At 40.4% G+C, this 72,089-nt stretch overlaps 2 protein-coding genes across 3 annotated transcripts; both read left to right on the forward strand.

The window, feature by feature from the left end:
• The first annotated feature begins 3,496 nt into the window (after nt 1–3,496).
• KCNG4 (potassium voltage-gated channel modifier subfamily G member 4) lies at nt 3,497–21,250 on the forward strand. Its single transcript, XM_074158094.1, has 2 exons — nt 3,497–4,246; nt 20,465–21,250. Exons 1-2 carry the CDS (start codon nt 3,497–3,499, stop codon nt 21,248–21,250), a joined length of 1,536 nt encoding a protein of 511 aa, XP_074014195.1.
• A 35,825-nt stretch (nt 21,251–57,075) lies between these two features.
• On the forward strand, nt 57,076–61,522 carry HSBP1 (heat shock factor binding protein 1). Of its 2 annotated transcripts, none has more exons than XM_074157921.1 (4): nt 57,076–57,184; nt 58,000–58,066; nt 58,260–58,379; nt 59,226–61,522. In XM_074157921.1, the coding sequence occupies exons 1-3, from the start codon at nt 57,140–57,142 to the stop codon at nt 58,376–58,378; spliced, it is 231 nt and encodes a 76-aa protein (XP_074014022.1). In that variant the 5' UTR covers nt 57,076–57,139; the 3' UTR covers nt 58,379; nt 59,226–61,522. The 2 variants fall into 2 exon arrangements, with proteins under 2 accessions (XP_074014022.1, XP_074014023.1); XM_074157922.1 differs by having other exon boundaries at nt 58,260–58,418; nt 59,226–60,627.
• Nucleotides 61,523–72,089: the final 10,567 nt, after the last annotated feature.

A 72,089-nucleotide genomic window follows, 5' to 3' on the forward strand; every position in this document is an offset into this window, starting at 1 on the left:
AAGTTGATATGACCAGATGGCTAAGGAGCAAAGAGAGGGCAATTCTGGAAACTGTAAGGGAAATAGAGAACAGAAAAAGAGAACAAAGATTATGAATTCATACTAAATAGGACAAATCCAAAGGGAATTTAACAGGACAACTACAGCAGTAGTCATGAAGAACAAAAAAAACAGTGAAAGAACAAGTCAGCAGAGGTTAGAATTGAGCCAGGAATACGCCTTTCCCACCTGGGGAGAGGTTTCAGTTTTGGGGTGTCAGCATTAATAGTTTTAGATACTCCACTATTAAGGAGGATCTCATACAGACATGGTAGTAGGGTCCAGGAGAGAAGGTGGCAGAGACTGGGCAGAGTGGGAGGACAACTTTGGGGGTAATTACATGTTTAAGACCTTCAGAGCTGCGTACAGGGCCTGGCTTCCTCAGACACAAAATTAAGTATTTCTCTTTTCTGTGCCTTCATCTCCCATTAATAAAATTAAGATAAAAATATTTCTATCCTTTCTCTGCCTCATAGATGAAGACAGATGACTCTTAAGGACTGACTGACAGATACTTGTATGGTTCCAGCTGCAGTGAGGTCCTGATCTAGCTACAGACACAGCTCCAGATCCCAATAAAGCAAATATTAGGGTGCCTTGTATTGGAATCGAAGTCTTAAATATTACAATATATATATTTCTTGATAAGTAAGTATAACACAAATTACTCGATTATGTACAATATTTACTCATTGTTCTGGATTTATGCACCTGCTGGTCAGCCAGTTTCAGAAATAGAACCTTTAACAACACCACACAAGGGCATCACAAGGTAAGAAGGAAATGCTAATTGATTTTATCCTTTTGTGAAACAATCCACCCAAAGTTAATTAGAATAGGTTGGCTTTGTCTTTGCAAAAATAATCCATAAGAAAGACTGATAGGCAGACCAAACTGCATCTTGCAAAAAGGTGGTAGGATTTAAGTGATTTTGAACTATGCTCCCAGAACTCGGTTGCCTTCAGGCATCTATCTGGTCTTTCTCTGCGGATGGCATAATTAGGACTTGAGTGAAAACCCCAGTGGTGAAGCCTGATAAGAAGTTAATCTTCTGGGCACCACGTGGGCCAAGAGAGATGTGCCAAAAAGTCCAATTAGTAAAGGCTTCCCATCCGAGGTTGTGCCATCGCATTGCTCAGTGCTGATAAACAGCTGCAGCATCCCCTTCCGAGGTGCATCAGTTCAGCAGTGTACGAGTCCCACACATGTTATAAGGGTGAGCAGCACAAGAGCAAGCAAAGGGCATCACCTGTGCCTTCTGCTCACTGCACAAATGGCAGAAAAGCAGCTCTGCCATCTAAGCTCATGCCACCTCTCCACCCGACCTTCATGCTCACAGTGGGACATGTAAATCCTACAGATTCTCCCCCCTCTAGTAATAGGATTCAGCTTCAGTGCTTTCAGCCTAAGCCAAGGCATTTCTTACTGCATTTGGGAGCACCACAGAGAGTCAATAGCATCTGATCGTAGGTTTCTTGAACCCTCTGACTGAGGTCAAGCAAGCAGAATATGGGTCAAATCCACATCATCCCAGTTTTAGACTGAGGCAGCCCAAGACCTACTGGTAGTACAGAACCCAAAAGCATTACAGCAAGCTCATCCCCCCTACAGCCATGTATGAGAAAAGGATGATGTTAGATTTCCCACCATCTGTAAAAGAAGAGAGGAAAAAGTTCTTGGCTGTTGGAAAGCACTGCAGATCTGGAAAAGAGAATGCTCAGCACCTATTCTTTGCAAGCCAGAGACCCTTTCTTTTACAGGAGAAAAGCACTTCCCTAACAGCCAAAGGAATGCTGAGACTCAGCATCCATGGACCAAACTTCCCTTTCCACCTAGGGATAATTAAGCGCAAATCTCAGTTTCAAGAGGGATGCAGTACATAGAAACTGCTCCTGAGGAATTTGACTGGTGTCTCCAGAGCAAGCAAGTGTGGTATGACTACAATGGAAGGAGTTAATAGACATTGAAATTGTTTTATTAAGTAGGTTTGCCAGAATTTACTTATTATTAAACCTCATTAGTAGGAGACTGTCCTTGTACTCCATGTTCTTACCCAGTTGCTGCCTGCAGCCTGCTGAATAGACAGAGAGATGCTGGAGAGATTATTTCTAAGCCCTTCCCCCTTCCCTCTCCCCTCCTCTTCCAGGACCACACTGACGGTCCCAAGGGAAACAGAGGAAAGACAGGGAGAGGGCAGGATCCACCAGCTCTCACTCAGCAGATTTCACCAGGAAGCCCCAGGAGTCCAGAAGAGGAGCTGCTACTTAGGACACTGTCTTCTTTGCAAAGGATCTATTAGTACAACATATATTACATGAACACATACGAGTATTTTCCCCTTCCCGGAAAGAAGGAGAGAAAGAGGAAAGAGACTGCGATCTCCAGAGTGCTATAGTGATTTTTCATGTAATCAATACTGTAAAATATCCCCAGGTCTTTCTGCTGGATGGTAACTCAGAGGGCAGCTGAGCAGTTTGCGGCATGTGTACTTCACCTGCAGGGAAGCCAGGCACTGGGCAGCAGCCCGTGGCGCGGTGGTAAGTAACTTTGGGGAAGTTTCCTTGCAATTTTTGCAGTTCGCTGGCTTGGGCTAATAAATGCCTTTGAATCTTTAGAGATTATGAACAAAACCAGGGGGTTGATCCTGAAAGGGGGAAGTGGAAGGGGAGGGTGTCTTTCAATTGCCTTTTCCTCCCCGAGCTGATAAAATACTTCGCTTTCTGTCCGTGAAACAAAGTTTTCTCCAGGGTGGGCAAATGTTCTCTATATCTTCTCAGTAATTTGCAGTGACAGCAGACCGGGTTGATAAGAATAGTCACCATTTACACAGCACTTTACCTCTTAAAGCATTTACAAACATCTACTGGCTAATCCTTGCAATACCCCGAGAGGCAGGCAGAACAGTGCAGTGAAAGGAAGAGGAATTGCAATCCGAGCCTCCAACTTAAAGCAATTAGTAACTTTGCATCCAGCTGATGGCAGGTAATTGACCACTCTAATAACTATTAAGCAGCTTAGTTGAGTTAGCGTGTATTTAAGGGTTTTTAGAAACAAGAAAGCAAAGTGACAACCACCGGAAAATACAACGATCTAATGATGACCGAGATGTGCTGGGAGAAGAGACAGATCTGTTCGCGTTTGGATTTGCAGGCATCCGACCCTTCGCGATAATTATGAATGAGGCTTTAGCTCTCCTCCGTGTCTGTGTGTTGCCAGACAACCAATGAGGCTGCAAAGCAAATCGCATTCACAGGCTGCATTTCCCAGGAAGAAGCACAGAGGTGACTTTTACTTGCAAAACACACGCTCATTAATTTTGTGATTTAGGAAAGTAGCCTGAAACACCTTTTCTCTTGCAATAACCTCTGCTATGTTTTCTCCTCCTTTCCATATCTTTTGGCTGACAGATAACCCTGCTCTGATGCCATTTCGGATGTCCCAGTGAGAACTCTTAGAGATGCCTATTCTCTCCGGAGGCAGTGACCAAGACTATAGTAACATTAGCTACAATTCTTGCAATTCCTTGAGCCACTTCTTTCCTGTCTCCATTGAAACCCCTTCTGTCAAAGGGGTCCATTACCAAAGAGCCAGGAGGATTTACCATCCTGATCAAGTCTCTGCAGTCGATCTAAAAAGAGAGATCATGATAAATGTTGGAGGCATCAAGTACCTGCTACCTTGGAGTACTTTAGATGAATTTCCCCTGACCAGACTGAGCAAACTTAAGTTTTGCAGCAGCTATGAAGAAATAATTCAGCTGTGTGATGATTATGATGAAGACACCCATGAGTTCTTCTTTGACAGGAACCCCAATGCTTTTGGAATGATTGTCAGCTTTCTAGCAGCGGGGAAGCTGATGCTCTTAAGAGACATGTGTGCCTTGTCTTTTCAGGAGGAGCTGAGATACTGGGGGATTGAGGAATCCAACCTGGAGAACTGCTGCTTTCGAAAACTATTTCAAAAACTCCAAGAGTTGGCCGAGGTACGCAAAGAAGAGGAACTTCGGAAGAGCAAAGAAGCTGCATGTGTCTTGGATGAGAAAACCAAATTTGGACAGTTTATGAACAGACTCAGAGATATGGTAGAAAATCCCCAGTCAGGACTCCCAGGCAAAGTCTTTGCTTGTCTCTCCATTCTTTTTGTGGCCACCACAGCTATAAGCCTTTGTGTTAGCACAATGCCAGACTTAAGAGCTGAAGAAGACAGGGTAAGTCAGTCTTTTTTAATTGGTCTAACTACAGAATTAAAAGAAATGTGTCTGTCTTGCTAGGCATACATCATTAAAAAGAGAAAAAATACAGAAAATCCGTAGCGTTGAGGTTCAAAACTGTCGCTGGTAAGGAAACGGTCTATAACAGAAAATGCAACAATGGCTTAAATTTGTTCTATCATTTTCAAAGTGATATTCAATTAAGAATAATGCGAACAAAGTATTTTACTAACTGTTAGTTAAAAGACAGGCAAGAGCTGCTGGACAGAGTAGATCCTGCAGCTCTCTAATCCAGCATCGTTTTTCCTTCCTAAGAAGCAGTTGGGAGTGTAAGTTGTATTCACTTGTTAGCACTGAGACTCAGACTGACATTGTGGAGTTTTCTCTTCAACATGCTTTACTCTCTAGCTACCAGCAATCTCTCGTTTGAACACATCAGCTAAAGAAATATTTAACTCTGACATCTTTACTTTTAAAATAGCCAGGTATCTTCCCTTGTGATAATACAGCCCAATCTTTAAAGAGGTAGAAATATTCATTAATTTATGTTTAATGTCACATTTCAATAGTTGCATAAAGATTAACGGATGAGAGACAGATGAAGTATTTTCACAGATACTGATACTAAAAAGCTGCACCTCCAGAAATGGTAATTCCATGCTAATAGAATTCTGTATTTGCCCACATATTATGTACATATTGCAGAAGCATGCCAAATACTAGCTGAACTGCTAACTGCATTTAAACCCTTTTCAAGTTAGTCATCCACATTAACTCAGGGCAAGTAAATCAAGTCTGTATCATACATGAAGGATCTTCTCTATAACATTGTTGTGGATATTTCAGCATTTTAAAGATTTATTATTCTAATAATGAAACAGAGAACATTGGATTGTTACTTTTATTTCAGATGTTGTAGTGCCCAGATTCATCAAATAACCTTAACTAATCTCTTCAATGAATCCTGCACTACATTTGCAAACTGCCCTTCCAAAAGTGTTGAAGAAAACCACGTCAAATAAACTCCCAGCCCCAACCACTGCTATAAGACAAGATATTCCGCGGAGTATTATATATTGATGAATAAAGTAATATTTACATTTATAGCCCAGCATGGCTTGCACAATACAAAAATCTGTATATATTTTATTGCTCAAGCAGTAAGTCAAAGCAGCACAGTCATGGTGAAGATATGTCATGATATTTGATGTCTTTGAATAAAACTAAGGACTGCACAGAGAGCTGAAATTTAAGATCATTCCCTGTTCATTTAACCCCTTGAATATTAACTTACATTTGCATAGGAAGACCACTACCTTTCAGTAATAAGTCTGGTGCTCTTGCAGCCTTCCACAGCTATTACTTTTGGCAGGAAAAACAGTTCCAATGCTTCTTCCAAGAAAGTGCTTTAAGTATAGAACATCCTTCTTACAGCTAGATGTAAAAACATTACAAACTGCTCTAGCAAGTGCTTCCTACTAACTTTGTTAATGGAGGTAGCCTGATGCATTTTATCTTAATTGCCCAACCACTGCAGAAAAAGCTATTATAAATACTTTTCATGCAAAAGAACAAGCACATAATGTTTCAGAGCTCAGCTAGATGTAATATGTTGTGTGTTTTAAAAATAATTAACCATATGTTAAAAAGGGAAGCACGTTGAGGGTTATATGTCTATCTGGTAGTTGCAGTGTAGCTCCTGTTCCTGGATTTCCTATAAAACACAGATGACATTACTACTTAGGGATTTGCATATATATGACTACTTTAAAAACAAGCAAACTGGATTGAAGTAGGCTCAAAAGACGGAATGTTTAAAGTGCAGAGGAGAAGATGAAGAATTAACTTGAGCAAAGGAACCACATTTGTCCAAATGTTCGGAAACATTCCATAATTTACACTTACAGCACCAGGCTAATGCACTTTGTCACCGTGTCCCAGAAGCACAGAACAGAGTATTAAAAGTCCTATTATTTGAATCGTTTAAAATTATGCCAGAGAAAACACAGTGGAATACACTAGAGAAAATACTCATGCCTTATAGAAAAGCAGAGAACATGAACAACTAAATAGTAGTTTTTCCATCCCATCCCTAAGTTCTTAGCCTGCAACACCTAAGATTTTCTTATGGGGATCTCAAAAGAACATTTTAGCTAGGACAAATAGCTCAGAGAACTTAATTGACTAAAAATACCACTTCTTGGTTGCAGCTGAGTCATACCCAGGCAAACTGTAACTCTGCGTTGATTTGTAACTCAAAATTATTCTCTGGCCGACCTCTGAAAGTCATTCCAAGATGGGGCCACATTTACCAACAACCTGGGACAGGCATGCAGAATCTGAAATTTTGTCTCTTTGGGTCAAACAAAGATTACATGACATCCGTTTGCTCAGTTACAAAAAACAGTCAAATTCCTTCAATAAAGTTTCTGAACAACCTGTAATTCCACCCCTGAATTCAAAGATGCCCTATCCTGAGGTTTATTAATTTCTGAGTTAAAGCTTGGCAAAACCTCTATGTGTAAATGTGCTTACAAGTACTGCAAGGATCTGCTTCCCAGTTCTGCCACTAACACTGGAAATTGAATTTATCCATTCTGAAATACAAATAAAATTGGTATTTACCTCTGCTGCATATGTACCACTCTAGGGTCCTTTTTCTCATCATCCCAGCCACATTAAGACAGTGAGAGCTGGCTGGACTCCAGTTCAAGGAGAAAGATCAGAGGGAAAAAAAAAAAAACCACCCACACAAAAAATGGGAAAAATAATACAAGGTGACTCCACTTCACTCAGACGCTTGGCTGATCCCACCCTGCAGGCACATAAAATCACTTGTCCTTTCAGCAGTTGCTAAACCACATCTGCTTAGAAGGGAGAATAGCTGCTGGGCAGGCAGAAGAGCAACCAGGAGTCCTCACCATCCGAGGGAAAGTGAAAACTCCGGGAGAGGGATGGCAAGGAGCCAAGGCAAGAGCAACTGCATCAAGGAAGCCCAGTCACCCTGGCAACCAGAGGAGAGGGAAGGAGCCATCTCTATGGGCAGCAGAAAAGGGAGGGGAGGGTTAGCTTAAAGATAGGAATACAGCTGAAAGTGAAATAAAGAACACGTTATCATAACTGATACCCTGCACACACTCCAGAACATTTCAAATGACACTTAGGAACCTCCTCATTAGAGATAAGAAAGAAAAACACAGATAGATGGGCAAACTATCCTGTAACTATATATCACATAAGCACCTGCCGTGAATCCAAACTCAGAGGGAACAGCCCCAGGCAAAGGAAGCCAAAAGTTCAGGAAAACTCTAGAGCAGTAAATGTAGCTCTAGTGATCTCAAGTTTAAGCCTGACTGTGAAACCGTGAAATCAAAAGGATTTATCATACATGATGCTAAGGAAAGAGGACTCATTAGTAACAAATTATGTTATTTGGGCATAAAAATAACTGAAATGTCACATCCTCCAGTGGCAATACATCCTTATCTAGGATATTTGCATCTCTTCTTTATGGACACCAAAACAGTCTTTAGTAAGGAAGCAAATATATACCAAAATGTAGTAGAAATAAAAAGACATATTTGAAGGTGAGAAACTCTGTTTATTATTGATCTGAATGGGTAGCCTGAAAGAACCACAAATCTGAATCAGAGACTACACATAGAGGATAAGAAAGCAGAAGCGACAAAACGTACCAGTATTTTCCTCAAACGAAGGAATTAAGATTAACTCATGAGAGAAAAGGCAAAAGTCCCATCAAAGTCTGCCAAAAGTCCTGGTCCCACATAAGAGTTACAATCAGGATCCAAGAGGTTTAACTGAAATATTCACTGCTCAGCACATCTAACCCAAAGGAGTAAACATCATTACACCAGAGAACCAGGGACTAAAACGACTGCAGAAGAGCTTGGACAGGGAGAATGCTTTGAAGCACCCTTGGGATTTGCTTTAGGAAGAGATATTTCCTTTGGTGAGTCCCTAAAATTGGCATCCTCTAGAGAAATGACTCAGCAGAAAGGATATAGCAAGGTCGTCTCTTCAGGAAGGCAAGGAAATTAAGGTCGGGGGAGAAAAAAAGAAAAAGAAACCCCAGACATTTCCATTCCCTGTCCAAATCCTTTTTTCCCAGTACAGACGGCTCCCAACAAACCACATGTGAGAGCGTGGTTTAAGAGAGAAGGAAATCCCTGTTCTCTGCTCTCCCTCTCCTCTCTGATGGTCAGTGAGTGGTCAGACCTTGCTACTATTGATTTTTGTATTTGCTCTTAACTGACCTTCAGAAGCTTTTAATTGCTTTATATGTTGTATATAACCTAATGAAACGAAACCGACATAAGCTGCAACCAGTATTGTCAGATCTAATGATTTTATCTTGAAACATAGAATATTCACTTTTTTTAAAGCTCCAATTCCCGGGGTCATTTGATTATTTGAAAATCTAAGTCCTTTTAGAAGAGTAAATTTTTAGTGTCTAGTTGCACTGAGAATCCAGAAAACATGATCAGAGGAAAAGAACCCAGTATCTAATATATAGAGCCATTAAAAAAATTTTTTTTTCATTCTACACCATTATTCTGGAGGTCCTGACATGTTTTTCCATGTTTGATGTTGCTGATGTTGTCTGTACAATACTGAAACCAGCCTATTGTGCTTGTACAGTAAACTGCCAAGAAACACATTTTCTTTAGAAATGGAGTAATTTTACTTTATAGGGGAAAAAACAATTTATTGATCTTACTGTGAAGAGAAAGAAAATCAAACAAGCTATTTGTTTCATCAGGGTTACTATTGCCACAGCTAAATGCGTTAATTATAAAAAAATCACATTGACTTGTATCTAGCCAGTTCAGTATGTGAAGATACGCTTGCAAGAGGTACATCCTCAGTATTCAAGTCACTAATTCCATTACAAAGACTTTCAAACATAAAGCTCCAACGCTACCCATAACCTGCAGATAACGTAAGTGTCTCTAGTGCACTCATTATAGGGAAACTCGAACAATTGGGGAGCGGTCTGAAGGAGATAATAATCCATATGGAGAGTAGCAATGAGAGGACTGTAAGCCTAGTTCTGCTGCTCACGTAGTCTGCAAAGATAAGACTCTTCATCAAAGTCTCATTTGGCCAACTGTTAGACACAACCACCTTTGGTAAACTGAAGATGACGGCCAGATTTTGACAGATACTGCTGGCTACCATTTTTATAGCTTTTAAAAAAGGGGGTTTAAATATTGGTCAAAAAATAATTTTCTAGCTGATTAGCCAGGGCAAAATGATTCCTGCTGAAAAATACCTTTTTCAGTGACTAGTTCAGGGTACTAGTAATGATGTGGGGCACTATTCAGAATACACCTGAAAAGCAGGGATATTTCACAGTAACTCGGTGCTTCTAACACAAGCACACATCACACAAAGCATGGCCCAGAGCGACTGGCTCTAACACAAAGAGATTAATGAAATCCTGACTTTCAGAAACACTTGTAATGCTCATTTAAAAGTGTAAGACTATAAAGGCGTATGTGTACATGCCTATCTATAAATATACTGGTATATACATAGGACTTGAAATGACTTGGAAGAAAATAAAGCTGGATGTGCTTTGGTTTTATTGCATCTACTCAATACATTTTTCGGGGTTCTTATTGGAACACTTACTGTGGACACTCACTATCTTAAATTATCGAGTCATCTAGTACAATTCTGATTTCTTCTAACCATTTTGATCACCAATGAAATTGTTGCTGCATTTTAAAGTAAGAAAATGCGCTTCACTGAAGCGCCAAAAACCTCCCAGTCTACTAAGGTGACTCCAGTCACCTCCCAGTCACTCCAGTAGACCTCCCAGTCTACTATTTGCTTTGTGAATTGAATTAATTAAATTAATAGCAATTGAAGAAAGATATAAGAAATAAGCAGCTGTGAAGCAACAGAAATCAGAATATTCAAGACTAGGACTTCGATAAATATATATATACAAAATCATTGCTCTATGGGATCGGCCTTCTTTTGAAGTGTGCATATCTATTCAGTAATGTCAAAAGATTTGACCTTGAAATTGCACCATTAGGACCCTGCTTTCATAGTTCCACACTATAAGTACCTGTTTTTCAAGCATCCACAAACAGAATTATGTATTTCAGCATTAAATCTAATACGTACAACATTGATGAAGTTCACATTACTTAAGCCCCGCTGTACATAAACAGAGAGGGGCACAGCGGGGAGCAGCCGCTGCTGGACATCTGTGTCTCAGCTTACCCTGGCTGCCACACAAACCAATTTTCTTTAGAAAGCCTGGACACTCCACTTCAGCGAGTAAACGGATTCTGCGTGGTTTTCAAAAGCTGGCTTTGCCAGCACAAGGTCCAGTGTTCAGAAAGCACAATTAGACATTATTAGTTTGCCTTATGTTCATCCAGTTTTGGCTGTATCCCAACAGCACTAAGTCTCCTGGCTTTGCACGCTATCCTGGGGGGACACCCAGCTGTTCCAGCTGCTCTGCAGCGGGCAGTCAATCAGCCTCTATTCAATGTGCCAGCACATGTGTTCCTCACCGGGAATCAGGCTTGCTTTTCCCTTTTGCTGCTTTCAAGTTTGTAATACCTACAAAGGGGGAAAAAATCCCATTTGCTTTCCTCACCTCACTTATCCCAAGGGGTTCGGCACAGATGATTGCTTAATAAATGCCTTCTCTGCAAAGATGGGCATTTCCTTGGAGGGAGACACTCTGTTTTTGGAAAACACTATTTGAAATCAATGCATCCTCCAAATTTATAGCAATAATGCAACAAGTATTAAAAATAAACAACCACCCAAATTTGTATGTGTTTCAGAAAGTGCTCTTTGCATATTATGGAAAACTTTGAGGACTCTTGAGTCTCGTGCTGCAGTCAAATTCACAAGCTGGTATTTTAATTCTGAGCAAATCTAATTGCTAATTTCATTGCAGCATCAGGGCTATGAACTGCATATGTTGTGTTTATCCCCACAGTGTCAGCACCTCCTGTTAGCACTAGTATTTTTCCCTTATAACAGATTCAACCTTATTTGGGACCCCGCTGTACGTCCTGTACTACACAGGTACAATAACAAGGAGTTTCTGCTCCAAAGAACTTACATTGCAGTGAGGAAAGAAGCGAAGAATAAACAGTAACAGGGCAAATTATTTGACTAACAGCAAAACTGGAAATTGAAGGTCATCCTCCTGAGTCCCAGATAAATACCTTTTCATTTTGGCTATGCAGTTACAAAATGAAGTCTTTTAAATTTATTCCTAGAAAAAAAAAACCAAGAAAAAGATAACACTTCCACAACTTTCTCCTAACACAAACACTCCAGGGTCACCAATTGCTTTAAATCAAACTCACATTCTTCAGACTGATTCTCACAGTGTTTGCAGAGTGAGGACCCAAGCTTAAAAGTTAATTGAAATATTTTATTTTAGTTACATTTCTGCCCCAGAGGAGATAATTATGTATTGGATACAGAGATAATAATTTCCTTCTGTGTTCTAATGTCCACATTAATATAATCCCAATATTAGTTTAGTTACCTCAAATGTACTAGTTGTAGTAATTATTTTTATAAGTCCAGGCTTCTTTCCCATAAAGCAGAGTGAGTGGGAAATCGTTCTGTGATCAGAATACGCAGCACTCCTTTAACAAGCTCATCATTCTGTAAATCAGGTTACAGTCTCTTTCTCAGCAGGCTGTAAACCTTTTGATTTCATTGCATCAGTCTGTAACCATAAATCCAAGTACTGAAGCGATCCATAGCTTAGGGTTTTCAAGTTCTCCCGAACCACCATTTGATTCAGCAGAGCACGGTTTAATTATTCAAATAATAGCGGCAATGCGGTGGCCGTGATTCAGCAGTACCTGCAGCACTGCAGCTGGATCCCACGGCTCCAGGTACGCAGGGTACACAGATTGGCACAACACTTCCTGAATCATCACTTTACAGCCAAGAGAGATCTCTCCCCTCCATCAGTTCATCTCCTGCTGTGAACTGGGATAAGAACAGCCGGCAGCTGGTTAGGTATCTCAGTTCCCTATGCTGAGGTCTTGATCTGCCTCACTACTCACTAGTCTTTTGTAACCTCACCCTGTAGACCCACCGCCTTGGATTTGTGGCCAGGCAAGGGCAAGAACTGAAGGTTATTTTTTCACTATTACGTTAGCACGTCTTTTTTTCCATTGAGGGAACTGCTTGGGAAGAAGCTGTAGACCAGGATGCAGTGTCCCTGTATAACCTTAAGGAGTGCAAAAGGCTGGAAAACAGCACTCTGTCCAGGAAATGTTAATCTCGGGCTTAGAGAGGAAAATTCCTGGGAGTTTTGCTTCTGACTCTTCCACAGAGAGGGCTGAATGTTTTACCTCTGAGCGGGCCCAAAGGCCAGAGTGCAAGAAGAGCAGCCTTGCTGGGATAAGCCTCTCTACAGGGTGTTGGATAGCACAAGCAGGCAGAAGGCAGGCGGACAGCCACAATACAGACTGATCCCATCTGCCACCACTTCAGTGGACACGGGCCTGGATCCACAGAACAGAGATGCACAGAGAGAAGGATCTGAGGGGTAACTGGTTGCACTTGAACGTGCCAAATAAAATCTGGACATGCCAGAGCGAGTCCAGCAGATGTGGACTGTGACCTCGCATCAGCCACGCTGCCAGGCACGTTTCTGGTGTGCAGGATGATGTTCTGGCAGCCTGACTGCAGAGCACTAAGCAGGGCCAGAGCCTACGTTTAAGGAAACTCTCCTTTAGGACTCCAATAGGAATCTGAATCAAGAACAGTCAAGCATATTGCTTTATGAATTCCTTCCCTGCTTTGAGACTGTTTAGTATGGGTGGTGACTGAACACCAAAAGAGCCTTTACTCGGAAGGAATCACTACTGCATCTAGGGTGGATCTAGCTGGGAAGAGGTTTCAGATCCTTTCTGTCCATTGCTCATTTGTTTTATGACGATGAGCCAGCTGCTCTCCATAGATATACCCCAGGAATAACAGCCTTCCCATACAGTGGTTCAATCATGACCTCTACCTGTGTTCAAGGACTTTTATCAACTTGGCTTCATAAATAATACTACTTGCTTTTCCCATAACTGCGCTGTATAAGCAACATATACACATATTGCTGATGTAGTTGTTGATTTCCGCTCTAAAGCTTTGAAAATATTAATCTCTGTAGGTATGATGTGATTCTGAAATAATTCATGTACTGATCTAGCAGTACTTACTAGCAAAGCGTTCGACAAGCATTGGTGCGACTTTCACCATTTAACTAGAAAAAAAAATTATTTGACACAAGAAACACTTAAAATTACTAATGTCATCATGAACAGTGTTAACTGGCAAGCCCAGAAAGAAGACGAGAAAGGCCACAGGTTTGCCTGTCTGACATCTCAGACTTTGCCCTATTAAGATATTGTGCGAAATCCCAAATTACACACCATGGAAAACAGGTTCAGATTGATGCCAGTGACTTCCACAGAAGTCCAGTCAGTCACACCAAAGGCAGAACGGCGGTACCTACCCTGTTCCCACCCCAATACTGCTGGAGAACTGCACTTACAGTATAATGGGAATAACAGGATTTTCCCCCCTTTTTCCTCAGTTTACAAGAAACTTTGCCTGCCTCCCTCTGGTGTTTTCACGTCATTTCAGTCCCCTTTTTTACACTCCAGAAATTGCTTTAAAAGGATTTGTTTGGGGTGGTTTTTTGCTAAGAGTAACAAAACATGAAGAGTCCATGGCTACAACATAGAGCAGGCAGGAATATAATACCCCTTTTTCAGAAAAGTCCCAAATTTTGCTAGCCTCCTGGCAAGTAGTCAGCCACCGCCTTGCCATCAAAATTGTGCCACTGATTTCTACGGTGCTCTGCAGAGGATTAGAAAGAACCGATCTGTTCCAGTTGATAGCGGTGAGGGGACCAGAGGTAAAACCTGACACCCTTTCTACCATCATGCAACACAGCCTTCAGCTGCTTTGAGGCCCGACGGACTCAGGTTCAAATGCTCAGAATCCTCAAACAATTTTATAAGAGTCATACCAAAGTGCACAACGTGCAAAATGCAAGTTCTCACTCTGTTCTGTGTTTGCTTCAGCTTTTATGAAAAAACACCTTACAATGGACTGAAGGGTAAATATCCACTGCAAAAGGTATTGGGGTAAATCTTTGACAGCAGGAAATCACTTGGAAGATCAGGTAATGATTCAGAACAAGTTTTCCATCGTGTATTTTAATTATAATGTGTCTTAGAGTACAACCAAGTGGGACACAAATAGTCAACACAGAGCCTGAAGGCAAAAGAATAGTTCCTTGGTGTTCTCATCCAGTCATCTAAAAATAATACATTTTTTTCCTTGTCTAAAAAATGTAACATAGTGAGTTGCATCTGAAAAACAAGGTGGATAGACAAGATATATATTCCGCAGGGGAAATTCTGATCCAGTCTCTCTGGGCATTGCTACAATTATTGATGCATATAAAGATATTATTTTCACTAGATGAGATTTATAACTCTTGTAAGATAGGTTAGTGCAGCATAACTCTGAGATCTGGTTTTGTTTATTATCCTAGATGTCATTATGCCTTAACTAATGTTTCCTGGTAAACTAAGAGAGCACTTTGCCAGGAAATTTATCTTATTTATCTTGTGAGTGGCACAATCTCAAGCTTATTTAGCTTGAATTCATAGTTAGTGAATACATTACTCTTCTGTAAACTCACCTGTGGAATTGAGGACTGAGATTTAGCTGCCACACATTACCCTGGCCAGTCTTGGCCTCGGAGATGCTGAATTCCTGAACCTCAGATCCTTTCAAAAAAAGGTAGTGCAAGAAAGCTGCCGTAACACACACCAGAGCCACACAATTTCTCACTATCAGAAATACTACATTCCAAGCATTGTTCCTACATAAATCCAAAGTGCTTAAACTTTTGTAAGGAGCACACAATAAGAAGCATAAAATTGATTATAAAAATACATAAATTTGGTTATATAAACCTACAGTTCACCCACACTTTAAAACTGCAGTCCCAGTTGCTTCTACCTCGAAAAGGAAATGGGCCAGAGAAAGGCAACAAGGATGGAACGACTTCACACAAGGACCAAGGCAGGTAGAATTCCTCAGGATGGGAACAAGCTACAACAGCAGCTGCAACAGAGGTCTACAAAATCACAAATGGCAGAAAATGAGTAACTGTCAACCAAGCAGCAGCGTCCCTTCCAGTGACAGAGCTTAGGGGCATCAGATGAAAGTAACAGGCACCAAGTTCAAAGCAAAGTGGTGAGTGTCCATGCAATAGGTAGCAGAAAGCAGTTCAGTTTGCTTACACCAACACCACCTTCAGCTCAGGAAGCTCTAGAGTGGAAACTAGAAGTCAGGAGATTTGCCTTGGGCATCTGTTTTCTCAGGCTGTTGGAAGAAGGCACTGGGCTAACTGGACTCAGTACTGCTGTTCTTAGATTTCCTTATGAGCCTATTTTTTCCTATCTAAAAGAAGTTAATAGAAGTATCCTAGAAGAAGCAATTTTACTGTAACACGATAAACATTCCAGTGCATAACAGAATCCAGAAAATAAGCCATAACCTTACACAGTGGAAGGCAATAATGAAAAGGAAGCACAAATTGCTTATTACCTCTGGTGGCACAGAAGTTTGAAATAGCCACTTTGCTGTTTTGAGGTGGTTTATAAATTTAAGAAATCACTCAATATTTCAGGCATCAAACTGAGTATATATCTTTTTACATATAAAATATTGTTTCCTTCATTGCTGAGCCAAATGCTTATTTCATACCTATGATCAATACCAAGCACTCATTTTATTACATTTATACCATACATTGTGGAATTTCAGCTAGAGACAAGTTCCATAAATCCTGATAAACTCTTGCATTGTTCAAAAGCAAATCTGCAGGATGAATAAAGCATGAAGAGTGAGATACTCACTCACCACTGGCTTTTTGATAACTGTTCTCCTGTCAGAGTTGATGGTAGTTTGAATACTGACTGACACTACGGTAGTGTAAAACGAGTCGGAGGGTTTTGTTGAAAAAGCCCACCCAAAATACGTTGTGGTCAGTTATAAATAAAACCTCATCTTCTCCTCATGTTTACAGTCAACATCATACTGGCTTGGAGCTTTTATACATTCTACTACACCATGGAACTTTGGATGCAAAAAACGCAGTCAGGAGGAGAATGAAATTTGACTCAAAGATCTGAAAATAAAGGCTCAGAATTCTGCTCTAGTTAACAGCAAGGTCAAGAGAGGGAGTTTGTTGTGTTTTGTGTTGGCAGGCGCTGATCACTAGAATTTCCCACATGTGTGTGCTTTGTTCAGGAAAAGGAAATCTATAGAAGTCCTTGTGGCACAGAAAATCCTTTATTGGCCACTTATGCAAAAAACCCTTTCATGGATCAGAGTATTTGGCCCACAATTTGCCAGTTCACTGAAAGTAACTGACACCTAATGGGAATTTGGTGACAACAGCAACTTTGAGATCTACCAGTGACATAGAGGCATCCCTATTTTGGTAAGAACACAGGGTTTGAAGTCAGTGTGTTATTCCGCCTGCCCTTTGGACAACAGTTATAAGTGGAACATAAAGCACTCTGAAGTCTAAAATGATCAAAAATAATGGGAGAGACAGAAATTGGCTTTGGTGTTTAATATTTCCTCTTTTTGTCTTATAATTCCAATATTTGCTGCTTTTGAACAGGATGTTCGAAATGATCAAGAATCTTCAAAAAGGCTGACATTAGAGAGGGATATTCCATATATACCATGCCACATATAATATATAACGTACACAAGTATTTCTAATATATAAAAAATTCACATACAAACTCATTGGATGAAATTTTTCTCCCAATGTGAAATCAATGGGCATGTTCTCATTAAATCCCATAGAGCCAGGACCTTACTCTCTCTCTTTCCAGACACCGGTGATGGAGAAATAAGCCAACAGGCAGAGAAAGAGGCTTGGAAGTTTCTGGCAGATGTATATGGATTCACTAAATCACTGTAACATCCACACTATGTAATGGAGTGAAATTGCCCTGCTGTGGGGTGGTAGCCCAGCTGCATTATTTTTAGGGCTTGAGTTAGTCACCTCCATACAGAGCTACTGTGCTGAATGTATAAATCAGTTCCCTCTGAGAGACAAAGGTCTGATTTTGCTGCATGCCTTCATGTAGCATACGCACGTCTGAAGCAAACACATCCTTTTTCTGCTTCCTCCCCAAAAAAATGAAGCACAGAATTCTCAGCATTAATCAGCGTCAGAGATTGTGATATTGTCATTCTTTTGTTTGCTGCAGCAGAAAAAGGGACCGTGGTTTGAATTACATGCAAAAACTTCTGAACTGTCTTTTGGAAAGTATATGAAAAAGATGAAGTATGCTAACAGGGGAGAACTCGCCATCCTTTACATCCACAAAGGAAAAATAAAATGCACAGTAACGTTCCTGAAGAGTTCGATTTGAAGGATGCTCTTCTGAAAAATGAAATACGCACGTAGGAAGCTGACTGCACAAATTGCTATCTCTAAATATATGTAACTTTCCATGGGGAATACCGAGGCAAACGAGGTTGGCGAGAAGAAAAAAGACTTCCCAAGCAGTCCTTACGATGCTGCACCTTGAAATTTCACAGTCAATTCAAAAGACACCCTAGATCTTAATGGTTAAAACTTCCAGCAAACAAAATTTATTTTAGTGTATTTTCCAAGGAAGGAATAGCAAAAGCTACAGGATGATCTGAGAGCAATGTCACCTGTAAATGCATAAAGGCGAACAAGTAACAGATGTACTGGAAATTCAGCCCAGTTAACAAAAAATAAAATAAATCTTGATGGGAACAATGAATAATTCACAGGCCACAGCACTATAGTGACCATAGGCAGGTCTGTGCAGAGACTAGGCTGCACTGTACAAATAATTTACAACTCAGAAAAAGTGCACACTGCATAACACAACTGCTGATTGCAAGCAATCTCATCAAGCCAAGTCAGCAGCTCCGCAAACATCAATGCACTCCAGGCACTGCCACGGCCATGACTTCAAATGGAGCTATAACCTGATGCCTGATATAATCCTGGATGCGTAACTCCAGCGGAGCCAAGTCTTCATTACCTTTTGTGATGTTTACTTGAGATAAATTATGATCTTGACAGTCTACTGCTAGCCTACTGAAAGAGGAAAAATCCCCAAACAGTGCTACGCAGCTAAATTGTTCTGAAGGTTAGACAGGGTAAAGCATACACATAAGGGAGATGTTACAATCTTATCTGAGGAACCTCCGATAGCCAATGATAACAAACAGTGCTTGAACAAAAAGACTTGTTACTGCCAAAAATAGGAATCATTCTATCACAAGGGACACACTAAAAAAAACCAGCTTTGCGTTGCAATGCAGGGGGTAACTGAACATCGGCATTAATTTCAATTAGTAGAAGGGGTACGTGTTTCCTGTGGTGTTTTGAATCAATATTACTTGTGAAATTGAGAATGGATAACATTGTATCAGGAATTGCTCCTGTAAATTGCTTGATTGCAGAGACAGGCTATCAGGAAAGATGCTCACAGCAGCCTTGACTTCATTCTACAGCTTTTCACAAACCAAGGGTCTGCAGTTACTCCTGAATAACGCATGGCCACTCTGCTCTGCCAAAAGGAGGTTCTTTCTCTGCACAGATCCTCCTTCATTGTCCCTAACTCTGCTTGATCACCTCCAGTTGTGAACATCTGAGATTCAAGTCCATGTTCAGCAAGAATACAAGAAGACTCCTTAACACTGCTAAGCCTTCATGTACCAAGGTTGTAGCTGGAAAGAGCTATTTGCTAATTATTAATTTCCAAGCAGCTTAAAAATATAAAATGAAATTACTGTCTTCTGCATTTGGGTTTTCTGGAACATGCAGTGACAAATCATTTCTGAGTCCAGGCTGGAATTTCAAAGGGTTGCGATACCTGTCAATCCCTCTCTCTGGTTCGTAGTTACAGCTGAGATTTCTCATCTTCACTAAAAATTCAAACCCTGTCACTTCATATGCCAGTGTTTTGATAATGTGCTCAGCAAAGAAAATCACACAAGGATGCTTCAAAGTCAGCCAAACTATGCAAGACTCCAGTTAACTGGAACTGGTTTTGAATTAAAACTGCAACCCGAATATTTGCACTGATGCAAGAACTGAATGTAAAGAACAGCATCCCACTGTGAAAATATCATACGAGTACCTGTTAGGCACCATTCTTCAATAGACTTACTCACAATGTTAAAAAGCAAAAAAAAAAAAAAAAAAAAGCAGCATTAAAACCTGTTAGCTCACTCTTTGGATGGATGTAGCCTAGTGGCTGCCCATCACTAAAGGACAAAGCTCAATGTAGTCTCTTGCTCCCCCAAATAATTATGAGCTAATTTGCACTTTTCCCCTTTTTTCACTGGAATAGGCTGAAAGAAGTTTTGTTTTTTAAGCTTAGCTCAGGAAAACAAAACAAAAAAGAAATTGAATCCAAAGTAGTTCAAGTAAAGCAATTCCTTTGATAATGAAAATGAGAAAGTATTGCTTGTAGCATGTGATCTCCATACTGGGAGAGGATTCTTCAAGGCAAGTTTCACCTACTGAGTATTTATTTTCCTTTAAATTAAAACATTGCATGTGCAAAAAGAAATAAGATTTCTATACGGCATAACTGAGCTAAGGGTCCAGATGACTTAATGAATATTTCTGAACCACTTTTAATAACACTAGAGTATGCAGCATTTGTGAAAGCACCATACATTGAACAGCACCACAAGTTTACAGAGACATTCAAACCTTAATCTTTCTTTTGAAGAAAAATTGATTTTTGTACAGGCTTATAAACCAGTCAAGTTTAAATTCATTTGTTTGAGAGCAGAAATTTGGGACTTACAGGCTGCACGCCAAGACTTCATACAGAGACGAGTTTCCTTCATTTAGACTGGAAGAAGCAACATAATGAAAAGAAACAGGTAGATATATCTGTTCATTCAGATATTTCACGTGCTCATTATGGTCTATACACCACGAAAGATGGCTGCGATACGGCTACCTGCTAGCTGGGATTTGTTCATTTCCGATAGCAGTGACTCAAGCAGATACATATTGCGTCTTCCTTACTGTTTTTGGATGCTGGTTCACAGACTGTTCTTTTATTTAATTGTCTTTTTGTTTTGTGTCAGGGTGAGTGTTCCCAGAAGTGCTATTACATCTTCGTCATAGAGACCATCTGTGTGGCTTGGTTTTCCCTGGAGTTCTGCCTCCGATTCATTCAGGCAAGGAGCAAGTGTCAGTTCTTCAAAGGACCCCTAAATATCATTGACTTCTTGGCTATTTCACCCTATTACGTTTCCCTCATCTTCTCAGAGGAGGACTCAAACGAGGACGACGACAGACCAAGCAGCAACACATATTTGGAGAAGGTTGGTTTGGTGCTACGGGTTTTACGTGCCTTGAGGATCTTGTATGTAATGCGCCTTGCCCGACATTCCTTGGGCTTGCAGACTTTGGGCCTCACAGTTCGGAGATGCACACGGGAATTTGGCCTCCTTTTACTCTTCTTATGCGTGGCTGTCACTCTGTTTTCTCCTTTGGTCTATCTTGCCGAGAATGAATCTGGGAAGGTGCTTGAATTTACAAGCATACCTGCTTCTTACTGGTGGGCTATCATTTCAATGACCACTGTGGGGTATGGAGACATGGTACCACGGAGTGTCCCAGGCCAGATGGTGGCTCTGAGCAGCATTCTCAGCGGGATTCTCATCATGTCTTTTCCTGCAACATCGATATTCCACACTTTCTCCCATTCCTACTCAGAGTTGAGAAAGGAACACGAACGATTGCAGTCTCGGCTAAACAGAGTTAAAAATGCCAATCACTCTGGTGAAAGCGACACCTTCAATGAGACAGACAGCTTGATCCTGGAGGATCAAGCATCACCAATCAAATACATTTACACGGGGAACTAAGTCTGGCTGTAAAACGTTCCCAAGAACAGGAACAGAAATATACACATATGTATGTCAACATAATACACAAAGCTAAGCAACAACATAGGTTACGATGCTATTTTTCTCTGCCAGCGTAGGTATAATAAGCAGCGAAGCCACCGCAACCAGCTCCAACACATCCTTATGGAGCTGGAGGCTTTGAGAATGTCAAAAGTCAGAGTTTATTCAATAATAAATATTCATTCTTCTCTACGACTAATAAGAATAAACTTTGTCTCTGCCAGTCCTGTATCTTGCTGTATACCTAATATCGAACAGGTAACAAACCAACCAGCTTCTGTTGGCACAAATACACTTGTTATTTTATTTGCCTTTGAGTTTCCAATGTTCTTGCAACTAACATCCTGAGCCAAGCATTAGAATGGATTCTTTCAGGGCTACGCACCGGTGTTGTTTGTACAATGCTCATCCAGCAGGCATACAGAAGAAGCCTCGATACAAATCTGAATTCTGTATCTAAAGCCACTAATAAGCTTAAAATAAAAGCATTGTATGTGAAAGCTTTACAAAGTTTGCCTGTAGCCAGATGATCAATCTACAAATGACAAATTGCACTGTTATTGTATAAAATACATAGTGTTTGCAAGAGAGTTTGCTTGAAATGCAGTTGCGTTCTGCAAACTGTAAACATTTCATACTAGACAGCAAAAGTTTTCAAACTTTTTCATATATTTAAAATAATAATGAGGAATAAAAAATCCCCAAGCTTATCGACCATATTAAAAAGAGTTGGTGTTATCTTTTTTACTGAATGGTGATGGCTTCCCTCAAAGAAAGATAAGAAATAGTTATTGAAAATGAGATGAGAGCTCAGAAGTATCCAAACATATAAATACTAAAGAAGGAGGTGAATGACTGCCAGAGAGGCAGTGGCAGTGATTTCCTAATGGAAGATGTCCCTTTTGGGACAGTCCTCTTGATACCCACACAACTGTGACATGCTGAATGTTGGGCATGTATTTAAGTACTGAGGTGAATCAAGGCCTAAATTATTTTTTAATCAGATTTGCAGCTTTCACTATTCCATTTCTTAAATCCTACGAAGGGCTCCATGACCTTGTGATGGAGCAAAGCTCAGTGAAGCGACCGTTCAGTTCCATTTTTCAGCAGGCACCATTCTTAGAGCCCTGGGGTACTTCCAGGCGCTGTGACCCATCTCCCATGTGGACATACAAACACAGTCCCTTGCAGAGTTACACAACTTCATGCAGGTATTTGGGAGCTGCAGGTTTTAGATACTATCCTCACCGCGCTGCATAGCTTAAGTACAGAAAAACACAGTTGTTGGCACAATTTGGATCATGTAACCCTAATTTCTTGGATTTATCTTGCCTATGACCCTATGATTTAAACCAGAGAAACCGTAGCAGATTATAGATGGGATGTTCCAACACAGTTGGAACAAGCTGACGCCAGATGACAGGCATTTATATTTGCCACATAAAGGGTGGAACTTCTACTGGCTTATGCACAGGTCCATTCGATTTTTTATTTTTTGCAATTAGCATTCCTTTTTTGCCAGCAATTCTTTACAGTGGGACTACTTAGATGGCAAACCAGACAAAATCCAAGCCCAATCTGGACCATGACCCAGACCTCTCCAAGCTCCGTGGTGTTGTCAAGCATCGGAACAGGCTGCCCAGGGAAGTAGTTGGGTCACCATCCCTGGAGTTATTTAAAAGACATGTAGACGTGGTGCTGAGGGACGTGGTTTAGTGGTGGATTTGGCAGTGCTGGGTTAACGGTCAGACTTCATAATCTTAAAGGTCTTTTCCAACCTAAATGACTCTATGATTCTAACATGGTCCCACAGAAAATCAGCCCAGCCACATTGCTCTAAACATGTAGATAGCTGGAAAAATATCAGAGCTTTTACTACCCAAGTACTTATAACAGCTTAGTGTCCAACAGGTTCTGTAATGTAGGTGGGGTTGTGGACACAACATGCCTCCAAATTCACAGCAACCCAAACCTTGACTCAGTCAAGCACTTAAGCTTGTGTAAGTTCTTCCAAAACAGAATGTAAGAATGTGCTAAAACACGGAGGTAAAACAAACAAACCACCAGTGTTTACCAGTGAAGTAGTGCTTGTACTTTCAGCAGAATCAGGACTATAGCATATATTTCTGTTTCTAACTTAATCTCTTCCTATAGCTGGGTCTGGGCTGCACCAGATTTCATAGAAAATGTCCTTCATGATTCATTGTGTTATTACGGAGGGAAAAAAATATGTTGAGAGGAACATTTAGTTCCTGTGTAACTCAACTGAGTAACAAATTCAGAACAAGCAGTTACAATTAGCAGATATTGTTGTTGCCAAGATCATATCATTTCATAACCAGACTTAATTAAAAGAGCAGTTTAGGTGCCTGGCATCCAGCTTCTCTTAGTTCAAAGCCTTTCCCTGAATCTAAATCCCAGAATCAGCAGAAGAACAGCACCCATTATCCAGGGAAAACCATGTTGTTCAGCCCTCACCAACGCATTACATCTCTTTTTAAGCTTCTAATTGCTACTCTGCAACAACTCTACTGTGTAATGAAGGGACCCACAAAACTCCCCACCATCTTGTTTGGGGGAGTTGATAGACATCCTGCTCTGCAAACCAGTTAGGGACACCAAAGTGACAGAATCACAAGAAAATGCAATACAGGACTCTTCCAATTATTGGTTTGACTTGGAACCAAAACACAGTGGGTGGGTTTTGATCATGGACTAAATGCAAATTTTCTATGATGTTGAAAGAGTACTGAGGGGCTAAGACCTTTGCTTTGACCTAACTCTCATTTCTTCAGGGATTCTGCAGATTGTTTCAAATTCTCGCTGTAGCCCTCATGCCTCCTGGCTATTCTCCAGCTGCTTCTCCTCGTTGACTTTCATCAGTTCCGCTGGTAGAGAAGCATTGCATAAGATGGACAAATTATTATTTCAGTAATGAACTCCCATTAGCTTCATGGGTTCAGTATTTTATTATTTCAACCTGCTGTTAGATCCCCTGAAATTTGCTTTTCATCTGTCTTTGGCAATCTGAAGTTTGCATCCAGCCACTAGTACTCATAATATAATGAAAGTTACCAGGTTTATTATTTAAGTCACATAAATTCATTGGAGAAACTAGTGCATTATTTTAGCAGTAAATTGTAAGAGAATTCACTAAGCGTACTGCATATCCTATGCATAAATTATAGAAGAACTACCTAAAACTTTTATTGGTCAGTATTTTTATTTCAAACATAACCAAAACAATATTCTGGAGGTATTTTGAACAATTAAGCATATCTGCTGATATAAATTACACTCAGCGTGCCTCCTCTGATTTTATTCCTAATGAAAGATATTTTTTCCCTTTTTTTTTTCCAGAAAATTATTTTAATACATTGCAGTAATCTATAAATAACGATGAAAGCCCAGAAGGTCAAGGAAATGAAAAGTACAGCATGTTCCCTGAAGGAGTGTTAAAAAGTTTTTACTTCTACAAGTAATAAATTATTGGCCACATGTTAAAGTTAAACCTGATAAAGGGTTGATATAATACTCATGTTTCCTAAATGGAATATGATTTATGCATAGTAAAAAGCTAGATATTCTACGACATTTCATCGAAAGTATTAAATTCCTTCCTGTGAACTATTTTCCTTCTGTAGCAATGGCTTATCTGAGCTAAATGAGGCTTTCCCTGCTTCCCTGAGTCCTAGCCATGGCACAATACCTGGCAAAGCCCTATGAAACAGGACAAGGTTGTGAATGTATCAGGTACTCAATATGCACCGGATTCTCTGCTGCCCTCTGACATGGGGTATTAAACCAGATTTTCCCAGCAGGCAAAGCACAGAGACTGAGCTGAATACTCCTCTCTCCTTACAGGACGTCACCACTCACCTCAAGGTCTGCAAAACTCCCCGACCAGTTTGGGAAAACCAACTGCTGTATATGGGGTGCAGATCTTGTTTGGAACCTGAAGTTCTTGATTTGCAATATTAGGATGAAACCTAATGCTCTAGGTTACTCTATTTTTATTCTGGATGACTAAAAAGATACTCACAAAGAAAAGATGATGAAGAGAAATAACTAAGGTGCTTCCCTTCCCCCTGTGCTCCTGTCTTTGCTGTTTTACTTCCAATAGCTGCTAGTTCTCAAAAACTTGTTTTCCCCAAAGCTTAGTGTTCCAGTAGTTCCTTTATTCCGGTATCTGATCGCCATGAAAGCGCCTGTCCCAAAACTAATTCACTATAAGAAAGGTCTGTATTCAGAATAGTACCAAGGAAAGAACTCATGTAAAAATGGCAGGCTTGGATCATCAGCACCAAGTGTTTAAGGAGCACCTCAGCAGAATATTGCAGTAGATTCATCAAGAGGGATAAAAATCCAGCTCAGCTTTCATTATTTCCATACTTGATTCCTGCCATAACTGCACCAGCTGTAAAAATCATGCATATTTCTAAACGAGAAGGTCTGTAGGACACCCTTTGGGTGTTTCTCTTCTGAAAGTTATAGTGTGTTATATCACCAGTAATAAGTCCCATAACTAAGTAATAAAACTTAATCATCCTGAGACAACACTTAAAATTTTAAATCTAAAACGAAAAGGTCTACTGCTTCATACCTGACAATTTTGTTTAAAAAATCCTTTAGGATTTAATGTATTCACGCAGAGCTCCATACATGCATATAATAAAGTTGTAATATCTTCCAAAATTTCCCACTTGCTAGTTCTAGCATTCAGCCAAATATTAGTAAATTAGACACTGACTACGAGTCAACAGGTTTTTTTCTCGGCTTCTTCAAAATAAATTCTTTTCATCAGCTTTCAAGAAGATGTGACTATTCTGAGTAAGAACAAATGGAGTGATACAGAATTTTTCTTCTGCTTAAAGTTAAAGCAGATAAAGTACAATTTACATTGACCTTGCAAGGCAATGAAGCCCTCACAACGCCTCTGTGAGAATCCAACGATGTTACACTTGATTTCAGACAAACAGCGTGATCATTTGCTGATGTTTCACCATTGGCCTTTAACTCCCATCCAGGTCCACATCACCTCCCACACAGGCAGGACACAGACCACATACATACCTAGTTCCACAGCTTCTTTTGTTTTCGCCTGACCACTTGGAACCTCACAACAAGAATTGTTCATTTCCTATACAAAAAGCCATCTCATTAAAGAATTTTCTTACTAAGATTCATAACCTTTAAGGTACAGTGTGACAAATACTACAGATAATTGGATCGCACTCATGAATAGAGAATATTAATGAAACAAAGGAAGTGCTTTTGCATCCTTCAATCAAGAGGTCTTGTACTGTCCTTGAAGTGTATGCACTGTCTTTTAAGAAAATACCCATTAAAATTTTCTAATTAAAATTTCACTTGCAAATCACTGTTATTGAAATATCTTCACCAGAACAACAAAGCAGGTAACAATCATAAAACTTTATGCCTTGAGGATCTACATCTCCAAATGATTTAAGTTTCCATTAGCCTGATGTTTTATTTTCACCTAGCTGTCCTGAAGCTTTCCTAACTGCCGAGTTCCACACCAAATTAGTTGGAGCTGTTCTACCTCTGAGAGATTTTTATGTGAGAATTTCACAAAAAATCATTTCAGCTCAAAGACAAGGAACTCTAGGAAACTTCAAAGCTTCAGAGAGACAAAAGAGCCACGAGCTACTCATGATTAAAGAAAAAAAAAAATGATTACACAGTTCCATAAAGATCCATGAACAGACTTATACAGCACAATTACTATGTTTTTACAGGGTATTTTTAGGAAAGAGAGGGTGAAACCAGCTCTATCTGTAATTCCAACCCTGAGAAATAGGTTCATACCTTAAATAGTACTTGCAGTCAGTAGGATTTAGTATAGTCATTTCCAGAGTTGCTAAAGATAATGCTATCAGCTCATTAAGGTGTAAGTATGCATGCTTGAAGAAATTAAACTGATTTCATACTGATACAGAGATACCTAAGGGAAATTAAAGGTCAAATAGACTTATGCCATAAGTGATTCTGAGATTATGAAACGTTCTAACAGAATTCAAAACTGTATTTTGTCTACAGAATTTTGCATTTCTGAGTAAAACTGTAATCAAGGGTCCATTCCTCAGAGTGGCATACACGAGTGGCATTAAAAAAAAAAAAACACAGAAATGCATTTCAAAAGCAAGAATATTGGATGGAACACCACATAGAACAAAAGATACATCAGTTTCAAATTTTCTCCCAAAAGAGCAAGATATGTCAGCAGCACAGAATAATAGGTTTGCTAGTCTTTAATCACTGTTTGTTGAAATAACAGCAAATTAAAGGCCTGGTTTTGCAGGTTGTCGGATAATTCCTGTGAGTTTCTAAGTGCCTCTGGCTTTGTGAAAGTCTAGAGAATTTGAATCACCCAGTATACTGCAAACTTTAAGAAGCGCAACTAAATATTACAATAAGGTAAATTTTATACTTCATTGAAGTAACACAGATGCTGACTGATATTAGAGAAGACCCCAGTGTTTCATGCTGCCTGCTTCTGTAGCTCAACTTAGGATACCAAAGAAAAAACCAAAAGCAGCCTAGACGTGGTATAAATCGCTATCACTCTTAAAATTCATAGACTTAATCCAACTTACCACAGTTGAGAATAAGGTTGTAAGCACTTCTATGTTGCTGCAATCTCTTCCTTCATCCAGTGATTCTGAAATGTAAAAAGGTCTTCATCAGAAAGCGCAAGAGAAAGATGAACCTTCCTTTTACCCCCAACTCTGATCAGCACTTCAGGCTTCACAAGTTTTGTTGGACTGTGATCCCTGCAACCTGCTGCCAAGAACCACAAACCCAGACACAAACACAAGCCTTTGTATTTCCACTCATCTATACTACTACCACTGCATGCTATAGTTATATATATACATTGATCTTCTTAAAAAACACTGACCATACGCTCTCTGAAATGGCTACACCGAACGCTCCCAGAGACCTGGATTTCCAAAAGGGAGTTTCATAAAACCTTCAAAGATTTCCAGAGTGGCTCACTCTTGGTAGGAAACTGGAAGAACAGGGATGCAATTCTTGATTCATTCTGTTTCCAGTAGAGAGAAGAGGGACTACCAAAGGGTCTCTGAAAGCAGGGAATAACCCAACCTGTAAACCACTGTTAGACAATTGTTGTGTTTCTGCATATGGGAGAGAATATACTCCAATTTAACTCCAAGAAGGTGCTGAACCTGCTCCTTCAGAACTCACTTGAGAGAAAAGTTGGCATAGTCATAGCTTGCTTGCCCAACTCTGGCTAAAAAGCAGCACTGAGGACTGCCAATATTTATGCAATTTCTCTCATTTTATTCAGAGAGCAAGAACAACCAGCCAAAAAGTCTTGGAGCACCCTAAACATAACAAGAGAGCAATAGCACTCATTTTTCCTCACCACTTTTCTGTTGAATAATCAAGCTTATATTAGTTTTGGAAGTTTTCCTCTTCCAAGATGTGGTTGGGTAAATCAAGTGGCTTCTATGCTGAAAACTCTGCACAGAGCTTAACCCTGCCAAAACTTATGCATGGGAAATCTGCATGATCAGGTCTCATGAGAGAGCAGGAAAGCAACAAGTATTAATGGAGGCTTTTCCTCAGGAAACCTGTGGGTTTGCCCATAAGCTCCAGAAATTGGAGTAATTTCTTATCGGTTGCCACAGGTATAGTTTCTTCTTTCTTTCCATTCATGCCTTTTGTGCTGCACTGGGGCAATCCATTTTTTATCCATAGGCCTTAGGAGAATCAGTGAATACACTGTGCCACAGCAGACTGTTTTTAAGCTAACATCTGCCCAGCTGTGACCCACAGCTGAATATCTGAAGAGTGAAGTGTATCTTTGTAACGTTGCATTGGCCTCCCTCCTAACACAGTCACTCTGTGTACTTTTACTGACTGAAGAAATTATTGAAGAAGCGTCTTAACATATGCGCCAAGTGTCCAGATGAGTGAACTGAATCTGCAGGAACACTGCTTTGGTGTTCAGCCAATATTAAGACATCAGTATTCAAGATTTTCTCCCACTCTTCCAGTCCATCAAGGAAGTGAAGCACACATGGATGGATGATGTGCTCACTCTTCAGGGGCTGCCTTCCAGCTCTGCTCCAGCCAGATCTGACTGGGACCCAAAACAGGACCCCCACAGTAAGTCACTGCGCTGGTCCCCTTCTTATTTGACATCTTCTCCACTTTGTTACTGCCTTCTGAGACAAACACTTTGTATTATCACAAGGCAGCTTTAAGATATACTTCTAATGCTGTTACACAAACTGTAACACTAGGTTAAAAAAGGAAATTGCTCCAGTGATTCAGCTCTTTTTGTCTCTGGGACCTCTGTCTCCCGAACATACGAACTGCCAAATCAGAGTTCACTTCACCTGACACACTACCATCAGTGGCTCATAGAGATGCCTCCAGCCTATGAAACCCCATAGCAGACCAGGAGCAACCTGCCTCTGAATTCTGCTTTCCAAGCCAAAACATCAGTTCATTTATAATTAACAGTGACAACCCGCAGCAGAGAAACACAATTCAGCATGATTTAGTCTCTCCCCACCTCTAAAACTTTCTGATAGTTAAGACCCCACCTCAAACCCACTTTGTAAAGGCCCTGCATTGAATCCTCATCTGCCATGGATGCCCTCCCAGAGGTCCTCACACCTTCTGTCTGACAGCCATCTAGTGGTACCTGCACTACTTAACAAGGTAAAGGAGCAGCTGACTCAGTGCTCAGACAGCTGAGTCTTCTGTTAGAACCAGAAGCTGTTCCGGAAGGATTGAATTTGTAATCTACACTTATGTCATTTTCTTTATTTTCTATTATTGTATAAAAAATTACTGTGTATTTCTATGTTAGACATATCACCACGATGCTGTTCGTGGCTGTCAACTTTTTATGGTTACCAACTGTACCCTCCAACGCTTCCTGCCTCTGAGGTGAATCAAGATAATGGATAACAGGGCTACCACAGCTGCTTCCTTCACACAAATGTTGGTGCAAGACCTCCCTCCTTCCTGCAGCCAGGCCTCTCTTCCTCTCGAGGGGAAAAGTAAGCATGGGGTATTCCTGCCTTCTTCCTGCACTGCTCCCAAGGGATGATTGCTTCAGGACATATACAAGCGGTTCACCCATGGACACAGACACTGAAGACACCACTCAAGCCTCTCTAAAAGCCTTGCCGAAAGGTTTTCATTATGAAAAGCACACAGCAGTGGTTCTTATGGCTGCCTTTAGATGCTGTATACTCCTCTTGGGTGCCCCTTTTAACCCTCCCCTGCTTTCATGCACGCATTAAAACTTGTTAGATTCCTCCTGCAGACTAAGGTCCTTGCTACAGTAATTTCCAGTTGACTCAAGGGAGCTCCAGCCCACTGTAACATATACACCCAGAGCTTTTCTAGTTTCTTCCTCAGTTCCATCCTTTTGTGTTCTAAGTGCTCAGATTTACACCACCTGCCCAGAATCACCTAGGGATCTTTGTCATGCTTTTGTCTTCATGTGTCCCCTTCTGTAATCTCCTTTTACCTGAGCCTCAGTCTGCATTGTCCCCAGCAGAAGCAGCAGAGAGCTAGAAAAATCTCCAAGAGGCTTTGCATGACAAAGTAACAGAAGCCCATGTAATGCTGAGCACATTTCTAAGCTCAGTAGACCATTGCACTCATACCTAACTATAGGCATCATTCACTAGACTTGATACTTCACAGGTGCTGCATTGCCTTGAGGTTCTGAGAACTGTGAAATTAACAGTAAAATATCTTGGCTAGCTTAGCATGAGGGCAAGAAGATTGCAAATTAACATTTCGCTTTATTCAGGTTTACCCAGAGGGCAGGAATGTTTTCTAGTGGCAAGGGAAGAAAAAAAGGAAGATTTTAAAGAGCCAGCATGAGCATTCAGAGTCAGATATGATTATTCCATATATTACAAGCAACCCAAAGAAAACCAACTGCCTCTGGTGTTTGCCTTTAGCTGTACATGTAGGGGTCAGCTTATAGCAGATAGAGTGACACAGTTCAGGGGAACACCTCATTGCCAAGAACATGATTTAACCCCAGAATACAGCTGCTAGTCAAGCTACCATCCCAGTGGCATCAGGCAGATTACTCAGCCCAGGGTTCCTACCAGAAAGAAATGTTGTAAATAGGATTTGAAGGAACATGAGTTCTGGTCTGCTACAAAGATAAAGGTATTGCAGATCTCAGCATACTGGACTTCAAGCTTGCTTTTCCTCTACCTTTGACGCATTCAAGCCCACACTTAATTAAACACCTCAGTTTATATCAGCAGAGATGCCTTATAGAGAAATTGTATGCAATTTTTTCCTCCAGCACTCAGAAAGGATACGTGAAACCCTACAACCAATAAATAATGCACGAAAAACTAGTTCTAAGTTTAAAGATTGATAGAGAAACACACCCCTCCCTTATTTCTTCCAGCCTGAATTCTCTACAGAAAAGAAGATACCTTGCCTTCTGGCTGCAAGCATGCTGACCACCCAGCCCCAGCTGTCTGAACTTTCCATGAGGCCCAAACTGCTGCTGTTCCTAGCAATTTATAATGATCCCCAGCTGGCCCTCATCCCCCAGCCTGATTAATTAACACAGAGATGTTTTTTCACTTCCTGTGGCTCTACATCTCTTTGTAAAGTCCTGCAAGCAACCAAAAGGGAGAAGAGAAAAGGAAAAGCTTCAGCTGGCGCTCATCCAAACATATATCTTTATGTGGAAGATAATACCCTTAGAGAGGGGAAAAATGACAGAATAAGCTTCCCAGGGCACAGTGCAGCAAAGGAACGCTGTGTTATGCACTCTCTCAGAAATTCACTTTCAGCTTTTTTTGCCCTTGTTAAAAAAAAAAAAAGGTAGTAAGTTTTGTCAGAGACTTTATACTGGTTTCTTTCACAGTTCAAAGGCATCAATCACAGAGACGTCTCAGGACCGGCCCCCCTTCACAGCAAATTCACACTCAAAGAAGTAAATGGAGTTGATTACTGATGTGTACCTTTCCAGAATAGAAGCTCCAACTAATAGCTCAAAAGCTACCTGGGAGCTCCTGGTGAAACAAATTACTTCTCTTTTTTTTAATGTATCAGAGCGAGTGGACCAAATTACAGAAGTATTAAAAAACAAGCTAGTATTTTGTCATTTACAAATGCAAATACAATGCGTGCAAGCACACAGAAAGGCAAACCAATTACTCCTTATCCCTCTGAAACTTGAAAAGGTGGGTGGGAAGAAAACATAACAAAATGAATTGATCTTTAGACCTCAGCTATTTCCCTGCAGATAAATCTCTGTTGAAATTAAACACAAGTAAACCAGATCAAAAAATTGAACGACAAAGCCAAAAGAGAATTCGAGTTAGTAACATAAGAACAATAGGAAAATAGGGAATATTGAAAGTAAACTCACATCTTTATATTGGCAAAAGATTAAATGCCATATTTAAAAGATTTAAATTCCTTCATCTTGTTTTTATACTACATTAAATTTATTTAATCTTTAATTGCCATATTTTTGACAATGGTTTTTTTACACTGAGTAGTGATACCCAATGCTTTTAGAAGTACAGCATAAAATTCTTAAAACAATTATTCTTGAAAACAGTGATTATTACTGTACTGTCATATTGACCCCACCTACAAATGTGGTTCCATTGAGCTGGAAGCCCAAAGTCTGGCCTGTAGACTTTTCCTTCATATTAAGCCACTGAAATGATCAAATCAAGGTCTGACACAGGGTTACTCATCACTAATTGTCCCTAAGTCCAGCAGCATTGTATACTGAGTGTACTACCTGTAGGGAGAATTAAGATATCTGCTCAAGAGTTCACAGTGGATGCAAAAGGTAACAGAGGGAGAGTGATTTATTACAAACATTTTCCATGTGTCTTAGTGGTTCCACATTTTAATGTGATGTTCTTACCTTCAGCCATCTATTTTTAAAATGTCTCAGAAGGATGTGCTAGTAAGTGAGTCAGTGGGAAGACCTGAAGGAGGCAAATTAAAAAGAGAAATATGAAGCACAGTGGACAAGGTTAAGAAGGACAGTCCATGCACAGGGAACTGGGCTGGAACACATACAATGTAGGAGAGTTGTCTCACTGCCATAAAAGCACGTTTTAAAATGTGGCTTTATTTGTAGTCCTAAAGCTTGTCATCACGGAGTCTCACTGATTTTCACTGTACTTGTCTGTGAAGTACTGTCAAGCCTGTATTTTGTGTGGCATGTCCCCAACACTAAAAAAGTGACCGTTTTCCTTCCCATGTGACAGCAGTAAATATGCAGGAGGGTGAACAGTAGAAGCAGTATGTTCATTAGTACTATTTAACAAGTAGATGTTCCCCACTTCAAGAACAGGGCAAAATCATTAATTATGTTATTGACAACATGTGAAGATTCAAAGCCTGGGAGAGCACCACACAAGATTTTCAGAAATTCCAGCTGACAACTGAAGCTGATGCCTGACTTAAAAGTTACAAAGCTCAATCCTGACCCAATTCTTTGCTTCTCTGCCCCTTCCATATTAACGGACTGAAAAAGCCCCTCAGCTGTTTAAGTTTCACGTACTAAGCATGAAGCAGCACAGCTCGCCCATGAAAAGTAGCTGAAAGTGAACATCTCAGCCTGAGCAGACATTTGGCTGTTGGCCTGGTAGTTTTTAAACTTACTTAAAGTTATCTTTTTGCCAGCTTGTATGATTGCTGCTGTGGAATCTGGAGTCTTAGGAAGACTTGTTTTTTTTTTTATGCAGAAAATGAGCAGAAAGTGGCAGATTAGGAATATATGTCTTTTGAACTGGCATAATACTGCTGAAATGTCTTTAAGAGCAATTGTTGATATGATGTTTTTTGTCTCAAACTGTTCTTTTTTCAAAAAAATATTTGTCCTCATATCAATAAAAAATGACATTTTGCAGTTTTTTTTCTATTTATAGATATTTTTTTCTTTTTACCAAACAGCTGTTTTTCTTCCTAAGGTAATTAAAATTGTTGATTTATGTGAAGCTAGATAAGATCTTTAGACATAAACACCACCTGCAATTAACAGGTTTTCTTTTCTTACTTGTTTACTGATGAAATGGGAGGGGGGACCTTTGGTGTGCTCTAAGAGAATATAAAATGAAACCCGGTAAGAAATAATCATCTATGATGAGGCTGCCTGAAATAACTGAGAATACTGTGATTACAGAGTTCACTTAAAAAAAAATAAATAAAAGAATATTGAGGAGAAAAAAAAAATCACATTTCATTTTTTTTCTGTAACAGCAGAAATTTTAACATAAGCTTTTAGCTGGCAGCAGTAAAACATGAATTGTTTCTTAGGCTGAATTATCACTACATGTTTCATGAGGATCAACTACTATGTTGTTACTAGAGTTGTCAGTGATTCAGAAGATTGGAAGATTAAACAAAAGCTAATCTCTAGAGAAGTAGGACAAAATCCTTTGTTTCTTTTTCAGGAAAAAGAATTCACAGCTTGCAGGTTCTCAAAAGCTGCCTTCCCTCTTGCTGTCTCGGGAAGACAAAGTTTTTCTCAGCAGCAGTACTTTCCCATCCATCCCTCCCAGAGGAATACAGCTTCCAACAACTGTGTGTTACGGAACATTAGGGATCAGGAAGTACCAGTGTTGTTCTTTTTTTTTTTTTTTTTGTCAGCTTAGCACTAACAATAATGAATATTTTCTATAAATCAGACAACTCTCTTCTCTTTTGTTGCACTGGTGGTCAGAGCTTGGCACAACTGGAAAAGGCTGACACATCAGATTGCCGCAAAGTTTGAAGAGGTATTCAGCAAACCACTGCCAAACAAAATGCTGTGAAACAGGATTTTGATCCAGGAACAAGTCCTATGAGGAGAGGCTGAGGGAACTGGGCATGTTTAGTTTGGAGAAGAGGAGGCTGAGGGGAGACCTCATTGCCCTCTACAACTACCTGAAAGGAAACTGTAGAGAGGCGGGGGTTGGCCTCTTCTCCCAAGGGAATAACGACAGGACCAGAGGAAATGGTATGAAGCTGCGGCAAAGGAGGTTTAGATTAGATATTAGGAAGAATTACTTTACTGAAAGAGTGGTCAAGCACTGGAACAGCCTGCCCAGGGAGGTGGTGGAGTCACCATCCCTGGAGGTATTTAAGAAACGTGTAGACATGGCTCTTCAGGGCATGCTCTAGTGCCTGGGATTGTTGGTTTGTGGTGGGGTGTTGTGTGTGAGGTTGTGGGTGTGGGGTTTAGTTGGTGGGTGCTTTTTTTTTTTTTTTGGTGTGGTTTTTTTTTGTTGTTGTGGTTTTTTTGTTTGTTTGCTTGTTTGTTTGTTTTTGTGTGTTGTGGGTTTTTTGTTTGTTTGTTTGTTTGTTTTTTAATGTGGTTGGACTCGATGATCTCAAGGGTCCCTTCCAACCACTAAGATTCTGTGATTCTGTGAAAAGCATTTATGTGTATTTTTAAAAAGCTGTTGGCAAATTCAACTTTTATTTTAACTTGAATGCACAGTGTAAAGCATATTTCAAGTTCTCGTCACTGACTTATCAGCTGTAGGATCATCTTTAAGAGAAAAACGAGATCAGTTTAACACATTGTGTTCTACCAAAAATCCCTTACTTCAAAGGATATTGTCGCTCTCACATAACTGCATGTGCTGCCAACCTGTAATTATTTTCAAAAGAGAATAACAATCCAAGTTTTGGACGCAAAACTTGAAATCAAATATATTCTGGGCTATAAGCAATGCCTCTTTATTCTTTTCCTGTGTTTCCATGATGGCGTGTAAATCTAACCCAAAGCAGCTGCATGTTCAAGTCTTAGCTTTTGGCACTCTGTTCCTAAGGGTAGAAACAATGTACTATTGACATATCGATGGAAAAGATTATATCCAGTTCTTGACTAGGCAGCAATGTCACATTCTTCAAAAGAACAAAGAAATAGATAAGTTTTCATTTAGCCTGATATTTAAATAATGTTAATTTTTTATATGAGAAAGGTGGTGAATTTAGAGCAACCTAATATAATCCTATATCAGGTTCTCCATTTATATTTAAGTATTACACTTTCAGCAGCACCTGTTATCAAGTTCCCTATTGGAAATATCAGTGGCATTCAGGACTCTGATAAACAGGTAAAAGATACCAATGACAGATACAGTTCTTGGTAACACAAGACACAAACAGAGAGCAACTGATACGCCTCCTACACAGTACTTAAGATTTTCAAAGGTGGCTTAGGATCTGGGAATTTTAAAGAGATTTTTAATATTTAAGGGACTTTTGATGGCTATCAACAAAAAATCCAGGAGTTTAGCACTTGACTCATGCAGAAAACTATGAAAATGGTCTAAAATATCCTTTGAAATTTTCAAAATCTACAATAGCTTTGGAAAATAGTTAGTATCAAGCTGTATGACAAAGAAATGCTACGTATTAAGTAGATGATCTTCTCCTGCACTGCAAGACACCTCCCATCCAAGTGCAGAAGATTGGCCAGGAATGGCAGCTCCTGGGAGGATATATCCAGGGGAGAGTGAAGCTTTAAAACATTTGTAATTCATACACAAGTGATCTCTCAGTTTCCTCCGGGCTCCCTCTGCAGTCATGTTCTGCTGAGAATCCCAATTAAACAGATGAAGCTGCTAAAATTAGTTATCTTAACAGCAATGCATCGGTCCATGCCTCTCCTTGGAATCAAAGGCACCTCAGTGGGAGTGACTCCCTGACAACTGCAAGGTCACCTGGGAAGCTCCTGCTCATCTGCTCCAGGGTTAGATCTTTCCCGTGGCAAGGTCTGGACCCAGCAGTTGGTAGAGGGCACTTTTTCCCTTCAAGGAAGTTCTGCGACCAACGCAGGAACCTGCTAAGGAATTGCCAGCAGCAGGACCCGGGTCTGAGGTCTGCACAGTCCACCCCCTTCAGTTGGACTACGTAGGAAAATGGAAGAACCAACTTTGACTTCCTGAATTAATTAATTTTAATATTTCTTGTCAGTCTTACAGCACACAACTCTCTATCCTTTCAGACTGAACTCAGCATAGATGGACAAGCCATAAATAGTGGTAATCTGCAGCAGAAAAATGTTAAAACTACTTATCAGAACTAAAGTACATGAAACATTCATCTCAACAGGATTAGGCAAATTACAACAGCCTTAAAAGTCCTTGTTCCTTTTATTGCTATTTTGCTTTGCTCTCCGTCTCCTATGTATCCCACTTATGGTACCTGACTTAATGCTGCCTTGTACCTCTCTCAGGAAACATGAACCAAATCAGTGTCCAATGAACCCATGGGAGGCCTCTTACTGATTCACTGAGGCCCGTGTGTTAAGCATTGTTGCGCAAAAAGTGAGAGGGTGAGCTCCCTTTAAACTCAGGATACTCCAGGCTGAGGGCTAGTATGGAATGTTTATTGATCATATCATATATTCACTTACTCGCTTGTTCTGTTCCCATTAGTACCTCTATCCAATCCCTTAAAATTAGAGTAACCATTCCTCAGCAATGAATATAGTTGCTAGAGTTTCATATCTCACAGCAAAAAAATTAACTGCTATCAGTGTTAGAATATTTAGCATCTGCTGCGAGTCACTCACAGGTAGTTATCAGCTCTTCTGGGGCTCCCTAATGATCTTCTTAGAGAGGGAGAGGCAAGGACGAACAACATGAGGTCCACAGTGAGATGATGTAGCTCATGCTGGCAGGCAGAAATGGCAAATATTTCTCATTTGATGGCCGTTGCTGCACTGACACTTGCCAGTGCGGCATCTGTAAAAGCATAAGGGATGAGCACATCTATACCCATATTCTGTGCAGGCCAGCTGAAAACAGCTGTAAGGAAGAACTTACCAGACATTACTGTTTGCAAACAGCCATTTTGGAGGGTTAATAACTCCTGTAGCCTGAATAAAATGGCAGAGGTGTGTTTTTTCCCACTGAAAAATAATTTTCCTAACAGACCCAAAATCGAAGGCAGAAGATCTGATCCATTTTACATGCATCATTCTAATTTCAGTGAATGTTCTACTTTGAAATCAAAGATATGAACAACATCACTTCTAAGATGTTTTGGCCAAAATGCACCTGCATATATTTGACAGGCAAGCCTAGAGTCCTTCCACACACAACGTACCTCAAAAATCACAGTCAGAAAACTTCACTCACATTCACAGGTATGTATTCCCAAAATACTGTATTTGCAGTGATTTGTGGAAGATCCAGGGAAATAACCACCATATCCTCAAGTGATGTAAACCAGCATAACTCTACTGAAATAAATAAAACCAACTTCTAACAGATTCAGCCAATAATGTCTTAAATGAACTGCATGAGATTGCCTCCGTGCAGTTCATTTCTAAGGGACAAGGAAGATGACACAATGATGTCTCATTTGTAACAGGCTACAAAATGAACCTGAAGCACCAGTCGAAACTACTAAAGAGCGATGACTTACATCTCAGCAGCTGACCTCGTTCTGCAATTCAGGTATGGTTACCTGCCTGCTCAGTTACTTAAATTTTCATTGGATAATCATTTTGGTTGGCAACAATTCCATTGTATTTTATTATTCCGGGGTCACTTGAAGAAACAAACTGAAAAATTGACTATTAATGTCAAGACTTACGGAGTGATGTTACAAAGTGTTTTGTTAACTAAACAAACATCAAGAATTAGAGTTATAGTGACAATTCTTAGCTTTCCTGAGACAGATGGAAATTAAAAGAAAGCAGAATCTGGAGACTTTTGTGATCTTTTTACTAAACATAAATTAGACATGAAAAATCATTTTCTACATACTGATTTATGGTTACCTGAAGATTCAGGCTTGAAAATAGGGATAATTCTTAAAGTGTCTTCAGAGACATACTAATTGTTCTGCCTCAAATCAGCCTGTTTCCCCATACATTAACAGTTCCTTGGTGGGCAGTTTTTTGCCCTGAACACATTGCTGATTTGTAATTTACTTTCATATCTCCATACAGTGAAATGCCATAAGAAGTTTTTATGTTTACATCCAAAGTTGTAGTGATTGGTTGGGATCTTAAAACACACAGTAGGAGAGCTATCCATCAGGAATGCCTAGCATAGCCTGGAGAAGAGGAAAATATCTGGGGCAAAACCCAGTGACACATCCTTCTCACAAAAACCAAACACAATCTCGCACAACTGGTAGCTTTTGGAGCAGATCTGACCAGTGAGAGAAATCCCACCAATATGCCATATCCACATGGAAGGAAATGGTAAAGCTGGAGGATGCCTTGTCCAGTGCTCCCATTTAGCTGGCTAATTGGGGTCCCAAATTATCACCATTTCCACTAATACCTTGTATCTTTGCTATTAGAAAGGCTGAACTACTGTTTACGACCATTACTCAGGGTCAGGTGCATTAGAGGGCTGAGGGCTCAGAGTGAAATGGCATTAGAAACAAGAAACCTGACTTTTATTCTTTGCTTTTGTCAGAGGTCCCAACAACAGGCTTATCCTGTACTCAGACTACTAAATGGACATAGAAAGAATTACAGTTCCCTAGTTGTGAATGATTGATTACTCTGTTTTCTAATTTTGCCTGAGTAAATATTTCAGGTTCTGGTCTTGAGGTTGTAAAATAAATCATAATATAATTATAGCTTGCCAGTGTTTCAGAAGCAAAAAGTGCATGGATTTATTATTTCTGATAAGCAGTCTTATAATAACAGAAGCCCGAGGTTTACCAGCAAGACAAACAAATTAACTTCTATCCGTGCATTTAATTCCAGATTAAAATGGTTAAACTCAGAATTTAAAACCGACCTACTTCATTCTGGAAGATGAGCAGGGTAGTGCTCACAGACACAAGGATCATGCAGCAGGACAAGCGCTTGAACGTTTGGAAGGCAGGTAGTTTCAAGCGATCAAATACATCAAGCCAAACAGTGTGCACTGAAGCATTGTATCTACTGGCAATGGATATAAATTGCTTTACTTTACATAATGAAAGGGCAATTTGTAAAGCCTTGTGTTTGGAACTCAAGACAGTGAATTTATATTGTAAGCTACCTGCTTGTTGGCTGTCAAGCTAAAAACCTGTCTCGAGAGGATGGAAGTCAAAGGCTGAGATGCACTCAAATTCCAAAGCAAGATTGCCATGACAGGTTGGACATAAACTGTGTGACAGAAGAGAAAAACACCTAATCGTATGTGATAATTCTGTAGGGTTGCAACTGGGAGTGTAATTTCCTTGTAACCTTATCACTGTCTAGCCCCAGAGATGGCTGATTCTTGTTTCCTTTTCTTAGGCACATAGGGAATAACTCCGCACCAGTGCGTAAAGAGGAGTTGGCCTCAGCCAGGATGCAGAAGCAGGAAAGTGCAATTTAGAAAGGCTGAATTAGCTCAAACATTTTTGGTTTACGCAAGAAAAAGCATGAAGACTTGATCCTGAATTCATCCTCAGATGCAAGAAGCAGACACTTCTCTTGGATACTTTCCTATCCACCCTGTCGCTAGAAAAACTCGGCCTTATTCAACAGCCATGATGGATAATAATCTAGCTATTTGAGTTAATGCATACTCACTCAGCCAGAACAGGACTCTGCTTGGCAGTAATCATGACCCAGACCCATAACAGCACTTAATGTCATCAGCCATCTAAATTTGCAGTGATAAATGAAATATTTCACTGGATCCCTAATGATTTCTATTACGAGAGTATAAAAGGCAGAGACCTGAAAAACCGAAATCACACATCTCATTGCTATTTGAATGATAATAGCTGTGCTGCTTGTTTGCCTGGCAGGCTGATTGAGTCGCACAGAGTAGAATGTGGCAAACCCTCACTGCATTTCTTTTCTCTAACCCATTTTAATCAAGCAACACTTGATCTGGGAGATATTCACATTACATCTGGCACATTATCAGAAAGCAAAGGGAACTACAGCTTGAAGAAGCTGGAGTTCACACTTACTCTGGACAACAGGCAGTCTCTCAATATGCATTACTTTCAGCCTTCTAGTCTTTTAATTTTTTTTCTCTTTTGAGAAGTTCTGAATTATCTACCAAGATCTTTTTTAAGCAATGGAAACTCATTTTAACCACTGTCCTTCCTAATCTCATTGCAATTGCAGCATTCAAGAATGAAAGGGTCTCAAATTACATTAAACTCATCAGGGGACACTCTGGGAAATACTGTGTTTTAAACATCAGATAGCAACCTGAGCCATAAATTCAGAACAATGGACTGTACTAACTAGATAAGGAAAAGAGAGTGAATTTCAAATTACCTGATTTAAAAACACACTCAGCTGTAGTCGTCCCATAATTGCCCGACTAATTCTTCAAGGATTCATCTCAGTTAAGGCATGTCATCTACCTAGTGTGATTCCTGCTGTACTTGATTACTTGCTCATTTCTAAGATACGGGATTGTTACAGCAGCTTTAGATTTTTCTTACCTATCATCAATGCTTCAAGAGGGGAAGCTATGCTAAAAATTAGGGGTATGGAGCACTGCACTTAGAACTTATCAGAAGACATCACCTGGCGCGGGCAAGATCAAGAAGATCATGCTGCTCATGACAACAGACCTTTCTCTCCACTGGCATTGGCTCAATTGAAATGTCCTGGAAGGAAGACAAAAGTTTAGGAGAAGCATGATCTCTCAAAACAATAAGATCCAAATGTACTCAAAGCTCTAAAGCTCAAATCTAATATCTGCTATATGAGTATCTAAATTCAGATATAAAATAAAGTGTTTGGCCAAATCCAGGTATCTGGTGAAAACACTCCAGAGTTTTGGCTTAGGTTGCATCTAGTTTGAAAATATATACACTTAAAAATAACCTTTCACAAAAATAAAGGAAAAAGAAGAAAATCCTCAACAATACTGATTTTGAATGCAATAAATTTCAAGGAACTATGCAGTCATATAATGGGAGATTGACATTTAAACACAGTGCCTTGAAAACTCTTCATAAGAAGGATACTCATGGAGCCGAGCTTCATGACAAGCCCTTGCTCAATGCTGAGTCTCTTCCTGAATGTCTAATTCACTGTAGTGCACTCCAAAAAATTCCCACTCATCCAAGGTTTTAAAAGTCAAACGATCTCTGAAACTGGCGATTGGCCTCCATATTCAAACGATTACCCAAATGTCAACTAAATTATCTGTTTGCTTCAAAACTTCCTGTTTTGATAAAGACTGCCAATTTCAGAGCACCAATGATGATGCAGTGATTGTCATCATCTAAACCATAAATAGAATTGCCCAGGTGGTGGTCAGACTGCTACAGTCATTCTGGATTAGAAGACTGCTATGATTCACTATGGATATCTATTTGATTAATTAAAAGTTCCATAGAATGTATCTACACAGATTTAAAGCCAAGTGGTGATTGACGTGTGAACGGGTTTAACCTGAGCTTAACATTAAATGGAAAAAAAAGGCAAATGACATGGTATTTGAATGGACAGTAATGCCAAGAAATAAAAGTTTACTACATGGAAAAGGAATTTTAGAACAAAATCTTGTATTAAAAAGCTAGCGACTATTTGAGGATATTAAAAAAAGATTTCATAAAAGCCACTGCTAGGTAATGTAATCTTGTAGAAAAGCCACAGTGAATTGAAAGAGTTCATATAGTGGTCAACGGAAGATTAAAATAATGAAATTTTGACCCTGCAAGATGTTTTAAAGCATATGATTGGGATATGGCAATCCCATTATCTGGTTCATCATCTAATATTATTGAGGAAGGTAGCTAAGAACATTTCAGAGTGAATTAGATGCTGTGAATAAGGACCTTGATGGCTATGAAAAAAAAGGCCAGGGTGTGGAAATCCATCCCTTAGTCTTTGCAACAAGTCAGAATGCTGAAAATAACATAGTTGGGGTGACCCTGGAACTCTTACATGCATGGAAGGATGGGAAATAGAGAAGATCCCTAATGATTTCCTTAATGATTTCCTGAGAACTTGGCGTTCTATAAAAGCACTAGAACCCATGAGGATGAGGGTATCTCTTTAGCAACAACCATCAATAACAGCATGTCGAATAAATAATAAATGCTAGATCCTAGAAGCAATCAGACATTCAGAAGTCTTGTTTTCCCTTGTGGGAAATATTAACATGATAAAAAATTCAAAATGGCATTACACAAACAGAATTTTGCAAATATCCTGCTACAGAGACCTATTGACTGCAGAGGACTCCTAAGGCAAGACACTTGAAAATTTATTCCTCCCCGGATAAATATTCAGGAACACTCTGGTAACCAAGAGGCTTCATACTAGATGAATCTGAGGCCCGTGATACCCAGCACAGATTTTGCTGTTGAATGAAGGCTTCTTCTACAGAACATCTCATTGAAGAGAAAAATTTTGTCCCAAACTGATGACTTTATTGCCATTGAAAGCAGTCTTCTAATAACAAGAAAGAGTTTTTATGGCAACAGGTTTCTGCTTCACAACCCAGGCCACTCAAGTGCTAGAGGAAAATGACTTCTCTGCTAATTCCTTCTTTACACTCAATGTTTATGAGAGAAAACAGAACCGTGATTCAAATACTGACAAAAAGGAATTTCATCATAACCACCAGAACTATCTATGCTTTCTTGAAAGAGAAAGTTTAGGTGACCATTTCATCTTTCCTGTTTTTCTTGCCTTGTTAGTAAAGCATGTTAACTCGACCATACTAGTCACTTCTATTTAGCTTTGCGTTTCAGATAAGACATATCACCTCCTTTACACATCTGTGCTAGCATTGACAAAATACCTTCCTTTTCAATGCACATGCAAAGTCTGCAGCAAGCAGCATTGATCATCCTATTATCACTCTGTTATGCTTAATTTCCTCTTCATCTTTCAACAAACTCCATCTCAGACTACATCAATAGTGGTGGCAACACACTGATGGATCAGCCATGCCTATGGCAGGCATGCGTGCTGCAGGTACCTTGTGAGATTGCTTTTGTGTTACACCGGCACAACTCAGCTCTCCCAAACTACCCAAAGAATCAAATCAACAAATGCATTGGGATCTTTAAGCACTCTGATATGACTTTGTTACAAGCAATTAACTGTTGCAGCCAGACAATTTGACAAAGCACTAGAAATCTGTGCCAAGGGGAGGACTCTGCTGCAAGAATAAACCATCTTCAGCATCCACCTGGGCAGCTCCTGGCCTCAGCTCTGCCCCTGAGAGTAACAGGCAGGGCTCGGGTGATCTTACCCATTCCTGGTCATGCAAAGGAGGCAGCAGGACTGCAGCACAGAAAAGCAGGGATACTCATTCCTTATTCTCCACTCTGAATAAAACTAAATGCAAGAAACTTTGTGAAATTAAGCAACTCCTTTGTCCTTCTAGAGCAAAGGAGCTTTTAGGAAGGAATGCCCCTAGAGTTCTGCCTGACAAGTAGCATAATTTCCTGATGAAATGAATGATTGCCACTGGCTTTGACTTAAAAGATGAAAGAAGTGTTCTTCCTATTCCTTCTCCTTTCCAGATCCAGTCAAACCACCAGCACTTGCCTCATCCATAGCCCAGCTATAGGGTCCCATTGTCCTATGGACCCAGAAGTTAAGTTACTGAACCCAGTGGATATTTGGATTATAAAAAATGCCAATTAAAAAAAAAAAATAAAAAAAATTCTCATCAGTCCATCTTGTCTGATACCTGAAGATCCTTTGAACCTTTGGCATTTCCTAACATACCCAGGATGTTATCAGTAACTTGATTTCCTAGTTTATCAACATAGTATCTTGCAAACAGTCCTGCACACCAGCAGCTCTGCAAGCAGAACAGAATCCAAACAGCAGGTCAGCAACACAGCTTGGCGACGCTTTCTTTTCTTGCTTTGTGAAACTTTTGTCCCCTTACATTTAGCTGTGCTGGCTCAGGCCCAAAGCAGCGGCAGTTTGCTTCCCACAGAAGGACAGGTATTACCGGCAAATGCTGCTTTCAAACCTGTGTTGTTATCTGTAAAACAGCGGCAAATAAGGGCAACTGCTGTATTCCAAGATCAACCAACTCAAACAAGAATATTCCACCAGTTCATCACCACCAGAGCAGAACTCTCACTTTCAGACTGTAAGGAACAACTAAGTCCTTTTTAACTGCCATCATTTTTTAACATTTTTAGAACATTTTAACCAATTTTCTTAAGACATTGGCACCTAATAATTGTGGTATTCCTCAGATTAGTACATGTAAAAATGCAATGTCCAAATTGCTAACAGTACTTCATCCATCATTTACCACCCTAAGTGCCTCTCTTCAGTGCCTCCCTTTTCTTTATCGGGCCAACCTCCACACTATACACACAAGTTACAAAAGCATTTGAGAAAATTAATTAAAAAGAGAACTTTTGTTCCATTTTTTTCTGGCAAGGTCAATTTAGTAATTTGCAGTAATAATTACAGGTGCTCTGAGTCTACTACTGTTTGTGTTCCCTAGATACTACAGATGCAGATCTGAACAGAAGCGATAACTAAACCAGCCAGCATACGTTATTAACTCTGCACTAGTTTAATTTCAACTGTCTTTGATTATGGAAAGTGCAGGAAAGTAATCACTAGCTTTCGATGGGGTTTTATTCATGGCTGGCTGAATAATGAAATCACAATGTGCACAAATAACATGTTGACAAGTATCGATTCACAAGTATTTATCACATTTTTTTTAGGATTGTTTTCCAGTTCCAATTTATTTTCAAAATATGACACCTCTCAGTTTCTATCTTTCTCTTACTTAACTGACTATGTGTTACGGACCCTGCTCCAGATACATATTTTGGCATCTGAAAAGTAGGAAATTTATAGTATATAACTTTAACTCTTCCCTTGGCAGTCATGCATGTACATACAATTTTTGAAACAATACATCGCTTGAATTTTTTCAGCCCATGTAGCCTTAAGAGTAGGGAAATAATAGATGATCTTTTCATGTCCCTTTCAGGTTATTCTTCTAATAGATTTTTTGCTATAGCTTCAGATACACTAAAAGCATTTCTAAGGTAATGCAACCAGAATTATAAGAGTTGAATTTTACTGCCATGCATTTAGGGTGTTGTTAAAGTTTAATTTCATTTTTTCTTAAACTTGCTGGTTCTTTCTTCCAAATGGGTTATGACTCTATGATCCTTCCAACAACCTTCTGCTTGGCATAGGCTTCACATTTCAGCACGGAGCTAGACAAAACTATATTCATGCAGGAGAACAGGAGATTATAGCAGTAGTCCTGCATACACTTTTATAGCTTGATATTGTGTATTGTTATGCATTTTACTGCATAAATAAGCACTCACTGTTGAATATCAAAGGAAATGTATGGAAATGAAAATGGAAATACATGTATTGCATCTAAGAACTGAAAATAATCATGTACTATCAATGCAGGCTAAAAATAGGAGGTGTTTTGAGATGCAAGAGCAGATACGTTCTCTCACATGTCTCTCCCAGACAAGTGTAACTCTCATTTATCACATGCTCTGAACATCTTTATTCAGTTTATAACAACATAAAGAACTAGTTCCTTTCAATATTAGTCACTCATATCACTGATATAAGAGGAAAACAGATCAAGATGTTAAAACCTGGTCTTTATCATATCTGGCAAGGAAACAGCCCTATAACTTATTTCTAGCACTTTGTCACAGATACAACAACACACTGAATCCAGCGTGAAGAACACAGCTTCCCATAGGAAATGCTCACTTAAATAGAAGGAATTTGGATCAGTGGACATTTTTTCACAGCTACATGTTAACTGCTTTCCCTGCAGTGAGAGTTTTATTTATCTTAGCAGAGACATAAGTCCAATGTTAGGATTGATCTGCTGTTATGTTCACATGAGGAGACCTTGTTGTGTTATGATGAACAGAGACAGAACAACATTGGCATAATCTGAAACTAAGATACGAATTGATGAGATGTGGTAGCACAAAAGGCTGACAGGACCTTTAAATGTATGTGGGACTAATAAGTAGGAGTAAGAAAGTTATTTTACAGCACAGCTGAGGCAAAGACTGGGAGACTCTGTGCAGTTCTGATAGCCACGTTTGAAAAGGATATTGAAAAATCACGAAATGATGGATGAGCTGTGTCTGGTACCCGGGGTTCTGTCTGACTGTTGCGTGGCAACAAGGGGTGCACGCTTTCGGCCCAGCTCTTGTTCTCAAAGGAGCGCCTTTAAAGGGAACGGATCTGCCAGCTGCAGTCTTTCCTACAAACCCTCCTCCATCCAGTATATACATTGTCACAGGCAGGCTCAGGAAAATGGTGAAAAGTTTTCATTCCTCCTGTAGATAAAGGGAAGGCGCCCAAAAAAGAGACACTCTAGGAATGTTATGCTGATATGAGATATCACCTATAATTAAAGCAGAATATTTTTTTTCTTTGAAGCACTTCACATTGCCAGTTATGATGGGATTCAAGAAGTACTTTTCTCACTAGTTGTGTTTCTAGTTTGTCTGTGACAAAAATTTTCTGTATTTTTTCTACTGAACACACTTCAAGCTTTTCCTAAAGAAGAGAAGGGACAAAAGCAAATGATGCTTTTTTCCTCAGTATTAGAAGAAAAAAAACAAACAACAATCTCCTTTGTGCTATCAGTTTTTGCTGCATGGGAGAACAAATGACACATATGTGGCTTCCACACCACATTTACAACTTGAGGAAATCTAAATCTCAAGGCTTATATTTTACAGTATCATTTTGGCATCTTTTAAACACACAATCTTCCCTCCTGTGGCAGGGGCAACAGAAATACACCTGTCTCTTACACTCCACCCCATTCCTTAATGTCTCTCTGTCGAGCTGAAAAAATAAATCAGTTTCCCATGCTGAGGCAACTGATACGGTTAGTGTCCAGTGCCAGCACCGTGAAGACTCAAAAATCCAAAGCCAGACTCCAGAACCTGCCTGATTGCCCCCAAACAAGACATATTTTACCAAAAAAAAAAAAAAAAGCTCATGTGCACAAATGTATTGTGTCCTTCTGCCCCACTGTCTTTGAAATGGATCCTTGCGAGCCCCAAATCCCACCAAGGTTACTGGAGAGACCCTTTTTACTTCAGTGGTTTCTGGTGTGGATTCTTGTGAGCAAACTGCCTTTTCTTTTTCTGATTCCTGCTCCTTCTCACCCCAACGTGATGTAAATTGGCCTAAGGGCAGGGAATACGTTACCATTAAGTGACGAAGATCTTGCCTTCACTTTATTAACGTCTCCCTCGGGAGTGCTAAGGACAGACTGGGAGAAGATGATCACATTATCAAAAGCTCTATTCCTGAAACAGACAAGTCTTGAGAGTTTGTTTACATCAGATGTAGTGATTGAATTTCACTTGCCATGTCACAAGCATCCAGCCTGTTGGCCGCAGAATAAAGTGAATAATTTAGCAGGGAACTGCTGTATGCCAAGCAAACAGGTTGTAAAACAGTTCTGCACAAAATCTGGGGAACCAGCTGTCTCGATCTGAGGCACAGAATAGTATTTATTGCTTATGCATCATGCTGAATTGCTAACAACATGGCCCAAAATTAGGAAAAGTACGATGAACACGGAGGAATTCTTTTTTGTTGTCCATCCTCAAAACTCTTTCAGCACATGGACAATTAGAGAGAACTGCAGGCATTACTCCTAAGGTTACTTACACTTAAACAACAGTGTACTAAAGCAGATATATTCATGTGGCAAATAGGGGAATATCACTGCCTACCTACAACAGATGAGACAAATGCAGATTTTTGTGTGATGAGAAGCACTGGTGCACAGTTTAGGCAGGAAATGAAGAAGTCATTCTAAAGAGTAATTTGGGAAGATAAATGTAGACCCATATTTGCCTGGATGTTGCAGTTATAAAACCTTTCCTTTCCTATCATGATACTGAACAAACAAATGCTGGTTTTATTCATTCCTCGGTGGGTGGATTTTGCAAAAGAGCGCTCAGCATTGACCTAATTGCGATCATGCTGGAGTCAATGTGAATTTAACACCAGATTCAGCCAGAGCAGGAATGGGCTATCACTGCCCCAAGACATCCAGAGTTATAGATTTACACATTCTGCAAAGCCTTTATAATTACGCCGTTATTCAGAGTGACTGCACAACCATGTAATTGCCACCTTTTCTGGTCTGGCTTCCCTCCTGGCTTCCACAGTTGTCCGTTTGTTTTCCAGGTGGCACCGCTGTCCATTTACAAATGACTCCTTTTTCCTGGCTTTACAGAGTTGGAAATGGAAGGAAACATTTCAAATCACAATGAGGAAAAATTTCAACTGTCCTTAATTTTAGTGTAGGATACGTAGTTGTAAATTTGTGATTGATTTGCCAAACTTCTTTTGGCTCAATAACAGAGAGAAAAAACATCTTAGTGGAGCAGACACTGAGAACAATTACCTATTCTCATCCACACATGAAGTATTTAAATATATCCACCTTTGTCTATTCGAAGCAACAGAAAGGCCAATGAATTCTTTAAAAAATATTCAAGGAAATGTCATCCTTTAAATTTTCAGCTAGTTCTGGGTAGATTATTAACATTCAAAAGGTAAGACATACCCAAACTTAACTGCTCGTCCAGAAGAAGGCAAGAAATAAAATACAGGAACATTTCATTATTGTGCACAAAAAAAACTAAACCTGGGAAACAAATCATATTATCTTTGTGGAAAGAAATGAAGACTTCAGCAAACAAGTTGTACATGGAGATATATCAAACAGAGACAGCAGCTGTAATTCAAACAAAAATGTATGATCATTAGAGCAGAGGAGCTCTTTTAATAGAATGACAAATGTAATGAATGGAGTTAGAAGACACGAGAATAACAGTATTGATGTCTCTCAGAAAACTCTAACAATTAACAATGATAACAATTTTTCAGGAAAAAAAAAGGTGAAACAATCTTACCATGTAGTTATAGTCGTTGTTCGGATATAGTTTACAGCACTCAAGCCTCAACAATCACTGGATGGAAACTCCCCCCTCACCCCACTGCTGTCTGTAACCTCCAAAGCACTTCTCTTCCCATACCCCACATGGGATTTTTACACAAGAGTAAACCAACATAATCTGTTTCCTTTAATGAGGTTGCTATTATAACCTTGTATTAAATGTATTTTTTTTTCTTCAAACTTTCCAGCTGAGATTAAATATTTTCACCTCATTTGTAGCCCAAACATCTCTGAGAGCACTTTTAGTATTTAAACCAGAAACTGGCCAACATTTAAGTAGTTTCTGCCACACTCTATAACCTACATTGTCTTCCCCAAGGAAATGACTGTAGTTTTGCAGGCTGTGCTTTTGTCACCTCCTGTGTGACACTGACCTAGCCCTGCAGATGAAACGTGGTTCAATCCTACAATGACCTGAGGTGCTCAGCACCCACAACTCCATGTGACAGCTAGGGATAATCAAGTAACTTGCAGGATCAGATTCTTAGTAGACATTCTTTTTTTGTCAAAGAAGTAGACAGGGCTAATTAACAGGCTAAAACTGTAAAGACACAGGCTTATCTATGAGTTAAACCATAAAATAACTTCATTGCACTATACCCTTGTGAACCTTCAGTAATTCCCTGGCTTGACTGATTAGACTCAAAATGCAAAGACTGCAAAAACAGCATTCAGTTGCTCTACTTGTTATGACTTCAATTTAAAGCTGCAAGTAGTCTAGTCTGCTGCCCAAGTGTAATTCCAGTTCCTCTAGCTCAGAAAAAACTTCTGCAGAACTAAATTCATTATTTAGCACTTACTGACTATCTTTTGCTTAATTTAGGATCACGGACAGTAAGACTGCATGTTCAAAGTCAAATTCAAAACGATTTGGCTACATCTTCAAAAACAACAAATTTTCACTGAAGGGGGTCAGATGTTAGTTTGATCTCTACCCTTGAGCACTCAGCAGCAACACTATAATAGAAATCCAATGTTTGCAGATAAAGCGCTGAAATGTCTCTTGATGCATAAGTCTATCTCCTTGTGGTTAAAAGCTAATTCTTCTCCTTGCAGTACAATGTACAAAACAGCTTGATTTGTCCCTACTCTGGTGCATCACCAGGAGATGCCAGAATTCAAGCCAAAGGAAGATTCCTTCCAATGATCCTGGATACAAATTTCACATCTCATTGGGGCTTTGCAACTTCTAGTGATGACAGCCACTCAAGTACCTCTGAAAGCAGCACATCAGTGATTTAACAGAGGTAGTAATTTGTACTAAAAACCATCAAGAACAACCACCTGCACCACAGCCATACCCAGCAAGGTACAAAATGTTTCACTGGCATCGCTACCTAGAGAAGAAACTGAATGTCCATTAAGAACTTCTCTCTTTCTGCACTGCAAATCTCTTTTTGGCACAGAAATTTTAAGCCAACATTCCTACTAATGAATTGATTGAAAAAATCCAATCACTTACATTTAATTAGCACAACTAAATTATTCCTCATATCTGTGGCATGCTTGCTGTTTTCAGGAACCGTAATGAGATGCCCTCTGGAATGCTTATAATTGAAGGAGAAAATGGAGTTAAGTCTCTAAAAAGGAAGGCCTTCAGGCACTACAGGTCATAAATGTCAATGTATGTGAGAAGAAAATATTTCATTTTGGTGCATGGTCCACACTGCACATAGCTACGATGAAAGATTCATATCTATACATTAACATTTTACCTGTGAGGTCCTGGGCACCCACAGAGCTCATTCCCTTCCACCTAAGTTACACTCTGTGATTCCACACAGAAAAAAGAGCTGGTATTTCATGCTAAGGGGCAACAAATGAGGAACGGACCTGAAACTGGCAGTGAAAGAGAGGGGTATCAGAGACACTGTTACCACTAGAACAGCCCAAAGGAGCCTCAGACAGCAATACTTGGTGTTAGCAGAGTAGAGCCCTTTCTTTTCTCCTCATACTGCCTTAGAGGCAGCAGCATTGAGGCAAGGAGCAGCTCAACTTCACACTGACAAAGACTTTCTCTTTTCAGTAAGAATCCCTCATGGTCCTTTGGAACTTAACTGAAAAAATTCCACAGCCCTCATTTCTTCTGTCCTGTGCAGATGCCCATCAGAAGTAACAGGATTCTGGATTCAGCGGTCCTCATGAAAATTTTACCAAGGCAGAGTTAAAGCTGGAAGTTGCAGTTTTAAAGTAAGGTATCTTTTTAAGATCCACCCTTCCTTCCTCAAACAGCTCCTTCCAGCCTAGAAGTTCTGTTCTGTATTTTCTCCCATAGAGAGAATTAACTTACCTCTCATCTTGCAGTCCTTTCTCACGCTCAATTTAAAATGTCACCACGTATAAAATACCAAAATTCAAATAGTTTTATAAAGTTACTACACTTTTTTGCTCTTGGACAATCGTACATTTCTCTTGGTGAATTTAATTATTGCATTTAATGGACAGCTACTAAATGAACTGTATATATGCCCTAGAGATGCCAGTAAGCAATACCATACATTACCATGAATTACAAAGCAGTTAGTATTAGGCCACTGGAAAGGGCTTTTGGCTTTATATTCATTGACCGTCAGCAAGCTTTTCCCTTCAGGAAAGTATAAATTACAAAGGCTTTTCTTCTTTCAGTCACAGAGGGTTTAGTAGCAATGCTAAAGAAGTAACATTCTGAAGTGTCTGTGTAAAAGAATGAAGTGGGAGAGAGAGAAGGACAATGAAAGGGTAATGTATGAAATATGATAATATCCCTCATATCTCCATCTCTTACCTTGCTCACCTTCCTCTGCTCCAACCTCCCAAAATGAAATCTGTCTGCTCTTAATGAATCCCTGCTTGTCGTTCTCTTCCCTCATGTGGCCCAAGAGATGTGAAGCGCCCAGGGAAGTACTCCTTGCTCAGTTCCGATGGCAGGTAACAGCAAGTTAATCAAAGACTGAAAACGCAAAATACAGGATGAATTACCGGAGGGGAATAACTACCCCAAAAATAATTTCATTTTGAAATAGGAGTTAAATTCATGTGAGACCTTATACAAGAGCTATTTGTTTTAGTTGCTGAAGAATAATATGAAAAAAAGCACAGTGAATTGTTTGTTTTAATACAAATAACTTTCACATTTATTCTAGACCTGGTTTTGCTGTTTACATAATTTGTGCTCTATCCAGTTAAATATTCACGAGTCATTATATCGAACATTTACTTTTCCCTTGACAGTTGTTTTTTAAGTATAGTTCTTTGTTTATTATGTCCTGACCTCATGTATAATTGACAGCCTCTAAGGAGTGTTACCCCTCTGGAAGTAATAAATTAGTTCTATTTGTTATATTTTTATATTTTCTCAAGAATTTCTGCCATGAGCTGCAATTGAGATATTAAAATTTCATTCTCAAGATTTCATCATAAGTCATTGGCTCCAATACAAAAAACGTAGCTGCGATTTTATGTGCTGAGTATCCTAACATCCATTAATTCAGCACACTTACATGAGGGAGCAGGCAAGAACAGTTGCAACAGTTTGAGTCCACAGTCATTGTACGAATAATGCTCAGAACTACCACAATTATCTGAAAGTCATCAGGGAGCCCAAATAAGCAATTAAAGTATAGTTGCTATTTATTGCCTCACAGAATACACAGACATAATAATACCATCTTTTCTGAACTGTTACCACTGAGATAATGCACTGGAATTCTACCAGGAACACAGTCCTCTGGAAGAGCCTCTATTTAAAAAAAGATGTAAACACAGGACCACAACTCTTTGAGGTCATTACAGAATCCACACTAGTGTTTTTGGTAGGAACAGGGTCTTTGCAAAAACAACTGCCTTTTCAAAAATTGCCTTTGTGAAACTTTATTCTGCCTTTTTAAACTTACATTTCATTAATGTAACCTCTGCATTATGGCTACTGTAAAGGAGGCCTAACAACAAACATACAATTAATTCTGCAGTATTAACTGGCACAAAAAATAAGCTCTTAAATTGACAGCCGTTTTTTCAAGTGGTTACTTGATGAGAATTGAGCCCTAATTCTATGTCACCAAAGAAACAGGAACTGAATCAGACCTAAAGACACCAGTACCAGAAACCTCTAGCATGCTTCCACAAAGGCAAAGTTCCTTTTGAGTTCTCATGAAAACTGAAAATTTGCCTGCTTTGTACAAAGCCTAACCATGACTTACTGTTATATGAGATCCAGTCATTCTGCTTTGGAATTACATATCACTGCATTTTAAAGGAGTTTCACTAACTGCTTTCAAATTAATCTTTGTAAATTTCCCTTGTTTTTAAAGAAAACAACAGGCCCTTTGTAAATTTTAAGGTCCTCCTTCTCCGTATACTTTAAATTAAGACTTTGTCAGTAAAAGGCTAGCAAGAGAATTCAGCCTTCTACAGCTCCATTCATTTTAGTAATCTCTGAACATTAGTGTGAAAGGATCATTAATCCTACCAGTCCTCCTTGCAAAGCATTTTCTTTCAGTCCAGTCTCAAAAAGGAGGCAAAACTCTGCAAATTTTAAGTCAGTCATTGTTTAACTATGCCACACTAGTAAGCAAATGAATAACGAAAATGTTTTATCCATCCAAATGTTTTATGCCACCAAAAAAGATTCCTAAAGTTATGAGAACAAGTGAAGAACCCTGTAAGCAGCACTACCTGCCACGAGACTCACACCAGCATTCGGGGCAGCCGAGAGACCTGCACTTTGACACCCACCAAGAGACCAGCTATGACAGCGTTTTCAAAACAATAGTTTATAGGATTCAAATAGCAGTCATAAAAACAACCACCTTTCGTAAACACATCAAACAAATAAATGGGAGTTAATTTCTTTGCATTTTTCCAAGCTAGAAGCCATATTTACTTTCAAACAGACAACAAAATTTCCCCAAACTGGCACTAAATAGTTTTTTTATTGCTACTGCAGTGCTCCAAAAGGCACAATAATAATGCAACCGCCCCGCATCTCACATTTGTTACTAGTTACGGGATAAGGCAGAGTGTGGCACCGCGTATCAGCTTTTGTATCAGCTTTCAGGCGAAATGCGATGTTTGAGAATCATCTGCCGCTAATGGGAAATGATCTTCATTTCCAAATCCATATTCAATGTTTTCGTTAACTTCAGTTTAGATCTTATCTCAGTATACAATAACCAAGCTGTGTAAACATGTGACTCACTTCACAAATGAAAAATACAAATGAGTAGCTTTGGTCTAAAAAGCTTATAAATTTACACTTAGGAAATGCTTATCCTGTGTCCATCCCCACTGCAAAAATCCAGCCTACGAAGCTTTACAGTATCTTAAAGACCATATCACTAATCTGTGGCAGACAGAAATTCAATCTAACGCATTCAACTTTGCTATTGGTACTTTCTTTCATGAATACAATATGCCACAATAATATATTCCCTTTAATCATCAATCCACTTACGTAACATTCCTGACTCCCAGCGCTAATCCGTAATGCCGCCCTTCCTACAGCCAGCCCCTCGCTGAAGCCAGATTACCTGCAAATGTTTGCTGGCCAGGCTTAGTCGCTCATTCCCTTCTAAATTAAACCATAAAAAATAAAACAGGCCTCTTCGGGCAGCGCCGTTTCTCAGGCTAGAAAAATACATTTGTAATCCCCCCAACTTGCAAAGTTATTTTTTAAAAGCATGAGTAAAACTATTAAATCTCTGTGTGAGGAAAGCTTTTATTCCTGCATGTAAGCCAGGGCAATCCCAAACACAAGCACAGGCTGTGCGGAGAATGGATTGAGAGCAGCCCTGAGGAGGACTTGGTGGTGGTGGTGGATGAGAAGCTCAACATGACCCAGTAATGTGCGCTCACAGCCCAGAAAGCCAACTGTATCCTGGGCTGCATCAAAAGCAGCGTGGCCAGCAGGGCGAGGGAGGGGATTCTGCCCCCGTGCTCTGGTGAGACCCCACCTGGAGTACTGCATCCAGCTCTGGGGCCCCCAGCACAAGGACATGGACCTGTTGGAGCAGGTCCAGATGAGAGGGCTGGAGCACCTCTGCTTTGAGGACAGGCTGAGGGAGTTAGGGTTGTTCAGCCTGGAGAAGAGAAGGCTCCAGGGAGACTTTATAGCAGCTTCCCAGTATCTGAAGGGAGCTACAGAAAAGCTGGAGAGGGACTTTTTACAGGGGCATGTAGTGATAGGACAAGGGGTAATTGCTTCAAACTGGAAGGTAGATTTAGATTGGATATGAGGGAGAAGTTTTTCACTGTGAGGGTGGTGAGGCACTGGAACAGGCTGCCCAGAGAAGCTGTGGATGCCCCATCCCTGGAGGTGTTCAAGGCCAGGCTGGATGGGGCTTTAAGAGACCTGGTCTACGGGTTGGAACTAGATGGTCCCTTCCAACCTAACCCATTGTATTGTTCTATGACTCTAAGCATAAGATTACATGTAAGCTTAATGCTCGGGGGTAAAATTGATGTTTTTGCACCTTCCCCTCCCATACAACTGTGCCAGTGCTCTGCTTATACAAGACTTCACCTCACACTCGGGGTTAGCACACATCGGGAAGGCCCACAAGCTCCTTACTTTTCACATCCCGCTGGCAGCGGGGGCCAACAACAGCCATGAGGCTGGCAGAGGTGAAAGAGGCTGGAGGTGGAGTCGGCAGCCTGCAGGGAAGCTGCCTGCAGCCCAGAGGGCACACCCCGCCGTGGGCAGCCCAGCGAGGTGTGGGTGGGCTCCCGCGACGCCGCGGAGGGGCGCGGAGAGCCCGCGGTCGGGGCCTACGTCGAATTTCCCTCGCCAGTGCCCCCCATTTCCCGCTCCACACCATCGCCCCTCAGGCCCCCGGCCTTGGCTTCCCACAATGCCCCGGGGCCGCCTCCTCTCACGAGAGGGGCGGTGGCGGAAGTGGCGGGGCGTGGCCCGGAAGCGCCGCCGCCGTGGAAACGGGAGCCGGGAGCTGAGCCCGCCATGGCCGAGACCGACCCGAAGACCGTGCAGGATCTTACCGCCGTGGTGAGGCCGCCGGCACCGCGCCTGCAGCCTCGGGGGGAGCGGGGAGCGCTCGGCGGGGCGGCCGCAGAGCGCGGGCGGGTCGCGGCCTTCCTGAGGAGAGGCCCGGCGGAAGCGGGTAAAGCCTCCGGCCTCGCCCCGTTCCTGGGCCCTGGCGTTACCTCCTGGGGCCCGGCGCGGCCGAGCCGGGGTGACCCGCGCCTGCCCGCTGCTGGAGGGGCTGCTGGGCCTGTGGTGCTGCCTCGGCCTTTTATCCCGGGTGTCACGATAAAGCGCCCCCGTTGTAGAGCTGCTTCTGCCGGGTCGCTCAGGGGCGGCTCGGGTCGGAGCGCGGTTGCAGCCCTGTGTCCCATCGCAGCACTGAGGCCGCTCGCTCAGCTGAAGCGCTCTGCTAGGGCCGCCTCCCAGGCTGGCAGCCGGGCAGCCCGTCGTGAGGGGGAGTTCTCTGTGTCCCGGGGGGATGTGGTTAAGAGCAAGGGTTTGGGAGCGTGGAGAGGAACGCTGCTGTTCTGATACCGAAAAAAAGTGTTAGCGCATGATTAGCACAGGACGCTATTGTGGGTTTAGTCCTGGTTGTGCAACGCAGGCGTTTTCTAGATCCTAAAATTGTTTATTGCAAGCCTCTGTTCTCCCGTGTGTATGTATATATGTATATGTAAAAATGTTACTTAAATATGGAATTACACTGCAGAGTTTGTGCACAGTTGAGCTCAGCAATGTAAGAAAATGTTGTACTTGCCTCATTACATAAGATTAAATACTGTAACAACCTCTTTAATGAAAACAAAATGGACTTCTCTTTTTTTCCTTTCTAATAGGTGCAGACATTACTTCAGCAAATGCAGGACAAATTTCAAACCATGTCTGACCAAATAATTGGAAGAAATATCCTTTTTTTTAAAGCCAGAGAGGTGCTATACACTACAGAATCATAAGTATTTTAAAGTATACGTACCAGTGGGATTTGTAAGATGAATTTAAAGTGACCATAAGAATTTGATCAAAAATGTAACGAAAAACAGACAGAAAAACCCCAGCTGCTACTGGATTGCAGTTACACTCCTTAACTCCAGTGAACTTGATGACATGAGCTGTCGCATTGACGACCTGGAGAAGAACATAGCAGACCTCATGACGCAGGCGGGAGTGGAAGAATTGGAAGGCGAGAACAAGGCCCCTGCTACTAACAAGAGTTAAAGTGAGACAGTTCCTTGCTAGCCTTGAAACAAATCCTCAGGTCACTCGAAATTACTGACTTTAAAGTAGATGGACTTTTTCCTTTGATTTGTGAGGTAGTCTGAAATTAATTCAGAGCAGCTCTGTATGTTATAATACAAGAAGCTTTAAAAAGCTGCCCTCAGCAGGCTCCGAGTAGCCTCTATAGTAAGGATGTTTCTTTCACCAGTATTGGGAGGAGAATTATTTTCTTCATGTCTAGTTGCTCTGAGAAAGTGCAATAGCTACATTCATCCTGTGTTACTCTGATACTCTTGGTAGGATCTGAAATAATGACTGTCTTTGCAGCAACGGGAAGGAGAAGAGATGGAGAAAAATATCAGTAGCAAAGCGAGCTGTTCTCTTCCCTCCTCTCATCATATTTGAGCCTTCTGAAAAGGACCATAATCTCATGCATGTTACCAACATCTGCTCCAGTTCCCATAGCTTCAGTTTGTATAGAACTTAATTTTTGTAGTCCATGGAAGGCAACTGATAAATAAACTACTGGATGTGTCATGTTAGATTAATTTTTTTATTTTTTTTAAGGTGGCTAAGTAGGATACGTATCAGCCTCTTTTAGGCTTGAAATTCTTAGGTCACATCTAGAATACTGTGCAGCCTGTATAGTAGACGTGTGTTTGAAACAGGTATACATCTTGCTTGTTAAGGTACCTATTTTTTGTGATAGAAATACGATTTATTATGGGTTCATTGTCCCCAGTGTCAGTTCCCTTAGCCTAAACCTCACAAATGAAAATTCCTGATGAGCATGATTCTCTTAATTCTTCTCAGTAACGTATTTTTTTTAATTATTTTTCCCCAACAGGTTGCCAGTAACTTAAGATGAATCCCGGAAGACTTTTTTTTTTTTCTACAAATCCTTGGAATTACATAGCAGCTTTTTGCAACTACTGTGTGTAAAAGCATTTTTATATTGTTACAGAGCTTGCATTCCTAATGTATATTGTATAGTTAGGGATAGGTTAGTTTATATTTTGATTTGTGTACTGTAATTTCACTTTTTGAATTCTTGTTACGAGGATCAATTAGTTGTGTTATTAAAACACAGATCTTATGGATCTCAACAACTGGGTGTATTTTTTTGTGAAGTCACCTTTTTCCTTTCCTTGCACTTTTTCTAGACGTTTCATTTTTGATAGCTAAACATTTAGTGACTCCCATCAAACGGAAATCTTAACTTGTCCCACCTAACTTTGTGGAGTGAAGCACAAGGTTGACACTTGGCGTTAATCTTAGCTCTAAGCTAAGATTGATCAGTTGAGTTGATCACTCAATCAGTTGAGGACTATGTGTTGTTTTCTCATGAACATAATAAGGTGATTTTGGAAACATGAGATGCTGAACATCAAAATCGTGTCTCATACTCTTGGTATTACATTACCTGTGTGTTCCTAGAACATGAACCAGCAGTAGAGATTCAGCATTAGAGACACCTGTACACAGTTGAGCGACCACTGCCATTCAAATCTGTTATATTTAGACAGACAAGGAACTATTAACTATGAAAAAATCTCACTATGGGATTTAAGCTTTTTAATACTGTAAAACTTTACAACTGACAATGTGTCACCTAGCATCACCTTTGAACAATAGTTAACGGTTAAAATAGTGCTAGTGGTCGGAATAGGGACGGGATTGCGGGAGCGTCTGTGGTCTTTCTGTTTAACTCCCTGGCTCGTTGTACCGAACAGTTTGCTAACAAAGCAACAATAAACTCGGTATCAAAAAAGGAGAGAACCCAGTTAGAATTGTAAAGCCTTTGAATAGGTGTTTGCTTTTGTAATCATATCCACATTTATAGGCCTGGAGTTTAATGGTTTACATTAGAGTATTTTGGCAATGAAAAGTATATATAGACCAGTCTGTACTATGGCACTTGTGAAGAAAAATGACCAATGTCGGCTATTTCTGACAATCACTGCAACGCTACTCCAGCTTGAAGTACAAATTTAAGGAAGGAGTAGTGGCAGCCAGCAGTTATACGTGGACCACACTTAAGACTGCTCTTTGACCGCCACCAAATTAGCACCTGTGTATCCTGAAGGCAATACGACAGGTCATTTTTCAAAACTGAGGGGAAATTGTAATAAAAGCTCGTAATAATAGGGGGATTTTGTGAACACAGGAAATGTATCAATATACCTTGTAATACCAGCCTTAGGCTCTTTGTAATGTCATTTTAAAAAATCTAATAAACTATTATGTGGTAACAAATAGGTCCTATATATATTAAAGCAAAGCCTAGTGTGAGTATATCATTATATGTGAGATTGTATTTAGTTGTAAGTTACACAAAGACTTCAGCACAGCTGCTGCTTATAGAATATAGTTTAGATTATAGGTGTGTTTTGTATAATAAAAGGGTGAGCAGGATTCATGCCCTGTCGAATCTGTATTTTACTGGGTAATTACAATATAAACCAAATTCATAGGAAAGCACATTGAAGTGGAGGATCGTTTTGTATGATGTTTATACAACTGTAAGTTCTCATCTGGCCGTCTTCCTCCCGTAGGAGAAAGGCTCATTCTTGAATTTGCTTGCAGTATCCTACATGCAGCAGTAGTTGCCTGCTTCCCTGAAGTTTATTCTGTCAGAATAACTTGCTGGAAAATTATTTCAGCTTTAAGATTCTAAAATTGACGTATTTACCTCCTACAGTTTATTTTCTCAAACCGTTACAGATTCAATTCCCCCCACTCTGATTTCCTTGTACGAGCAGGCGTGGTGAACACCGCGTTTCCAGTTTGCAGTTCAAAGCTCTTCCTCTCTGGCTCTTCAGAGCTCAATTTCAGCTGTTACTGAGGAAGAAGCCATTGTTTCCAAACTTTCCAGGTAACTGCTAGGTATAGATGTTCTTTCACAAAAAATGTACATTAGGAACAGCAAATAGAATCTTTTTTTTTTTCTATGACAGCAATTATGAGTGACACCATACAGGTTCTAACCACGGGTTTCATAGCCAGTCATTAATAGCAGTATTGTTTTCTGAAGGCCAGACTTAAGACCTGAGAACCCAGAAACAAGCTGAAGATGACAGGAGCTGCGTGGCCCACGCGTTCCACACTGCGCAACAGAAATAAATTTGAAACTTCTGTCTCGTCTCATCTGGTGTCTTAATTCCTGTCTTTATAGCAGGAAGATATAGTGTAGCAGGAAGAGAGTATAGATACTCTCTCAGCGCAGAGGAATAGTGTTATAATAAATCCATGTTTCGAAGCACTTAGGCCCACGGATAACTGATCCGGAACTACGGTATCCTTAAGAGGATTTTTCATTTAATCTGCCCTAAAGACAACGTATGGTAAATAAGACTGAGCGCCGATAGCTCTTTGACTAATGCCATCTGGTCCATACACTGAATGAAGCTGGTTGTAGGCCAGAGGGACACACCAAACTCCAACACTCACTGTCTGCAAGAGGCAGTTTCAAAGCCCTCCTTTCCCTGAGCTGAACCCAGGTCTCCCAGACACTTGGCTCAGACCGCGGCCTGCATCGCCGCCTGCTTTGGGCCAGAGCTCAGGAGAAATTACTTAAACTTTTATCTTGCAATTGTCACATTCTGTTGTTGGCAGTGGAGACAGAACATTTGTGCAAATTCATGTTATCTGGCCTCCTCTAGACTTACTATCTCAGCACTCCCAATAAAGTACCGTTGGTTCCTTTCCTCAGGTGGAATGTCTCCGGGAATTGGTTTGTTGAGATTACTCAGGAAAGCAGTAAGAGACCCACCCCTGGGCGAGTCCTGAAGTCACTCAGTGGTTCTTCCTCCAAACTTGGAAGCTCAAAAAATTCAGACGTGCCTTCAACAAGAAAATAATTGTGATTCCGTGTGGGTTTGCAGTGAAACCACCTGTAACCAAGGCCAGAGACACTCTCCTTCCTCTCTCTAAAATGACACCTGGGGTTTTCCTCGAGGTATTCACATGGAATTATTTAATGAAGCTTTTTACTTTTCCTCAAGATTATAACTCTTAAGCAGATACTGCCTTCTAGTGGGCACGCTCTCACTAATAGAAGAAACACTACTCAGATTAATTATTTGGTTACCTTTAATGTACCGGTTCAGATGTTAGGACTTTAATGAGCCACATGCTGATTTGAAATGTTGTTATTACACGAGACACTGAGGCTTTGTTTACAATTAAGAAAGTTAATAGGATACACAAATCCCTTCCTGAGCTTTAAGCCTCACTGTGGTTGGAAAAGGCCTGATGCTCACTGAGATTTTTTTTTCTGACTCCGATGTAGAGTTAATGAAATTAGGTCATTAGGAAAATCAAGTATAGGAATAGAAACCCTACATCTTAGAAGCACGCTGAGAGAAGAAAGGTTAAACGGGAATTGTCTCTCTGAAAAATGCACGTGTATTAACAGAAAGGGTTCTTTTATGTTGTTTTGCTACAGACCTGACAACTTTATTTATGAAGCTCTTGTGGTTAGATATATATGTAAAAATGTATTCAGTTTACGCAGGGGTAGCATATACTATCCTTGCTTAAGAGATGAAATCCTGTTCGAAACAGCAACTGGAGAAATGATGGAGTTAAGTCTTTCTCAAGTCTCGGATTCACAGGTGTTCATGTGACAAGTCTGGATGGAAGGACCCGAGACCCTTTTGTGCAAGCCCCCATACAGGTACAGGAAACACAGCAAAATATTCCATCCTGTTATGGGCAAAATGGAGAAAACAGGCAAAGGTCTACCTGAAAAGTGGAGGCAAAAGAGATGAGAAAAATTACTTCAGGCTTCACAGCAGATCAGTGGCTGAGCCAGGCCTTAGATCTAAATCTTTCTTAAGTGACCTGCAAAAACACTTGAGACAGACCATGTAGCACTTGCCTGTCTCCCGAAAGGTAGGTAGGCAGGCGTACTTGCGAAATACAGATCTGCTCCTTCACATCTGGATGCCCTTTAGAGTTTGGATCAGAAAGAAACACGTGCTGCACAGCCTTCAGCAAAAGGTATCCCCGTTTTTGGTGCAGCAGTGTTCTGTTCTATGTAGGTGTCAAGTGGAGAAATGTTTGTCCAAATGCCATCTCGTGGGCACGTAGGAATATCATCAGCTCTGGCCAGGAGGATTTACCGACAAAGACCTGCCTGGTGATCTGCCAGCTGACATTTTCAGTCGCTTCGGCTCAAAGCGATTCACCCCCAGGGCCCCTCAGTTTGTAACATTCCACCTCAGTGCAACTCCTCCCTCTCTAAGAATACTAAATTCCCACAGGATAGAAGTTTCTGATTCCCACACAGCTCTAATAAATATTTCGCTTATTTCTGTTGCAGACCTGTTTGGTTTGAAGACCAGATCCCTGGCTCTTTAAAGCACACCAGGGAAGCTTTTTTGCGCTTTAGCCTGCCCCAGCACAAGGGAGGAAATCACTGAATTCCACAGCTCTCTGCCCACTGGCACAGAAACATCAGCTCCTTAGGAGCAACCTGGGAAGGTTTCCAGGAAGTTTTTGGTTGTTTGTTTGTTTATTTTCACATGCACTTTGAGAAGTCCATAGACAAGTACATCCAGGACAGACATTCAGACAATAACTGATAACACAGAGGAGAAAGCGACTAACTTTAAGACATGAGGCCATCTGATAGTTTCTAGGCATTTAAGACCCCACATGTGAAGACAGGGTTTGATGAAGTGACCATCATGATCTAGGCTCTGACACACACCACATCCCAGTGGGAATAACGAAGGAGCACTCATCAGCTTCCCAAGAGGCTGCCCAGCAGCAGAGCAGCAATCCGTTTAGTTTGCCAACTGCTATAAATCAGAAGTTTGGTATCATACAGCAGGTGCCCAATTCAGTTAGACTGGAAGAGGCAGAACCTCAGCCAAATCCTCTCTTCAAAACATGTTCACTCTAAAAAGCGTTCTTTAGAGACAGAAAGCAATAAAGAAGAATATCAAAGAGCACTGCAGTAGTTAAGTATTTGAGGCCCAAAAGTACAAATATCATTGATCTTCGCAAGAACATAGATTCTGCAAGGATTTTGTTCACTCGTGAAGTACCAGAAAGAAGACACTTCAAGGCTCATCACCGGAACTTTTAGGAACAAAGTATGTGGATTTCTTCCTGGCCCTAGAGAGCAGTAAATTTTTAATGACTGGTCATCAAAGATAAAACAACCTGAGTGCTTGCTCACCTCAATTCATGCTGAAAGACACAAATACAGAACCTCAGTCATGTTATTATCTTTAAAAAAAAATACTTAGTTCCAACAACTGAGTGATTGTTAATGACTGTTAATGTGATGTAAGTGGGGAAAACCAAAACCAAAACCTTACACTTTTGTCAGCGAAGCCAGCCCTCCTGCTATTGACACACAAAACATTATAAATCAGACCAAATCTTCCTAAAAAAATTAATGGGACTGCAAATGTTAAAATTAATGACAAATGCAATCGACACTTATTAGAAGGGACATCACTGGGATCTCCAACAAGTCAGGCAAAAAATTTAATCAGGTTCTTATCAGAGGGTTACAAATAGATGTGTCATTTTAATAAATTCGATAAGTGTACCATGCAACTGAGAATTGGGTGCATCTTAAAAGACAATTAACTACAGATCCTTGAACAGGATTCACTGCTCTGGAAATTCTTTGCAAGTCCTTTTCCAAATTATTAGTGTTACCCTGTTGTATAAGAATTGTGCTCTTCTTCATGAGTAGCCCCAATTCTCACCTTTTTAACTGAACAGTTTAATAAAAGAAATGTATTCAGAACCAGTAGAGAATCAACAAGCAAGAGCTCTTCAATTCTTTTGAGTGTTGCAGGTGGAGGAGATGATCAGGGTACCTTTGATAATCTGGTTTTAAATGTTCTTAATTTTATTTTTATACAAGGTCTTCACAGTAACGTTGTTTTTCTTTCAGGTCAGAACCACTTTTCAAGAGAGCCGTTTAAGATTTTACTACTGAGCCACTGTGGAAACGAATATGACCATGAAGTTTCAATTGCTTCACAGAGATCCCAGACATGCTCAAGGCCTTCCGCCCCACTCCCCACTAAAGACACTGTTTGGGATCCAAGGTGATTGACGAGCTAGATTATTAGTGTCACTCATTAGCCAGCAATGTACTAAATTGGAGCCCTTGAAGGAAAGGTCTGTCACTTGCACAATAAAGCTTTTGTTTAAATTCCATTTTGAGCACTTCTAAAACAACAGACAACGGTAAACAACGCTTAGCAGAATGACACCATCTGCCTTTTTTTTATCATCTTTCCAGTGTTTGAAGCAAGGATTTGGTTATAAATACCGACAATTGGCACTATAAATTATGATTTTCTGCTCTCTGAATAGTTGGGAGCAAAAACAAATGAAGTGCAGATTTAAATCTCAGTTTTCACACACTATTGAGCTCGTGAGATGTGTTACCAGATTAACCCGCTGCTGCCTCATGTTCATGGGAAAGGATATGGACATTCACTGAGGTTTGTAATTGGTTCTGCATTCAGTTGTGCCACCTGGAACTGGGGATAGGGTTCTGCTTCGTGGAGATAGCGACGAGATGAACGGCTGAAGGAGAGGAACAAGACAAACCGGTCACCTTTGCATCTTTATTTGGATGCCCTTTATGTCCCAGTGCTGCTCCTTCTAAGGCTCGGGCTCACAGAAGTGTCCTGTTCTTCCAAAGTGTCCTTTTCTTCTGCCTTTCTTCTTCTGAAATTTATAGGAGCTCTGTGTTCTTCCAGTGATAAAAGACAACAAACGGAACGGAAATTTCTACCGTCTTTACAAATTTGTAGCCTTGTTGATCCAGTGTGTTTTAGGAAATCCTGCTCCACCCCCCTGAAAGCACTGAACAAAATCGCTGTTTCACACATCACACAAAAGTAAAAACCAATTTCTTGAACCTGAGGCGTATTTAAAAATCAGGAGGCTTTTCACACTATAGGTTATTTTAAAACATCTTTGAAACTACTCCACAGACTGAAGTTAAACAATTAAAATGCATAATCACATTTAAAAAGCAGCACCAAAAATGTAAGTCATTTTGTCACAGAGGCTGCTCCAGCATGGTTTGATTATTTAACGTTATGCTGTAAAACCAATTTATCCCCTATACCCTTGATCTCTGTTTCAATTTCAGGATGTTGATACATGCACCATTGCTGTATTAGCTGATAGGGCAGAACAAATACTTCAGGAAAAGTCATGATTAGAATTTGAAATCTCTCTCAGCCATGTTTAATGCCCAAATGTACTCACCTCGCTGCCTTTTCCTGCAGATTTTCCCCACCGGAACCCCGTGTTTTATACCTGGAAAGAATGATTATTTAACATCAATAACAGGCGAATGTAGAGCTCTACAGGGAGTATGTAGGTGCAATCATTGCTGCCATGAATGCTAAAATTATCAGGCATCAACTAAATCTCTTCAAACCGAACCGTTACACAGACAAACAGCCCATCTCTCCTCGTACCATCCTGCAGAAATCTCAGGATCCAGAGAGTGGAGTCTGAAGGTGCCAGAGGCTTTTTGCTCATTTTTCTCTTTGCATTACCTGCACCTCCAGTTTCTGCAAACTTCCCTCTATTCTTTGCACTGACTTTGTTTCACTGTGTACAACCCTGCGATGAGAAGATACCAGGGGGCTTGGATCACTAAAGGTGATCCAAGCATGTTTTGAAGCCTCTAACACAGCCCTGAGTTCCATTTATTCACTACTAAAGGAAACAAGACACCAGATAAACAAAGAGACAGAGTTACTGTTGCAGGATAAATGATTTTGTATTCTGAGCATTGGCAAAGACATGAATGAAATTTGAGGAGGAACTTATTTATAGGAATTTAGCCGGCAGGCAACGTTAACACAGGGGCTACCATCCCTGTATTATTAATGCTTTATTAATTGCATGCATACAGCCGGTAAAGTGATTCATTACCTTTTCTTCTTCAAGACATATTGTGTATAAACATAGTCCACTATTGGAATATGCATTCCCAAGCATCTCAGGCTAAGCGCTTCTCTAGCAGAAGGGTATAACACCTACTTGTGCCCTTCACAGAAGGCACAGAGAGATGGGGGCAGTGTAGAGCACGTGTGTCCATGTCCCAAAATCCAGTTGGCATCAATACAAGTCCCTGTCCCTTCAAATGAACATTTAGATGTGATTCAGTGCCACGGGGCAGTTGTCATTTCAGGTAGCAGAGGGACTTGCACTGGAACTGGGATGTCCAAGGCTGGTGTCTGCCTTGGAGAAGGCAGAAGGGTACCGCAATGCTTCATAGTGGCACAGCAAAACCCATAGCAGCCTTTTCTATGTCTGCAACAGGGCTGCCTCAAAAACCTGCTAAATAAGACCGATTCCTATAAAAAGGAGCCAATAATATGAAAGAGACAGCTTTGCCTAGAACTAAGTGAACAGTTAATTTCACTGCATACTTCAAATTCGCTCTTGAAGATCTGCCTGATGTTTGTGTAAAGAATCTTCATTCTAAGGAAAGCTTTCATTTTTGGTATCGGTTAGTCTTTTTCTTACTGTTTTACAGCTTGCCTCAGAAAAGGATGGAAATCTCTCCCTATAGCAACCTCTTAAAAACCACAGAGACAAGCGGCTCGTTCTTCAGAGCAACACCCATGTATTTCCCAAGGAAGGTTTACTAAGCAAAGGGACTGTGACACTTTGCAAAAGTTCTGCAGTTTCTCTTGTACAAGATAGGAAGGGATGGTAAAAGTAGAGAGCTGTCCTTCAAGTGCCCTTGCCTAAACAAAATGAACAGCTTGAGTGCCTATCATTAGCAGGCAGAACACCTCTGCAGGAGGCACACGGCTTGAAACCCAGAGAATTCTTGCATGATTACAGCTAAATAACTCCACAAAAATCATGCAGAAAGTTTTCCCGAGGGAATTTATCTATGAAAAAATGTTTACACTAAGGTTAGCATGTATTAACTGAGTCGGAGTAGAAAAATTGTTATTTGGAGATAAACAGGGAGTTTCAGCTCTCAGAGGGAGAAAGGGTCGAGGGCGCATGCCCTCACTGTAAGGACACGGATGATATATGCTTCACCCCAGGGTACTGCGAACAGTATCTCCAACTCCAAGGTGATGGGTGAACACACACTCTCAGCATAGCATAAATATACAATTATTGGAAATTTACTTTAAAGATGGAAAGGTTATATGCCGCGCAATGCAAGTCTACTTGAATACTGTTTCTGTTAAATGGGAAATTGGAACTAACTACAATTACCCCATATCAAGGTTTTTCTAGCTCTGTTTTCTATAACTCTGTCTTCAGAAGCACAGAAAATGCTAGAAAGTACCTTGAGAAGTCAGCTACCTCTCTGTCTGCTCCAAAGCATAACTGTGCTATGAAGTCCAACTGATTTAGTTTAACTGTTCTTACAGATGCTCAGTGATAGAAATTTCAGTGAGGTTTTGTGATTCTGGAGCACTCCCCAAGAGATCTTGACCGTCCTTTTGGACCAGCCTCAAAGACGATGCTCAACTTGTAATTCTTCGGGCGTTGGATGATGCACACCAAGGTAGAAGATCAGAAGCAGTGAGAACAGGTCAAGCAGGTCAACTTTTTTATGATAAACAAGGCTCTTGTACTTTTGTAGGAGGAGATCCTACAGGTTAAGCTTTATCACAAACTAAATACACACAGTATAATTCCTCAGAATTATTGCACAAATGTCACTAGAATTTATATTTAACTAAGGAATTTGGATCCATGACTAAAAATCATCTAACCTTCGCCCAAATATCTATTGCTATTTAAACATCAGCCTATTACTTGTTACAATGACCATTTGTTAAATCCTAGTCTTATGGTAACGTTAACTGATTAGATTCCCACTGTTGTCTAGTACATAGAACTGAATCGTCAACTGAGCGGCAAAAATCTTGCTAAGAGAGGAAATGCTTCTATAGGTTTAGTAGCAGAAATATGGGGTTTTTCTGAGCAGACGTCTTTGGACTGTTGCTCTATTTCTATTGCAGGACCTTATTACAGCCGACGTGTTGCTTCAGTGTGGAAGTAGTCCAGGTTTTTGAGAGTCTAGGTAAGCTGGCTTGCATGGAAAATACAAAAATCTTCTACTTCAGTCATCGCTTTTCAGATATAGTTGTTGGAACTGATTAGCTTCTGAAGAGATCACATCAGTGGACAAACACATAGACCAGACTGAACCTAGCCCCTGAAATTTGGTAAGGTTCTGAGCCAAATTTCCTTGTCTCCACAGCCTTTAGCAAGACAGTTCAACAACCTACAAGTCTGCAGTTGTTACACTGGAGTCAGAGCCTCGTGATGACGGCAAGAACAATCCCTTAATTTTTCCTATTCCAAAGAGCAGGAACAGATTTATTGCCTGAAGGGAAGGAGTGAGGCAGCACTAAAGCATTTACAACTGTCAGACCTAGAGCTCGTGGGACAGCAAACCTCCCAGGTTACAAGAGAAGAGCAACTCTTATCCATTTTCCCTTTTAGATGACAGATGTGTATAGCCTTTAAAAACACCCAGGACAGTATTAATTCATTAGCTATAGAAAACCTCAATGTTTGTTTGAGTTAAGAAGCAATCTCTATTTACTGTAGGATTCTGGCCCATCAAATAGATCCCATATTCCCTTCCTCTCTCAGAACAGCCATGTTCTGTGTATGTTTGTCAGTAAAACTGGGAAGCTTTCAAGTGACATATACAATAATCGTTCCAAAACAGCTAAGAGTTCAAGAGCTATACAACTACAAAAGAGCCTAAAAGCTGATGCAATTATATGCGATTTGGATAAAGATTAGACAATTTCTATGAAATCTGTCAAACAGTCTTCAAGATTACACAAAACCATACAGGAAAGTGGATGTAATAATGTGATTTCAAAATTGCTTGTGTGACTATTCTGCTCTACTGACGCTAAGTTATTGTCCATTCTTTATCGTTAGTGTATTCAGCTCTAGACAGAACACACAGGAGGACTCAGACTGAACTGGAGGAGCAGAGAGCGCTATCTTAAATGAATAGTCAGCAGAGAGCACTAGGATAAATCGATAAATGTACAAGATCATTTCACATTTTTGAGGAAGGTACAAAACCACATTGTCAGCCTGATTCAGTAGATGGCACTCTACTCTCTGTAATGAGGCCACGCTTCAGAGCTGTGTTAAGGAAAGAATTAGGTTCTGGAGGAGAAGTACAGCTGAGATCCTTACTCCTTGTAGTCATTAGATGCTCAGATACCGTAGCAGTAACTGCCACTGATCAGCCTTAACAGATGGATGGATCCAGGGTGCTTTTCAACTCCAGGCTTGATAGCCCAATGACCCGGTTGTAGATTGGGTGTTGACGATTTGCATCCCAAAATTGGGCATAATGGCATCATTCATTTCCTGTCCTAAATTCCTTGGTCATTTTGATGCCACTTCCCAACCCAGCAGTGAATTATATTCCAGACTGTGCTGAGTGATTTCTGGATGTGTAAGTATAACACTTGGTAATCCACTGGGGATGAAGAGACATCTTGAAAGATATCAAAGATATTTTGCTTAGGCTTAGGGGAGGCACTTTACAAGTTACATAATTAAGCAAATGAAGACATAGTCCTCCAGTTTTTCACAGCCAGTCGCCTTCATGGTGTGCTTCCTTTTTTTTGCAGCTCTTTTTTTGCTAAGGGAAGTAATTTTTTGACCTCAGTCTAAAAGAGATAGACCCATTTCAATAGTAGCACCTCCATGAACATGACCTCTTGTTGCAGTATGGGGTCAGACTGCAACCAAATCCCCCCCGGTGTTAAAACTGGACAGAAGAGTATGCTTTACTTCACATCTTAGATCACGCTGATAGCAGTATTCCAACCCAGTGCATAGGCTGCATATCAACTATGGATAAAGCCATGTGGACACATATGTACACCATTTTAGGGTGTAATAGTGGTGGGAAGGTACAGCAAAATTGACAACAAACAGTACATCAATCAGAAGGTATTTTACTTACCGTAGATTTGGTGACTGAAAAATGAAATGGGTCAGAAACTTAGTAATGAGATTCTGTTGGTGACCAAACAGGAAGCGGCATTTCTGGCCCACTTTCTCCTACAAAAATAGATATAGAAGATTTCAAACTTCTTTCCAAGCAAAACAAGAATCTGTAGCATTTCTGTTTTTCTCTGCAAAAATCTTATTCTCTTTTATTATCCCAGCACAAATCAGAAACCACTCACTCCAATGAGGCAGAAGCAGAATGGTGTGACGAAACAAATCTTTTCGTTCCTGAGGGCTGGCACCATGAGCGAGATGGGATGGATGGTGCATTACTGATGTCCTCCTCCTCCCCCCAGATCAGGTGACAGTTCAGAATATTAAAGACCTATGACTTTAGGGATGGTGAGGCAGGGAACTCACAGATCACACTTTTCTCTCACTTTTGGATGAAAATAACAGCCTTTTCTCCTCTTAAATTCACTTGAATTTCAAACCCCACCTTGACAAACATAGGATAAGGACATTTTCTGATTACAGTGAAAGTCAAATTTGTTGTACTTTTATACCTGCACTGTTGCACTCTTGTAAGAGAATACGTGGTCAAGAGAGATCATGTTCCACCCATCAGCCCAAGCAAAAAGAGGACAGAATGGCAGATTCAGCATTTCTTCTGCTGAGAATTCATCCCTGTCTCTCGGTGTTTTAGTGTTTCAGACCAAAAAAACCCCCAAGC

Source organism: Numenius arquata, chromosome 13 (assembly GCF_964106895.1).
Source record: "Numenius arquata chromosome 13, bNumArq3.hap1.1, whole genome shotgun sequence".
NCBI lineage: Eukaryota > Metazoa > Chordata > Aves > Charadriiformes > Scolopacidae > Numenius > Numenius arquata.

Coding starts and splice junctions, on each gene's coding strand:
- KCNG4 (XM_074158094.1), top strand. CDS start 3,497: ATGCCTATTCTCTCCGGAGGCAGTGACCAAGACTATAGTAACATTAGC. Junction 4,247..20,464: donor TAAGAGCTGAAGAAGACAGG/GTAAGTCAGTCT, acceptor GTTTTGTGTCAG/GGTGAGTGTTCCCAGAAGTG.
- HSBP1 (XM_074157921.1), top strand. CDS start 57,140: ATGGCCGAGACCGACCCGAAGACCGTGCAGGATCTTACCGCCGTG. Junction 57,185..57,999: donor TGCAGGATCTTACCGCCGTG/GTGAGGCCGCCG, acceptor CCTTTCTAATAG/GTGCAGACATTACTTCAGCA. Junction 58,067..58,259: donor TGACCAAATAATTGGAAGAA/ATATCCTTTTTT, acceptor ACTCCAGTGAAC/TTGATGACATGAGCTGTCGC.